The 72,089-nt window shown below is 43.2% G+C and overlaps 1 protein-coding gene across 1 annotated transcript; it reads left to right on the plus strand.

Moving 5' to 3' along the window:
• Nucleotides 1-3,448: 3,448 nt before the first annotated feature.
• On the plus strand, nucleotides 3,449-37,978 carry Hsd17b3 (hydroxysteroid 17-beta dehydrogenase 3). Its single transcript, XM_052728046.1, has 11 exons — nucleotides 3,449-6,638; nucleotides 8,266-8,312; nucleotides 22,724-22,799; nucleotides 24,233-24,340; nucleotides 25,686-25,753; nucleotides 29,504-29,539; nucleotides 33,442-33,476; nucleotides 34,645-34,726; nucleotides 34,869-34,934; nucleotides 36,994-37,143; nucleotides 37,868-37,978. The coding sequence occupies exons 1-11, from the start codon at nucleotides 6,497-6,499 to the stop codon at nucleotides 37,976-37,978; spliced, it is 921 nt and encodes a 306-aa protein (XP_052584006.1). The 5' UTR covers nucleotides 3,449-6,496.
• The last annotated feature ends 34,111 nt before the right edge of the window (nucleotides 37,979-72,089 follow it).

Below are 72,089 nucleotides of genomic sequence, written 5' to 3' on the forward strand. Positions count from 1 at the left end.
ACGTGGGAGTCACACGCCTTTAATCCAAGCACTAGGAAGGAAGTGATATGGTGGGCAGAGAAAGGTATATAAGGTGTGAGGAGACAGGAACTAAAGGCTTTTCTGCTGGAGGTGCTTTCAGCTGAGGAAGTCCCTTTCAGCCTAGAGGCCTTTCGGCTAGAGAGCCTTTTTAGGCTGAGGAGTCCTAGAGATAAGACATGGCAGTGGCTTCTTCCTTTGTCTCTCTGATCTTCAGGCAAATTTTATTAGGGTACACAATATATCACCACAGTTGTATGATTTCAAACATTTCAGATGTCCAAAGGGAACACATGTCCATAAAAATAAGACCCCTGTCTTAGTTGGGGTGTCTATTGCTGTGATGAAACACCATGATCAAAGGAACTTGGGGAAGAAAGGGTTTATTTGGCTTACACTTCCATATCACTGTTTATCATTGAAGGAAATAGGGACCAGAGTGCAAACAGGGCAGGAACCTGGAGGTACGATATGACACTGAGGCCATGGAGGGGTACTGATTATTGGTTTGCTCCCCAAGGCTTGCTCAATCTGCTTTCTTGTAGAAACCAAGACTGCTAGCTGAGGGGTGGCCTTACCTACAACTGGGCTCCTCCCCATGATCACTAATTAAGAAAATGTCTTTCAGGCTTGCCTACAGCCTGGTCTTACGTTGACATTTTCTTAATTAAGGTTCCCTCCTCTCAGATGACTTTAGCTGTGTTAAGCTGACATAAAACTATCCAGGACAAGTTCCAAAGAGATTGTCAAAGGAATTGACACTGCTTGAAACAATTTGGAAGAAGTTTGCACTTAGGTGCACTCTTGAAAGCAACCCTTTTTCTTTAGAACAAGCTAAACCATAGGCCCTTAGCTTTGCAGGGAGAACCAGGGAAAATACAGCCAAGAAGAGGCCTCTTAGTGTCTAAACAAATTGATCTCAGTGATTGCCTCTGTCAAAAATTAAGTGATTCAAACTAATAAGCATAGCACAATTAAAAAATAGGGCAGTCATATCTGAGTGGTCTGCATTTCACCAAGGGCCATGGTGTCATCTGCGCTAGGACTGCTGTGGAGGGCCATGTCTGGGTCTGTGGCTCTACAGTGGCCAGGGTCCGAGTTGATGTCTGGAGATCCTGTTACCACCAAGGGTCATGCACATGATCGGGGTCTGGTCAGCTACCTCAGACTATGTCAGTGTCAGAGAACCATGCCACTGCCGGGGCCATGCTGATCTGGGTGGCTAGTGCTGCCACCTGGAGCCTTGGAGACGTCCAGGCATGGGCCACTGCCAAGGGCAATGTCTGGGTCCATGATCCTGCTGCAGCTGGGGTCTGTGTTGATCTCCATGGTCCATGTTAGCCCAAGGGGTCATTGGACATGGTCCGTGTTAGCACAAAGGGTCACTGAAATCATGCTGTGCTGAGCCAGCCCTGCCCTTCAGTGGCTCTGGGATAGCTGGCCCTGCCCCTCACTGGATACTGCAGCAGGAGAGCTGGCCCTACCCCGCACTATGGCATGCACCTTACCTGGGCAGCACATTAGAGCTGGCATTGTAGTTGGGATGCAAGTGAACCGGCCCTGAGGTGGTGAAAGCAGGAAAGCTGACCCCAAACCACCCTCGTATGCCTCCTACAGCATTTGGGAGAGAGGGCTCTGTAGCTCCTGTGGGCAAAACAGTAGAGCTGGCCCTGGTGATGTGAGTGTTGGGGAGCTGGATCTGAGGGCCTGAGAGCAGGAGAACTGGCCTTGCTTCTTGCTGCAGGCTGCAGTGGGTGAGCCAGCCAAAGCTGGAGAGCTCATCCAGGTAGTGATGATGAAGGAAAGCTGGTGGGCTGACCAACCCAGCTATTACCCAGGCCCAGAACCAGGGCTATGAATTGGCCTACCTCAACATCATCTGAATCCATGAACTGTTGGAGCATGTGAAAGGGAAAAACCTACAGATACAAAACAGCAGGATTTCCATGACACAGGACAACAATGGGATATCCAAGAGGAGCCCCAGTGATAACCCATTATTGGTGGTGGAGCAGAAACCAGAGGCCTCAAGCCTGACCAATGATTTGTGGCGATGAACACTTGCAAGTAAAGATGAATAGATGAATGGACTAAAGGGTAAACTGTTACTCAACAGGCCACACTACAGCTTCTTTTGTTTGTTTGTTTGGTTTGGTTTTTTGTTTTTCTTTTAAGTTTGGTTTTGATTTGCGGGGGGGGGGGGGGGGGGGGGGGGGGGGGGGGGGTTTTGTGGCGGGGAGATGTTGCAAGGGCAGAGGGTGGATTTAAGGAGATGGGGAGATAAGTAGGACCGGAATGCATGATGTGAAATCCACAAAGAATAAAAAAAAGTTTTAAAAAAGATAAATATAAAAAGAATAGGGCAGTCACCTGGAACCTAGAGCTGGAGGGGGCCATTTAATACCAAAAGACACAGTGAAAAGCAGTTGGTATGCATGCCTGTAATTCCAGCGGTTCCAGAGGCTAAAGAACAATACAGAATATCAGTGGAAGCAATTTTTGAGAAAATAAAGTTGGCAAACTCTTAGACAAGTTAAGCAAAAGAAAGAGAGAAGACCTCAAAATTTTAAATTAGGCATAAAAGAGGAATATTAATAGATACCACTGAAATCTAGAGGATTATTGAAAATGTATAACCTGATAAGTTATAAAACCTAGGGGAAAAAATGGATAAATTTTTAGACACATGTGAACCAAAAGAATATAAGCAACCCAAAAATGATAGTGAGCAATGAAACTGGAGGAGTGATAGTCTCCAGACAAAGACAAAGTACCAGGCAGAGTAATTGCTGAACTGAACCAGACCTCCAAAGAAGAGCTAAGACCTTCTCATACTGTCCCACAAAATTGGAAGGGAAGGAATTCTAAACTCACGACAAGAAGCTACTGCCACTCTGATGGCAAAACTGGGTGATGACATCACACCAAGAGAAAGCTACAGACAATTTCCCTGATGAACACAGATGCAAAAATCCTCAGTAAAATTCCAGCAAACTAAATTAAGCAACAGAATAAAATGATAAAACCTCAGAAGCAAGGTGGTTTCACTCTAGGGATGCTGGGATAGCAAATGAATTAATGTGATGCAGCATAAAAGTGGAATACAGACAAATTACATAATCATCTCAATGGATATAAAAAAAGGTTTAGACAAAATTCAGCATCCTTCATGACCAAAAACTCTAAAGCAATTAGGAACATTAGGATCAGATTTCCCCACGATAAGACCTTTCTATGAAAACCCAGCAGTGAGTATTATACCAAATGGGGAAGAGTGGACAAGATTCTTCTAAACCAGGGACAATTCTACTCTGTTCACTAATGTGGTGATCACAATAAAGTCCTGAGCTGTGTTCTACTATCTCCCTCCCTCCCCCCTCCCTCCCTCCCTCCCTCCCCCTCCCTCCCTCCCTCCCTCCCTTCCTTCTCTTTTATCTTTTTCTTTTCAGATAGTCTCCAGTAGCCCAGGCTTGCCTTGAGTTCACAATGCAGCCAGTGACAACCTCGAACTTCTGATCTTCCTGCCTCCACTTCCCAAATGCTGGATTACAGGTGTGAGCCACCATGTCTAGTTCATGCTGGGGTCAAACTTAGGTTTTTGTACATATGAGGCAAACACTCCACCAACTGAGCTACGTATCTAACCCTGAAAAGTGTGTTCCAAACACAGATGTTTATCTTTTTTGCTTTACTTTTGGTGGTGATGAGTTCTTGGTTCATCGTTTTGGCAACAGTAAGTTCCCTGAAGACCAAATGGCTTGGAAACTTTAGTGTCCAGCAGAACTTCCTGCATGGACATAAATGTAAACCAGGTGGCCTCCTAGCCAGGAATGGCTGGTGTAGTTCAGGAGCTAAATTTTAAATTAAGTTAAATTTAAATATGAACATATAGAGTTTGTGCTACTGTGTTGGTTTCTCCAATGTCACACTAGTTCTTTTCTACTTCCTGTCCTGGAGTATCACATGCAGTTCATTATTTAACAGCAGATAATCAATTTACTAAAGTGACTAACTCAAGTATTTGCAATGGTGACTTTAATCTCAAAATCTGGCTCAGCAACCATGGAGGACAGCTGCCCACACTTCCTCAAGTACCCCTCCTTGCTCCCTTTCAAATTCATGGCCTCCTTTTTCATTAATTGTTATTTCATTCATATGTATATGTGTGTGTATCTATATGCATACACATATATATTCCTAAATATAACCTGCTCAGTCTGTATACTGTTACTTGTATGCATATTTTCAGGGATGACCATTTGATATTAGATAGCCAATTGGTGTGCTCCACCCTGGGAAAGACTATTTCTTAGTTGCTTGTAGTTCTTTGTGTACCCTTGAGGCTGGTGGACATTTCCCTGTCTACTTTAGCATGTCTGTTGGTATTGTCCTTGTTTGGTTAGCCATGTCAGTGAGACTTTATGGGTGTAGCTTCTGACATTAGTAGAAAACAGTAATGAAAGATTCTCCTTCTGAGCATCACTTTCCCAAGTGACTGCAGAACTTCTTACTAGATCCCACTTTGTTTTATTTATTTTACATCCCAGCTGCAGTTTCCCTCCCTCCTCTTCTCCTACTCCCTCCCTCTGCCTCCCCTCTGCCTGTCCCTCCCACCCCCCAATTCACACCTCCTCTGTTTCTATTCAGAAAGGGGCAGGTCTCATATGGGTATCAACAAGGCATGACATGTCAAGTTGAGGTAGAACTGAGCTCCTCCCCTTCTATTAAGGCTGGGCGAGGCAACCCGGTATGAGGAATGAGTTCTCAAAATCCTGTCAAGGCATTAGGGACAGCCCCTGCTTCCACTGTTAGGAGTTCCACAAGTAGACCAAGTTCCACAACTAACATATATATGTAGAAGGCCTACATTGATCCCATGCAGGCTCCCTGGTTATTGTTGGTTCAGACTCTGTGAGCTCCTATGAGCCCAGGTTAGTTGTTTCTGTGGGTTTTCTTGTGATGTCCTTGACCCCTCTGGCTTGTACAGTCATTCCTCCCTTTCTTCAGCAGACTTCCCCCAGCTCAGCCTAATGTTTGGCTGTGGGTGCCTGTGTGTGCTTCCATCAGTTACTGGATGAAGGCTCTCTGATGACAACTGGGATAGACACCAATCTATGTGTATAGCGGAATATCGTTAGGAATCATTACATTTTTTTTCTCCAGTTGTGTTTGATTTTATCCTAGGTCTCTGGGCCATCCAGCCTTTGGGTTCTAGCACTCCAGGCAGTGTTAGGGGTGGGCTCACTCTCATGGCATGGGTCTCAGGCTGGACCAGTCCTTAGTTGGCCATTTCCACAATCTCTGAGCCACCCCTACCCTTCCCCCCACCCCCTGTCCCATAGGCAGGACAGACTGTAGGTCACAGGAGATGGTCAGTTCAGGCTATGTATCCACTAATTGCTTGAAGTCTTAGCTGAGGTCATCCTTGTAGATTCCTAGGAATTTTCCTTGTACCAGATTTCTGCTTCCCCTTTCAGTCATCTCTTTCAGTCCTCTCCTCCTCTATGACCCCCAACCTGATCCCTTATGTTCCTATCTCCACCTGCCCCCAGTACACCCACAAGCTCTATTTCCCCTTCACAGGGAGATACATGTGTCCCCCTTGGGCCCTCCTTGTTACCTAGCCTCTCTGGGTCTATGCATTGTAAATGGTTATCCTTCACTTTACAGCTAATATCTGCTTATAAGTGAGTACATACCATGTTTGTCTTCCTGGGTCTGGGTTACCTCACTCAGGATTATTTTTTTCTATCCCATTAACTTGCCTTCAAATTTCTTGATGTCATTGTTTTTAACAGCTGAGTTAATGTGTAAATGTATCACATTTCTTTATCCATTCTTCAATTGAGAAACATCTAGGTTGTTTCCAAGTTCTGGCTATTACGAATAAAACTGCTATGAATATAGTTGAGCAAGTGTCCTTGTGGTATGATTGAGAATTCTTTGGGTGTATGACCAAGAGTGGTATATCTGGGTCTTGAGGTAGATCAATTCCCAATTTTCTGAGAAACTGCCATATTGATTTCAAAAGTGTGGGCCCCACTTCTCAAGAGTTCTGTCACCTCCCACATCACTACCACCCTGGGGATCAGGCTTTCAATACAGAGATCTTTGGAGACCAAGTCACAAGACCAAATCTCTTTGGTCCAGACCCATGTATCCCAGGGTGCCATGTTACCTCTCTCTGGGCTTTGCTTTTCTGCAAGTCTACTGTCTCCTTTACTCAGCATACTCCATTGTCACAAAAGCCCAACCATTCTGTAAAGATATTATGAAGGATACTTGATTCAAAAGCCTATGAATCACAAGGTTACATAAAGAAGCTACTCTAATCTAAATGCCCCCTGATACATGGAACACACCCAGTGCCTCCCGGAAGGAGATCTGGCAGGTCCCCAGGTCTCCTGCCCCTGGAGGCACATAGAGGGCAAGGGCCAGATCCCAGCAGCATCTCCAGCAGGACAGCCACGGGGAGGTCATGGAGCAATTCTTCGTTTCTGTGGGGCTGCTTGTGTGCCTGGTCTGCCTGCTGAAGTGCGGGAGGCTTTCCCAGTACCTCCTGCTGCGCTCCTGGAAGGTTTTACCAAGGTCTTTCCTGCAATCCATGGGACAATGGGCAGGTAAGAGGACTCCCTGAGTCTTGCTGATTTGATTGCTCCTGTTTCTTTTTCTTATGTCTCAGAATGCCTCTGTGACTTCACATAAAATAAATGTTGTGGCTAGATAGCATGAGTGGAATTAGAACTATCTGAAAATGAAGGTGTGGATCAGGAGATGGTGGAGGAGGGAGACTGCCCCTCTGCTCTTACCCATGCATCTATTACTTTGCTTGATTTTCTTCTTTTTGGAGTTTTTCTGATAATACAAATAATAAATAAGGCAGAAATACCTATATCCTCATCTATAGATTTCTAAACCCTGGACTGGTATGCTTCTATTTTGCTAAAGGGTGTTTCAAAAAATTTGAAACCAAATGTTAATTGATTTTTTTTTTAAATGCATTTCATGCCCTTACTAACTTGGCAACTTTGCAAACTTTGTCATAGATTTTTTTTAAATGACTATATGGGAAATTGTTCAGGATGAATTAATGAATTTCTAACTGATGCTTCTTACACTGTGCATGCACACATGTACATATATGTGCACACATATGTGATGTGTGCATACATGTGTTTGCTGTCTCCAGTAAACTTACTAAGCCACCTGAGTTTGCATACTCTAGTTCAAATATCCTACTGGGCACAATCAAATGCCCATGTGCCTGGTGCTACGAGACCTCTGCACAACTACTGCCCACTTAGACCCTCAGAACACTCCCCCAAAGCAGTTAAAATGGAGCTAGAGACTCCGTGGTTTCAAAGTGAAAAATATAATCTTAGCTTGTTTGGGAGTCAAGAGTGAATAACGTTATCATGAGCAAACATGTGATGTCTTCAGGCACAGACAAACCTTGGAGGGAAAATATTTTAAGTAGATGATGAAAAATCCCAGTAAGAAGGCTAGAAAATACCCGGAGAGAATATTCTGAGATCCATGCTCAATAAACTTGATGGATTTTTTTTTGTTAACATTTTAAAAAATGTGCCCTTTAATTATTGGTGCCAAGGTCAGTTGCAGGTACATGTGCAATTGTGGTAATCTGTCTCCAATTTTGGGAATGAAGGGCATAAGGGCCTTTGAGATTGTTGGGTACTAGCAGATAGTGGTATAGAGGATTAACTATCTAAAGACCTTGGGTTCCTGCACCCCCATTCCTGTGTCCTTTATGCTAGGTTCCTTATCTTCCACAGTCACTGTGGGCTGCTGTCCTGTGGGGTGGAGGAGGGGAGGACCAGACTTCACTCTCAGAAGGGACCCTGAGGTGTTCTTAGGGTAACCACTGGGCAGGGGTGAAGCAATAACAGGACACATGCTTGCCCTTGAGGTGCTAAGGCTTGCATTGCCCCAAACCCTAAGAATCTGGATAAAATACTTGTTGGCTTAGTGCTTTGCTGCATTTCACAGTGTGTTTTCTAGATTTACAGATCCCTCGCAAAACTACACACACAACCCTTTGCCCCCAAAATAAAACAGAAAAACCCTTCACTTCAAGTGTTCTGTCAGGGGTTACCAAGAGCTGGAAGCTTTGGAGTGGGAAAATGCGGTTTTGTGGTATCACGAGTTCTAGACTGAGAAGTACGAAAGAATATAGCTGTGAGAAAGAGATATGTCCTGTTGCTTCAAGACTGTCACTGTTTCTTGCAGTGATCACCGGAGCAGGAGATGGCATCGGGAAAGCCTACTCATTTGAGGTGAGGTGGCTGCTTTCTTGCAGTTTAGATTTTGGAAATCAGGTCTTACCATGTCTCACTGACTGACCTCACATGGATTCCTGCGCTAGCTTTCTGAATTGCTAGGACTACAGGTGAATCCCACCAGCCTAACTATGAAGCTGTCTCCCTGTTGTCTTGGGACATCGACCTCACCAATCACCATCCCGAGTACAAAAGTCATAAACATTCATTTAAGAAGTAAAATATCTTTAATGTGAGAGTAGACTAAAAAAAAAAAAAATCCTTCAGACACTTAAAAAGGTTTTGTGTGTATTTGTGTGCCACTTATGTAGCCAGAAGAGAAGGTGGAGTTTGTGAGTCACCAATGTGGTGTTAGGAACCAAACTCTGGTCTTTTGGGAGGGCAGCAAATGCTGAGCCATCTCTCCAGCCTCTTCTCTCAAACAAGCAGACCAGTGGCCCTGCCTCTGTTTAGACTTTAGGGATTTATGGGGCATTTGGTGTTTTTAGGTTGTAATTGTGCCATAGTGTTTAGGTATTTAAATGTACCTTTAAAAATGTAAACTCTGCCCAGTGTGGTGGTGCATGTGTTTAATCCTAACACTTGGGAGGCAGAGGCAGAAGGATTTCTATGAGTTCAAGGCCAGCCTGGTCTACAGAGCAAGTTCCAGGACAGCCAGGGCCACATAGTAAGATCCTGTCTCAAAATGAATAAGTAAATAAATAAATCCCTTTTATTTATCCCATACAAATAGGCAACATGCTGATTCAAAGATTATTTGTGTGGGCTAGATGTATCATATATAGCTTCTATTTCAAAGCACTGGGGAGGCAGAGACAGAGAATTCCCCTGGACAAGCTGGCTAACTAGACCAGACAATCAGTAGGGTCTGGGTTCAGCAAGAGATGCTGCCTCAATAAAGTGGAGGATGATTGAGAAAGACATCTGATGCCTTCATATGCATGCCATCCTGCACACACATGTGAGTCCATGCATATTTAAACACTCACATACACAACACATGTACAAAAAACAGTATGCAAGTCTTTATAAAGAATATTATAAAACTCCAATGAGAAGAACGAGTCCTCCTGAACAAGATACTCATAACTTGTCAGTTTCCCTAAATTTCTTTCAAATCTCATGTTATACATATCATTATTTTTAAAATGTTATGTTTAGTTGTTAGCATTTTCTTATATCAAAAATATTGTCTTAAATTTTATTTATTTTTCACATTTATTTGTGTGTGTGTGTATGTGTGTGTGTGTGTTTGCTTTGTTAGATTTTTGTTTGTTTGTTTGTTTTGTTTTTTCGAGACAAGGTTTCTCTGTGTAGCTTTAGAGCCTGTCCTGGGCACTTTGTAGACCAGGCTGGCCTCGAACTCCACCTGGCTTTATTATTATTTTTTTTAAAGACAGGGTTTCTCTGTGTAGCCTTGGCTGTCCTAGAACTCACTAGGTAGACCAGGCTGGCCTTGAACTCACGGAGATTTGCCTGCCTCTGCTTCTCAAGTGTTGGGATTAAAGGTGTGTGCCACCACGTCCAATGGGTTAGGATTTCCATATGTAAATTTTGAGGGGACACAAATGTTTAGTGGCTATGAAGACTACATTCAACCTCAGAATGGTACCCCTTTCTCTCCATCCCAGAGGCTAATGTCATAATAAATCACACTGTGTGAAATGACAGCTCAAGGTGTCGTGGAGCCACTCTATAAACACTTTGGATGTGACATGTCTTATGCACACCTTTTAAAAAGTTCCAGGTGCTGGCAAAAAGTATCTGTGCCTAGTTTCCACCCTGGAGAAAAATGTGTGGCTCCTGGTTGTCTGCTCCAGGTCTGTTTCATCTACCGTAAAGAATTCTTTGATCTTACTTTAATTCATACATAAGGATGTCCTCACAAGCAGTATTGGCTGGTCCTTGATAGATGGTGTGTGGTCACATTTGAGTGTAGAGAATAGAAAGAGGGCTCAGCAACTGCATTCCAAAGCAGTATGTCTTCTATTACCAAAATCTGGGAAAGGAAGGGCTGGCGAGATGGCTTAGCAGCCCAGCTTGGAGACCTGAGTTCAATCCCACTACAATTGAAGGAAAGAACCAACTCCAGCAGGTTGTTCTCTGACCTCCACACGTGCACTGTCACACACACACACACACACACACACACACACACACACACACACACACACATCACACTACACCACAGCACACCACACACACATACATCCTGCACCCCCTCCACACACACACACCCCACCCATACAATATAATAAAAAATGTTTAATCAGAAGGATGTCTCTCTCATTGCTACAGCCTGGAGCTTGACTTTTCCCTTAAAGGCACATTTACAGCTTGTGCTGCTGGGAGGCTGTGGAACCTCTAGAAAGGAACTAGGCTTCTGAGATGTGTTCATAATTTCCAGCTGCCCTGAAGTGAGTAGCTTTCCCCTGCTGAGTTCGCTCATCATGAGTCCATAGCAAAGGGGTCAACTGGCCACAGATAGGAACTTCTGTAACCTTGGGCCCAAATAAACTCTGCTGCCTTTTAAATGTTTACCTCAGGTATTCACAGTGATCCAAAACTGACTAAGATCTGTGACTACCTTAGGGTTTTATTCCTGTGAAGAGACACCATGACCATGGCAACTCTTATAAAGGAAAACATTTAATTGGGCCTGGCTTACAGTTTGGAGGTTCAAGCCATTATCATCATGGCAGGACATGATAGCATGCAGGCAGATATGGTGCTGGAGAAAGAGCTGAGAGTTTTACATCTGGATGTGCAGGCAGCAGGAAGAGACTGCCACACTGGGCCTGGCTTGAGCATCTGAGACCTCAAGTGACCCCAGTGACCACTTCCTCCAATGAGGCCACATCTCCTAATAGTGCCACTCATATAGGCCTGTGGGGTCCATTTTCATTCAAACCACCACAGTGGCCTATACTCTGAGCTACTTGGATTCTTTCAGATTTCTCATTCTTATCCATTCGGACCTGACTTTTTTCTTGTTACTTAGAGGAGATCCCAAGTCAAATGCTGCCTGAGTTGCTCGTTTCTTTACCATCTTATAAAGCAAGGGTTAGGAGTCAGGAGCTGGGGGCTAGGTAGAGTTGTCAGTCCTCACTCTGGCAGGATCTTCTGACTCTGGCCAAGTGGCACATCATCCTGGGGCTTCTGAGTCCCGGCCAGCACTGGAGAGTTCGCCTGGGAGCCTTGTGTCCTGACATTCTGTCACGTCCTTGACTAATTTTGCTTGTTCTTCTGTACAAACTCTTTAATATTTCCTTGTGTTCTTTTAAAAAGTTAATTAAATATTTTTTTTCTGGGCTCCTAATTTTCCTCATGCAGGCTTTTCTCCATTTCAGAGTCCATTCTTCTCTCCTGCTAACTGCTGCTCCAGAGAAAGGGGTTCAGTCTGGGGTGGTCAGGACTCCGTGGCTGAGAACTGGCGAATATGTGGGTGTCCAGAACTTGCCTCTGACCGTCACTGGCTGGATCTATGTCAGGGAGGTGGCAGCCTTCTCACCTGAGCGTCTGCAAAGGTTAAACAGGATGAGAAGGGCAGAATGCTGCGTAGAAAAGACTTTTCAAGTTTAGCTTCTGTTTATATTGAAAGTTTAAATTGGGTCTCCTGGACCTGGGAAGATTGTTCACTCACTGACTCCCAGCACCCATATGGTATCTCATAAACATCTGTAACTGCAGTCCCAGGGGATTAGGCACCTCCTTCTGGCTTCCAAGGGCACTGCATGCACATGGTGTTCCCTAGAGAAACAAAACCAATTATGGAGAAGGAAGGAGGGAGGGGAGGAAGAGAGTGGGCGAGAGAGCAAGAGCAGAGTATGTGTATTTGGGGAGAGATAGATCTTTTTAAAAGATTAGTTCACATTATTCTGGAAGCTGATGTATTCAAGATCTGCAGGATTGCCAGGAGGTGGTGGTGCATACCTTTAATCCCAGCACTCGGGAAGCAGAGGCTGCAGATCCAGGGATGAGGTTCTCTCATACTAGGGAGGGCAAATACTCAAGTTAAAGTCTTCTATGTTATTTATTACTAAAATACACATTTACATGCCAACTGTGGCGGCACACATCTGAAGTAGAGGCAGAAGTTGCATTCAGCTCCATAGCATTTTTGAGGTCATCCTGGGCTACATGAGACCCTGTTTCAAAAGACCAACAAATAAAAATCAAAAGACCATAACAAAAGAAACACAAACATACATACCCCTTCACAGAAACAGTGTCATTAATGTTTGACCACGTGTCTGGGTATTATGATCTACTTGGGCTGACACATGGAACAGGCCATACTGGAGAAGGAATGTCTGAGACTTATTGTTACTTCTTTCTCTCCATGTCCCTTATTCCTTTAGTCACTTCCTCTCTGCTTAGAGAACTTCTGGTTGTTTTTGGGGACAGATCTGTAGACAAAGTCTCCCTTGGCTTTTCTTTACTCTGTAACTTCTGGGTTTCCCTGTCATTCTTGAAGGATAGTTTGCTGGGTGTAAAATTTATAGATGACATTCCCTTCCTTTCAGTACTTGAAATAGATTGTAGTGCTTGTTTCTGGCCTTGATTTCTGAGAAGATTTTGAATTGTTTTTCCACTGTGGGTAAGGTGTTGTTTCTCTCTGGATTCCTTCAATATGTTTTCTTTGTCTTTAGTTGCCAGAATTTTAGTTCTGACATGTCTTGGTACAACTTTCTTTGATGTTATCTTGCCTGAGGTCATCCCATGGTACTGGTATCTCCAAAACACTGGGGTCTTCTGCTGCAACTTGACTGCACTTTCATCAGTAGCATCCCATAAGCTCTCTTCATGGTGCCAAGCCTCAACTTTGCATGACTCTTTTAGTCCTGGACCTTCAGCTGCTACTGAGGCTGCATCTCACCCACAGCCTCTCCTGGCTTTCAGGCCTCTCCTGGCTTTCAAGTGCTCAGCCTCAGCTGCTCTCCATGACCCCTTCATGCCTTCAGAACCAGTACCACCTGGGTGATGCTTACACATTACCACATCTGGCTGCCAGCATGAGATACAACCTTGGCCTCCTCTGAAACACAGCTTTTCTGTGCTCTCAGGAAATACTTCCCAGAAGATTTCACCTCTGTGATGCTGGTCTCTTCTTAATAACTGCTAATTTCTTAGCTCTAGCACCAAGTATCCCAGCAAAGCAAAGTTTTGATTTAGTAGTTCTGGTATCTTGTTAATCACTGCTGATTCTTCAACTCCAGCTAACCAAAACCACATAATCTTAATTCTAAGTAACAAATGGCCCTGATAGAGTCTTTAAAGTTCCCTCTGAAACTTCACAAGCCAGGCCTCTATCCTCTGCACTGCTCTAAACATTCTTTTCTTCCAAGTTCCCACAGAGCTCTTAACATTCAATGGTTCTTCTAGCCCAAAGTTCCAAAGTCCTTCCACAATCCTCCCCCAAACATGTCAGGTCTGTCACAGCAATACTCCACTCCTGGTTACCAACTTGTCTTAGTTAGGGTTTCTATTGCTTCACTGAAACACCATGACCAAAAAGCAAGTTGGGGAAGAAAGGGTTTATTTGGCTTACACTTCCACATTGCTGTTCATCACCAAAGGAAGTTAGGACAGGAACTTAAACAGGTCAGGATCCTGGAGGCAGGGGCTGATGCAGAGACCATGGAGGGGTGCTGCTTACTGGCTTGCTCAGTATGATTTTTTTTTTAATAGAACCCAGGATCATGTGCCTAGGGACGGCACCACCCACCATGGACTGGGCCCTCTCACACGGATCACTAATTAAGAAAATGCCTTACAACTAGATCTCATGGAGGCATTTCTTCAACTGAGGCTCCTTCCTCTCTGATGATTCTAGATCTGTCTGTCTTAGAAATGTTATCATGTCTACTTATTTATTTATTTAGAGACAAGACCTCTCTTTGAACCTGGAGCTACCTAGCCAGTCCTGCAGATTGACCTGTCTCTGCCTCCCGAACTCTTAGATTATAGATGTATATTATTATGTGGGGGCATTTCCCCCTGTGGATGCTGGGGCTGGGCATGCAGCAGCTCCCTGTGCTTGCACAGACAGCAGGCACCTTCCCCATGAGTCTTCTCCCAGTACCGCTAAGCACTCCCACTAACTTTCCCTCTTCTGATCCTTTAATCAGAGAAAGTGAGCTTCCTTGGGATTTATCCTCTGCTCCAGCTTAATTAAACAACTCTGGGAATTTCAAGGTAGTGCTTAATGGCAGGAATGGGGAACATGCTTCTCTGGCTTTCCGGAAGCCTATTCTGTGCACATTCAGTTTAATCCACATTCATCTTTAAAGTGGCAGGAGAGGCTTTGCCTCCTGTTAAAGGAATTTCAAGTATCAACCAAAGCAGGTGGGAAAAAAACAAAGCAAAACAAAACAAAACAAAAAACTTTTGGAAGGACTGGACTGGGAGGCAGAGGGTGGGCTTCCACCTCTGTGGCTCGCTGTCTGCACCTGAATTCCAGCCCTGTCTTCTATTCTTGGCCACACAGAAGAAGCCCTGTCTTGTTCCCACCCCCGGGTGTAGATTAGCAGCCATAAGCACCTTCCTTGACCCAGGCTCCCATTCAAGCCAGCAGAGATCCAGGCCTGGTGGGCAGTGCATTATGGGAAAGGCCTTGCTGGGGCTTAACTCTCTGAAAAGGGGCTGAGACCCGCATATGGGGCCTGTCAGCCCCGACTTTCTCAAAATAAGATTGAGTCCTGCTTGAGGAGACAAAGGGGACAATACTACCCAGACCACTTCACATGCTGCATGGAAACTCTCTCCAGAAAAAGGCGCCACCAAGGAGAGGCTGGAGCCCACAGGCAAAGAGTACCCTTTGTACTGAAAATGCAAATTGTTTTCCATTTAATGGACAACTTCCCCTTCAGGAAGCTGATGAAGTGAACTGGGAGACAAAAGTCCTTCATTCTTAAGTCACCTTTGTGACAGATTCCAGCTCTCAGAAGTGGTGGGAGTGGGAACTCTGTATGAACCATCAGCCCAGAATTGCCACAGCTCTGGGTTTACGGTTTTTCCTCCTAATTAATGTTTTATTTTGGTCAATGTATTTTATTTTTAAAACTGCTTGGCGAAATCTTACTTTAATTGGCATTTTCCAGAGGGGTGGTGATGATTCTGTGTATGTTTTTGTTTCAAAGAGATATAAAGAAAACAACAGAAAAACTCATATACATAAAATAAACATAAATCTTCTTTAAAAAAGAAAACTCTTGAGTAGATACAGATGTTGAGAATATGGCTGGCAGCAGCAAAGGGCCTTGATAACATTCAGAGGGTTCATAGTGATGGGTGTCTTCCCGATAGAGCTCTGTCTAGTTAGCGTCTTCTGGTCCTCGCTACAGCTCTGCACAGCAGCTCTTCACCAGCCGTCCACTCTGGGTAAAGAGAAGGGGAGAGAAACCGCTGCACATGTCCATCTTTTCTTGGACAGAGAAAAGGTCCTTTAGAGGCTGTGACTTCCTGCCTGATCGATCATATGCCCAGAAGGGGGATACAACTTTATTAGGACCTCTAGTGTTGAACTTTACCGTGTCGTTTAGCTTCTGCCCATGGAGCAATAGTGAGAGCCCTCTGTCTCCAAACCCTGCTCTCAACTTCCCTTTTTTGGTGGTGGTGTTGCTGTCCGTTTTTTGAGGCAGGGTTTCTCTGTGTAGTCCTGGTTGTCCGGAAACTCACTCTGTACACCAGGCTGGCCTTGAACTCAGAGATCTGCCTGCCTCTGCCTCCTTAGTGCTGGGATTAAAGGCATGTATCACCACTGCCTGGCTCAGCTCACTTTTTTAGGAATATCCTAAAGGAGCTCTTCCTTCAGAAGGCTGGATATTTCATTCAATGAGTAAACTGACAGTAGATAGATAACATGTAAAAGGATGCAGATTTCAAACCATCTTAAGTCATGCATGTATGAGACTGGTGAGGGGGCAAAATGGCTGGACTTTATGTAGGGCAAAAGGAGATAGGGACTGGGCCTTTGGGGAGAAGGGAGGTGGTACAGGAAAGTGGTGATACAGGTGAGAGTCTCACAGGTAGCAGACATCATGGTCCCCCTGGGCAAGTGTCACACTGCAATCTGCTTGTGTGTGTGTGTGTGTGACAAGAAAAGCCTCTGCCTGCATCATATGTTTTCTTTATGAAAATTTATGTGTGTTATGTTTGTGTGCATTAATGTACACATGAATGTCCCTGGATAGGAGCTGAAGTTACAGGTAGTTGGAACCATCCCATATAGGTGTGGGAACTGAACTCTGGTTCTCTGCAAGAGTAGTACACACTCTTAACCACTGAGCCATCTCTCCAGCCCCTTGTTTTATCAAATGATTAATTACTTATTACTTTATTTTTGCAAAAGGACAACTTTTAGAAATGTTTGTTTCCAATGGCAATTTCTCCACGTAATCAACTCAAAATACCACAAGAGTATATTTAATGTGGGATAGTTGACTCTTCGCTCTTTGGGGAGCTGTGATTCTGGCACAGACATTTGGACAGCTCTGCTCTCCATAATGGTTCTCAGGGTGTGCTATCTCAAGGAAGCCTCATGATTGTTGCCAGCCTTCAGGGATGGCCATTAAAGTTGACTTTGGTTGTTCTTGTGGTATGGTGCATGCATGCATGCATGTGTGCATGAGTGTGAATGTGTCTATGTATGTTTGTGAGTCTGTGTTACAGTGTTAGCCAAGAGTACCACCTTATCAGGAAGCCTGCTAGCTAAGCTAGTGTTGAACTTCAATATTGGCCTCTGCTGCCAACTTATTCTTTATGAGACTGATATGATCTGACACCACCCATAAGTTGAGGTCTCTTATTCTCCAAACTATAGTCTGAAAAAATGGCCATCCCTGAAGGCTGGCAACATGAGGCTTCCTTGAGATAATACACATTAATGAATATTCTTGGTTGTTAGTGGCCAGAGAATTTCAGAAACGAAAAACACTATGCAAAGTCATTTATTTTTAATACTCTTTATCTGGACAGTTTGGGGACTATTCTCCAGCATCTAGGAGGGCTCTCTACACACAGTGTGGCAGATGAGAACAGTCACCATTCTGGAGGCAATGTTCCTGGTGGCTGTAGGAAATGGCCCAGAGTGCATCCATGCATTAAAGTCACCAACCCAAGGAAAAGAATTGTTTTGCTCTGGCCTTGGAGATCATCTCTTTCCCTTGCCCTGTATCAGTCTGTCTTATCCCAGCAGGGAAGTTCTTAAAATCTAGTCTGTATGACTTCAGCTGCCCCAACCCCCAGTTTACCTTTCCCATCTGGCCTTGTTTTAAAAATTCATCCTTGCTGATGTATCTGGAATGTGGTCCGCTGATTCTTCAATGTTGTAGAGCATCACATTATCACTCTACTATAGCATTCTGGTGTGTCCCAATTTAGTTATACTTTCTTCAGTCAACAGACACCCATGTTTTATGTCAGTCCCTGTCTCTTAGAGGACAGGTATATAAGTTAACAGCATCCGTAAGTACAGAACTGCCAAGTCATGGGCTATGTTTCCCAATGGTCAGCATGACTAGATGACAGTATTTGTTCTCTAGAGAATCTGAGGTGTCAAGGTTATAGGCACTCCATAAAAAGAGAGAACTTGACCTCCTTTTATTCTTTTAGAGGATTACACAATTTTGGAATGATTGTTTTTTTTGGAATGTTTGGTAGAATTTACCCAGAGGATAATATGTGCCTGGAATTCTCTTTGTGGGACAACTTAAAATGCTCGTTTGTGTCCTTATTGCCTTATTATTAACACGGGTTTTTGTTTTGTTTGGGTTTTGGTTTTTTGAGACTGGGTCTCTTTACATAATTCTGGCACTATGTAGACAAGGCTGGCCTCAAACTTACAGAGATCCATTTGTTTCCCAAGTGCTGGGACTAAAGATGTATGCCACCATGTGGGGAAACATTTGTTATGTTTTGAAGTGATTATAGAATTCTTCAAGTTATTTCTCTTGGATTGGTTTTAGAAATTTATATTTTTCTTTCCTTCTCATTTATTTTCTGAGTGTGAGTGCTTTGCCTGCATGTATTTAAGGGCATTGCATGCATACCTGGTACTGGCAGGGGTTAGAAGAGGGTGCCAGATCCCTGGAAACCAAAGTGGTTGTGAGTCACCTAATATGGGTTCTGGGAACTGGACCTGGGTCCTTTGTAAGAGCAGCAAGTGCTCTTAACTGCTGAGCCATCTCCCCAGACCCTGTAATAGCTCTTCATCAGTTTTAAAGAACTTTAGCAGAAATTGTGTCATCTAGTTCCTAGGACTCCCTAGGAAGGCTCTATCCCCATTTCAGAAAGTGAGAAGAAACCAGGAGAGACAAGACAGCTGGGCCCAGCTGGGCCCCCCGGCAGCACAGGTACGCTTGCTTCTTCCGGGGACTGCTGGTGAAGATGTTTGATGTTGTCTCCGGAGCTGTTATTCAGTTCTGAAGCCTCCATTTCTCTTTCCTTTTTTTCTGTTTCTACCAAAGCAGTGCTGCAACTACTTGCCAACCTTTAAACTGAGTTGTTTCGTTTCCTTAATTAAAATTTAATGTCTTCGTGTGTGTGTGTGTGTGTGTAGGTAAATGTTTGCCACAGTGTGCATGTGTGTGCATGTGTGTACGTGTGTGTACACATGCTTGTCTATGTGTGTGCATCTCTGTGTGTGCATGCATGTACGTGTGTGTACATGCGTGTGTACATGCTTGTGTACGTGTGTGTGCATGTATGTATGTATGAGTGCAGGTAAATGTCTGTCATAGTGAAAGGTCAGAGGACAACTTTGAGAGTTGGCCTCCACTTTCTACCTTGTTTGAGACAGGGTCTCTTGTTATTATGCCAGGCTAGTTGGCCTGTGAGCTTCTGGGAATTTGCCTTTCTCCACCTCCCATCTCAACTCTGCTGTAGGAGCAATATTATAGATGTGTGCTACCTGGTCTGGCTTTGCATGTTTTTGCTGATCCAAACTCAGGTTCTCATGCTTTCAGAGCAACGGCTTTACCCACACCACCTTCTTTTCAGCCTTTTTATTTTACTATGTTCTTTTTTGATGTAAAAATTAAAAATAACTTTTTTTTTAAAGACAGGTTCTTATTGTGTAGCCCAGGGTATACTTTAATTGAAATTGTGTTTGTTTTTGAGGCAGAATTTTGCTACACAGCTCAGGTTAGCCTCAAACTTGTAGCAACCTTGCTGCCTCTGCCTCCCATGTACTGGGATTTACAGGCGTATGCACTACACCTGGCTAGAATTGTCTAGCTGCCTGCCCCTTTCCAAGGAAATAAAGTGTCTTGCATTTCTGAGAATTCTTTTGTGTTCACTCAACACAGCTTTGAGAAACAGCCATTTTGGTTTTCTCTCAGCCTCTCTTCTTTTAAATGTGGTCTCTGGAGGCTTTTCCCTGATGGCTTCTCCCCGCCTGGCGTGTTTGCTGCCTCCCACAGATGTGCCTGGGCCAGCTGTTCAGGGATGAAGAGCCCGACATCCTGGACTGTTGTGTAGGCCCTTGGGCTGCCTGTAGGAGAGGTGTTTTGGAGTCTTTTCTCACTTCCTGCCTGGTTGGTGGCTGTTAAGGCTCATTTCCTCTTTGTACCAACACCCCTCCTGCCCTCAGTTCTGGGGCAGAGAAGGGCACCTGGGCTAATGGCTTTAGAAAGAGCTGGGACCCAGCACTCCTTATCTGGCTTCTTTGCCCCAGCTGTGGTGCTGGTGTGGCCTGAGAGTTTCCAATGTTCAGGAATTTTGATAAAAATTTCATTGATTATTTCAAAATAGGAGAGAGGATTTTGAATATCCAAACACAAATAAATGATCTATATCTGAGATGTCAGATATGCCAGTCCACAAAGTGGTCATTGCGTTCTGTGCACACACACTGAAATGTCACATTAAAATCACGATGTGTCAATTAAGAAGAGCATCTGTTATCTACATATACGTCTATGTATATAAAAATATGTATGTATATACATTTTTTAAGTTAAAGGTTTTTTTTTGTTTGTTTTTTGTTTTTTTTTTTGTTTTTTTTTTTTTTTTGGAGCTGAGGATTGACCCCAGGGCCTTACGCTTGCTAGGCAAGCGCTCTACCACTGAGCTAAATCCCCAACCCAAGTTAAAGTCTTAAATTATGTCTATGCATTGGGGAAGGGATACGTGCCCATTGAGTGTAGGTGCCTTTAGATGCCGAATGATCCCCTAGAGCTGGAGACCAAATTCAGGTCCTTTCGAAGATCAGCAAGTGCTTCTAACATTTGAGCCTTTTCTCCAGCCCTTCTCAGGCTTTTCACATAGACAACTTTCAGAAGATGAACTCTTGCTTCATGTTTGTATGGGTTCGTTGGAGCCAGCTTATTATTTGTGTGGTTTCTATAGTCTGTTTCCTTACCAAATGTCTACTTGCTTCACCCAGCAATTAAAATCTCCAGCTGAGCCCATGCATTTTTACCTCCTGTTCTGCTAACTCTTCCATGGAAAGCTTTTCATCTAGGTAATCAGGAGTAGAACTGGTATGTCTCCAGGAGTTAGCTTTTTATGATGTCTATTTCCAACAATACTTACTTGCTTTAATGTTGGTTTTGATTGACTTAATAGATCTGTCTTTTTCTTTTGGTTGGTCTTTATTGCTTTCATTTGCTCTTGTTGCCATAACACAAACACTCCAAAGTTACACAATTTTCTATCCTGGATCCTGAGCTATCTAGGGTCTTCAGACAGCAGCTGACTCATTGGTGTGCTGAGAGACACCTAGTACTTAGAATATCCCAAGGATCTCAGGGAGTCAGGAATGAGGGACCAAGATCAAAGAATGAGCAGGAGATGTTCCTGCAATTTCTGTCTCATGTGAAATGATGCTCCTATCCTCTCATGTACAGGAAAGACACGCTTATCATTTCCAACATGCAGAAAGTGAGAAGAGCCTAGAAGCTCTGTACCAGCTAGATGCAAGAAGTGAATGTATGATTCTTATCATATCACAAATATTGGCCTTTTTGTTCTGTCTCTGAAATCATGTTATGATCTGCTATCTATTATATTTTTGTGTATGTGCAAATCAATGTTCATGTGCATACTCATGTGTGTGCATGTGTGTGTGGAAGCCAGAGATTTATGTTGAGTATATCCTTTGTTCTCTTTCTATGCCCCTCCACCCCCTTTTTGAGACAGAGTCTTTCACTGAATTTGAAGTTCACTAACTGACTAGACATGTTATCTCCTGGAATAATTCTGTTTCCATCTCTCCTGCGCTGAGATTGTTGGTAGTGCTGTGACTGGTTTTTCACATGGGCACTGTGGCTTGCACTCAGGGCCTCATGCTTGTGTGGCAAACACCTTACTGACAGAGCATCCTGCTAGCCCCCATGAGATCTAGTCTACCTTAGCGCCTCTCTTGAAATGTCCACCCTCACAACTACATGAGAAAGACATGATCAAGACTAAAAGGTTTTTGAAAACTATCTCACATGTGTTTTACTAGTACCAGGTCTTGAGACAAGAATGGATGAAAAACTGTAAAAGTGAAAGGACTTTATCAGCGTCTTATGAATTGCAATTTGTGAAGATGGATTTGGACAGTTTCACATCAGTGTTCCAAAGAAGGAAGGAGGATGGGAATGCATGTTGAGAGACTAAGGAATTGTTTTATTGCCAGAGAGTAAAATTCAATCCTGTGGAATTGCTTCCATGGAGCCCAAGGAAGATAAAGAAATGAGTGCATATATTATTTTCTATCCAGAAAGAGGAGTCCTGTTAGTCTCTGAAATGCATCTTGAGTCTCTGGGTGCCTTGTAGCTCTTTGAGATGCTTTGTCAGAAGGGAACCAGAGCTCACAGCACCAGGCAGCCTGGCATCACATGTAAGTCCTTCTACCCTGATGGTCTCCTAGTAACACTTAAAAAGTGGTGGAGGGATAGCTCAGTCATAAAAGTGCTTGCCATGAAAGCACAAGGACCTGAGTTTGATTCCCAGAACACACATGAAAATGCTGGGTGATGTGATGCATGCTTGTGATTCCAGCACTAGAGAGGCAGGGGCAGGTAGACCCTCAGGGCTTTCTGGCCAGCAAGTTAAGCCTAGTTGATGAGTCCCAGTCCAGTTAGAGTCTTTATCAAAAAGTAAGGTTTACAGCCCTCACACTTTGTAGTTGGCTACAGTGAGCCTCACCATTCTCAGATAGGGGCTCTCAGATGACAGGCTTGTGCAAGAAGACTCTCCACAGTGGCTCTTGCCATATAATGAGCACACAGCAACACTTATGACAGCTACAGTGTTGGCTTCAGCCTTATCCATGATGGCCGTTTCACTCATAGCTCAGGAACCTCCATCACATAGAAGTCCAGAGGAAGCAGGCGACTCATGCTGTAACTAGGTATGTCACTCTAAGGCCTCCCATCCGCTTAGCCTCTTTCTGGTCTTTCTATTCCTGCCCGCAGCTGGCCAAACATGGACTCAACGTTGTACTTATCAGCCGGACACTGGAAAAGCTACAGGCCATTGCAGAAGAGATTGGTGAGTGACCCCACACAGCAAGGGAGGTGTGTGTATGGAACTGGTCAAGCATGGCACTGTCCTGCCTGTTCACGCCACATCTGCTGTACACAGAAGGGCCCCGGATACCAAGGGAAGGACGAGGTACAAGGCATAGGCTGCCAACCTGAATTCTGTGGCCTGGTGGAGGAGGAGTTCTCTCTGGGCCTTCACCCTCAGAATCAGGCCTGCTCAGCCAGAGCCCCAGCTGCCTCTTAGCTTCTGTCCCTCCCTTCAAAGCCAGAAATGGTGAGGGTGAGAAAATGCTAACTGATGGTCATCAGGTTAAGAAAAGGAAAAAAGATACGACTCAGGGCTGCCATGCCATGTTATGTTATACATAACAACCCTAAAAGACATCTTTTACAGATATTTTATTGTTTTGAATTGTTTAGATTATTTTTAGTGAAAATGACCATAATGCTTTTTTTAGGTATTCAATTTTAATAATTATTAAGTTAGTAATTATCTGAAGTATCAAGGCAAAGGTGTGAGTCTTTAGTTATGAAGACTTTTTAAACCACAGCAGGCTGTTCTGGGCCAGCCTTGTTCCTTTGGGGGAGGTTCGGAATAGAAGAAAGTTGTGGGGGTGGGGGCTCTGCATTCTCACTGTGGAGGCTCAGTGCCCTTGAACTGATGAATTTGGCTTTTGTTCTGCACCTGGATATTAGGAGTCACTCTGATTAGCACCAAGGTATTTTGAGCATTTTCCTCATGGTGTAAAATGTGCTTTTTGTCATGTTATTGGAAAGCAAGTCATGTCTTTTACAGTAAAGGATCCCTGACTCTCACACTATGTCTCATGATTGCTTGATCCAGATGAGCTGTGTCTAGACACAAAGCTAAGGTACTTCTGAGAGAGACTGAGACACTCTACCTGCAGCTATTACTGCTGCCTGCAGATGCCTTCACTGGGTAAGTCAGCACAGAACAGCTGACAAGGCACTAAACTTGGAAGGAGTGAAGAATAGGTTCCTTGGACAAGTTAGTCAGCTACACTTATCCTCAATTTGCTGCTCTGGAAAATGGAAGAAGAGTGTTGTAGGGGAACAAGCTACCATGTACATAGATTCTGGAGCACAGGACACATGCAAAGGATACTTGTATCTATGCTGAGGAGACCTGAGTCTGCTGAGCTGTGAAAGTATCAGATGGTGTTTCAGCCCTCCTCCAGGGGCCCAAACTTGAGTTTATGTCAATCACTTAGTGGCTTGTGCCAGAGTTACAGGGGTGTGAGCCACTTAATGTGGGTGCTGGAAACCAGCCTTGGGTCTCCCGTAAGAGAAAAAAAGTACTCTTAACTGTTAAACCATCTCCTCAGTCCCACAAAAATCTATGTTAATGCTGAGGACTTCATGGTCAAGAGGGATGATTTTACTCATGCTTACTAGAAATACCTGTGGTATCCCATACAGAATGGACCACTAGAAGCCGTGTGAAGATTATACAAGCAGATTTTACCAAAGAAGACATCTATGATGATATTAAAGAAGAACTTAAAGGATTAGAAATTGGAATTTTAGGTAAGTAAATTGAAAAACGCAAATCTTGGTATTACATATAAGTATGATAATCACCTTAGTGACACTTTATTTTACGATAGCTTGGACAAAACCCACAACTATGTTGTAGTATTAAACTGAACATGGAAGCCCCTTTTGGAAGGGGCCTGGTGAGATGGCCTGATGCACACAGACACTTGCCACCAAGTCTGACGACTTAGTTCAATCATAGGGATCCATGTGGTGGAAGGCAAGAACTGAGCTCTTCAAGTTGTTCTCTGACTGCCACACACGTTTCATGGCATACATGTACACACACACACACACACACACACACACACACACACACACACACGTATGCATGCATACTTGCACACAAATACAGACTAAAAAAATATAAATACAGAACATTTTACTTTTTACTCAGAAATCAAGATGTTCTTCTGTATTTATAGACATCTTGCGATCACACACAGGGTGCACTGTCAGCACTACAGAGGAGAAAGTAAGACTTGCATTTTAAAGTTCCCTTAAAATTTTAGCCATAATTACATTTTCACAAATAAAAATACATCATTGTAGAAAAAAATTGGAAAGGATGAACAGACACAAGGACAAATTTCTTAAAGCCCTCCAAACTTGCAACAGCGTTTTGGTGCATCATATCCTTCCAGGTACAAATGGGGTTTTCAAAACTGGGGTTGCACCTACTTATTGTTTTATAGCATTAAACCAGAAACACAGAGCTGGAGGTGCAGGTTGGCTGGTGAGGGCTTGTTCCATCTCCAGCACCTTACATGTCTTATGCATGTCAGTACACATCTCTAATAGTCAAGTACGCAGGAAGTGAAGGAAGAGGATCGAAAGTTCTTATCCTCAGGTGCATAGCTAAAAACCAAAAACCTTGTATCACAAGTGTTGTTTCCTAATGTGTTTAAATTCTAGATAACCATAGTGTGTGTGTGTGTGTGTGTGTGTGTGTGTGTGTGTGTGTGTGTGTGCCTGTACTTATGGAGGCCAGTGGTCAATGTCAAACATCTTCTTCTATTACTCTTCATCTCTCTCTCTCTCTCTCTCTCTCTCTCTCTCTCTCTCTCTCTCTCTCTCTCTCTCCCTCCTTCTCTCCCTCCCTCCCCCTTCTTTCTTTTCTATCTTAATTTAGGTGCTGGGGATCAAACTCAGGTCCCCATGTTCGTGCAATGGTCACTTTATTTAATGAGTCATCTCCCTAGCCTACATCCACCTCCCTTTTTGTTATTAAATCATATTGCAATAAGCACCCATATACAGAAATCATTTTGTACATGTTTCTGTAGGAAGATTTCCCACCTGTTCTGACACCCTTTGCTTTGCCTCTTTCTGCCAGTCAACAATGTTGGAATGCTCCCCAGCCTGCTCCCAAGCCATTTCCTGAACACTCCTGGGGAGATCCAGGTGAGCTTCTTCCCTTTGTGTCTGCTTGTCATGAAGGGTATGGACCCCTGTCTTGATCACCAGGACTCATAGAAGAGAAATGGGAGCCAGGTCAGGCCAGACTGCATGGTGACTGTCTTGATATTTTTCTTTTCACCTTAGAACTCAATGCAGAGTGTGTGCCTTTTCATCTCTATCCATCAAAAAACTTTCTGATCACTACCCCGTGCTTCTGGGACTCTGTGCTCTGCTTCATGAAAGGGGAATTCTGCCCAACAAATTCATAGCTCTAGTGTCATGGGAGCAGCCAGCTCTTGGCTGTTTCTGTCTTCCTAGGTGATGAGATGTAGCCAACTTTCAGCGATAGGGAAGTCTAGACATCTCTCGGCATCTGAGCATGTCGTCTCCCTTAGATACCAAAGTCCCTGAGCCTTCAAGTTCCTCATAAAATGGCATCATACTTCACTGCCTGGCTGTATGCGTCTTCCTCTGGGTAACTTATCTCTAATGTGATGTAAATGTGTGAGAACAGTTAGGCATAGTGTTTACAGAATAAAAACAAAGCCATTCAAGTCTCTACATGTTCAGTACAGATGTTACTGTTTTTTAAAATCATTTAAATTAATTAAATTTATTTTATAAAATTTTTTTCTTTGACAATTTAAAATTTTATTTGAATTTTAAAGTTTGCCCTTTGACAATTTCTTACATGTATTGATGTATCTCTGCTCCCTTCTGTTTCTCTCTTACTTCTGGAATCCTTCTTCCCCAGTAAGTCCCTTCCTACTTTCATTAAAAAATTTAAATACAGCCGGGCGGTGGTGGCGCACGCCTTTAATCCCAGCACTCGGGAGGCAGAGGCAGGTGAATCTCTGTGAGTTCTAGGCCAGCCTGGACTACAGAGGGAGTTCCAGGAAAGGTGCAAAACTACACAGAGAAACCCTGTCTCAAAAAACCAATAAATAAATAAATAAATAATAAATAAAAATTTAAATGCAGTATTTTTATTAATTCTTGGGAACTGTTCTCCCTCCACTCCTTACTTAACTTCTCCCAGATTCTTCTCAACCCTCCCACCCCTTCCTACTTTATATCTTCTTTAAATGACACAGAATCCTTTTGTGCTGCCCACGTACTCAAGGGTGTGGAACCGTCCATTGGAGCATGGTTGACCTAACAGGGCTACACCCTTAAAGAAAACCACTTCTCCCTCTCCCAGAAGCCATCATGTCAATAACTCCTCAGCGTGGGCTGGGGACTCATTAGCCCCTCGGCACTACACACTGGAATGTGGACTGGCTTGATCATGTGCAGGCAACCACAGCTTCTGTGAGTTCAGGAGTCTGATGGCCATGTTATAAACAGAAGACATTGTCATATCTTCTTCTTCTTTAACAAGCCAATGAGTTTTATTAGGATTGCTTGTGTGAGCGTGAGTGGGTCGCCATTTCCTGAGGCATGGACAATTTATCAGTGGCTATACTACTGAGAAGAAATGATACCCCGACCCCACCAGCAGCCAATCACACCTCAGGAAGGTGTGCTTTTGAAGGGTTTTGATCTTTAGTTAGTTGAACCCAAGGATGTGGAGTCTGTGAATGTTGAGGGCTCACCGCACATGGCTCAGACTGCAGCTGGAGGCACTAGAACTCCAGAGAGGTCAGACTCACAGTTGCCGTTGTAGGGCTGGAGAAGAATTTTTTAAAGGTATTGATAGCCCTTAAAGGCACTTGTTTACTGACCCTCCCCACAGCCCCGACCTTTGAGGTGGTGTCTGGGTAGGCTTTTACGCTTCCACGCCTCAGTTCTGTAGGTGTCCCTGCGGTCCTTTTAAGTACTGTGTCGGGTGCTTGGCCTATAATGCCAAGTATCCTGGTTTCCTTTCTGTTGCTGTGGTAAAACACTCTGACCAAAAGCAACCTGTGCAGGGGGAAGGGTTTGTTTGGCTTATACTTCCAGGTCACAGTCCAATCATCAAGGGAAGTCAGGGCAGGAACTTGAGATCTTGGAAGAATGCTGCCTGCTGGCTGGCTCGCTCACAGGCTCTTGCTTAGCTAGCTTTCCTATATAGGCCAGGACTACCTGCCTAAAGATAGTTCTGCCCATAGTGTGCTGAGACCTTTCCCATCGTCATCACTCAAGACAATACCTGCAGACATGCCCACAGGGCCATCCGACCTGTTCAATCCTCAGCTGAGACTCTTTCTCAGGCGACTCTCTAGGACACCAGGTCACTGGGACATTGCTACTTAGCCTTTCAACACCCTCTCCAAGTGTGCTCTCCGTCTCACACTCCGTTTCAAGTCTGTCTTTCTCTTCAGCAGCTCCTGTTATCATGCTTCTCTTGAGGTCTGCATTTGTGCTGGTGTCTGCGCCTACCTCTTTTCCTCTCTCTGCCTTGGGTAAGATGATTCTAGCGTTCCTGAGGGAATTACTGTCTGGACAGTTACTGGTGTTTCCAGGTTGTTGTTCAAACAAACAAACAGAAAACAATTGAGGAACTGCACACAGATGAGAAGAAATCAATAGTGCAGATCAAGTATGCTGCAAGAGTACAGCCAGCACCTTGAGTTGGAGTACTCAAGACTGGCCATGTTTGGAGCTTCATTTATGGGGTTAAGGAGAGGAGGAGGTGGATCCTAAGGGGCATCATTCAAGAAGTTCTCTGTTTTGATTGACAGGCTTGGATAATGTAAAACTTTCCACACTATATGTACTTTCCCATGTTGCATCTGATTTTAATCATATGCACGTTGAATTATACATAGACATAAAATGGCCAATAGTGGCTTTCCCCTAAAAACTCACTCAGTTACTGTACATGCATCCATAACCAATTTCTCTATCCCAGATGTATCTCGGAACATACCTGAGTGGAAACTAAGTCACCAAAGGCTTGTTAAGGAGTAACATATTTCATTATGTGGAGCAGGTGTGCTTGCAGCCCATTCAAGTGGGAGTCCCAGGCTAATAAGTGCATTACTAGGAAAGGGTTGTGTACAAAACCCAAGCCGTGGTCCCAGGTTGCTAAGTCATCCCTATGCTGGCCTGCCTCACTACCATTTTCTTTTCCTCTTCTCTAGTCCAGAACCTCCATCTTGTATTATCCGACTGTTTCCTTTTTTTATCTTCCATGTTGTTGTCTTCTAAAACCCACTGTGCTGACCCTTTTTGTCTAGCTGGAAATTCAACACTGTCTTCCATGATGATGAGGTTCCTCCCAATAAGTCTATCTGTAGTTGAAAATATCATAAGTAAAATAATGGCTCAAGACATCTAACCTCTTGGCCAACCCAGCTCCAGACATGGCATACTGTAGAAGGATGGGTTGCTTCTCGGGGCAGAGAGGCTGACTGCAATGCAGTCAAGGTCCAGCATGGCAGAAGTATATCATACCACATGCCACTACCCTGGAGAAACTATACATTCAAAATTTTAAGTGTGATTTCTATTGTATGTACACTGCTTTTTGCTTAATCAGAAGTTGGCTCAACCACTAGAGATCAGGGACCATATGTAACTTCCTTTAACACCTATGATTCTATTCTGTTCCAAATTTTCAAGGCAACTCTCCTTCTGCCGAGGCTCACATATGGGTAGCACCACAGAACGATGTCACTGAACCTTAGCTAGGAGCCAGAATGCAGGTTGAGCATGTAATGGAGCTAGAGGGACTCAGCTTTTGCCCATCCAATGCTTCATTAGCACCAACTTATTCCCAGGACAGTTCTCCGAGGACTGGGCTGACTTGTGTCTGATTATTTATTGCAGAGCCTCATCCACTGCAACATCACCTCTGTAGTCAAGGTATGTGATGAACTCGTGTGCTAAACACATTAAAACACAGAGGCTGAAGCATTCCTTGAACTGAAATCAAACTGTTCTTAACCACAGGATGTCTTATTCTGTTCTCATCAGGAAAACAGAGAGAGAGAGAGAGAGGTTCATTCTCTCCAGTATCTGAACACTGTTTTTGCATTCAGAATGCACCAGGCCTGAAGATGCCAACACTTCCTCAGGATTTCAAAGCAATTCCCTAAAAATTCATATTTTAAGAAACATTTAGTTGTCTCTAAGAGAAGGACATTCACTATGTTAGGAGAGATGACAGAGGGCCTGGGTTTTCTGGGTGTTTCTTGTTCAGTATTTGTTGAATTGAGCTCAAAGTCATCTGTGGACTAGGTTTTCTAGTCCCACATGTACACCTGCGTGTGGGTAGGTGCACTTGAATGGCATCTGTGTCAGATCCGCTGGAGCTGGAGTTACAGGTGGTTGTGAGCTGCCTGACGTGGGTTCTGAAAGAGCAATGATTGCTCTTGACCTCTGAGCCAGGTCTCCAGCCCATTAATCTCTTGTTATTTGTGGTTTAATTATTTGTGGTTAGCCATGGTTCCAGAATGCTAAAAGGAAGATTCTCTACTTTAAGAAAGAGACTAGAGACCACAATCACATAACTCTTACTAGGGTGTACTATTATAATTGTTATATTTTATTATTAGTCATTAATCTCTTATGTCTAATTTATGAGTTAGACTTATAGACTATGTTGGCTTCAGGCATCATATCTACTCAAGATTTTAGAATGCACCCTCCACAGATGTGTGTGTGTGTGTGTGTGTGTGTGTGTGTGTGTGTGTGTGTGTGTTGTACTGTGTTCTAAGCTCAGCTCAGCAGCTAATTAGTTGAACATCACAGGACAAGCTTTCCAAGCATCTTGAATTTCCAATTCTGCACCTGTTACAAGAGTGTTAGATGGAGCAGCTGGGGAGATAGCTCTGTTAGTTACCTTGCAGGCATGAGGTCTTGAATTCAAACCCCAGGTATGATGTTATGTGCCTATAATCCCAGTGATGGTGAGACAGGAGGCAGAGACAGGTAGATCCCTGGGAACTTGTGAGTCAGCTAGCATGACACACATGGTGAGGTCTCCGCCAATGAGAACTTCTCAACCTATCTCAAACAAAAGATGGAAGGTGCCTGAGGACTCTGAAGTTCTTCTGACTTCCGCGTGCATGCCATGCACAACCACACAGAGACACACAAGCAGTATTGGACGAAGCAATGTCTTAGGTAGAGCTCTTAGGTCCTTTGGTTTGGTTCAGGTGCAGAGTCATTTATGCCATGATTCCCTCAAAGCTAGTCATTTATGCCTTCGTGTGAAGAAGAAAAGGGCGTCTGTCTCCTCCGGAAAGACTTCTTAGAAACAGGTACTACTTAAGAATGGGCACAGCCAGGCTCCATGTGACATAGTGAACAAAGTGTTTCTTCTGAGCACATAGAGCCCTCTACCTCTACCACACTACACAGCTAGTGAATGAGCTCTGAGCTTTCTGCCTATGCTCACCCCGCAGCTGGGCATCTAGCTCATCCATGAAGTTCACAACTGTATATGGTAGCCCTGTTGATCTCTCTTGGCAGGCAATTGTACTGTGTGGGGAGGTGTGAGGTAGGAATTCTGATTTCAGGTTGTTGGGGTGTGTGGGGCAGTTCAGTTTCAGGGGCTGAAACATGAAATGTCTGTGGAGCACTGGTTTTCTAATGTCAGGAGGGGAAGCTGGTCAGTGCCTTTCTCTCCAGGCAGTTATTTTCAGGTGGAAAAGCTGAACGGCCAGTAGTTACTTCATCATTGGTTGTTTTTCTGTTAGCACACTGGCATGTTACAGCTTCCTGCTTGGTTATTATTGAGTGCTCACAGATTTCGTGTGCTGAGCAGTCGGTGACTTTTTAAAGCTCCCAGCTGATGTGGCTTTAAGGTTTATGTGTTCAACTGTTGTTGAAGACTTACCATTAAAGTATTTTTACATTATTTTAAACACTAATCTTCCACTATTAGACTGTTTGATCATCTAGGTTTCCCCAAAGGGATTTGACAGCCTTCTGAATCCTTTAGTGAAGAAATGCTTTGATTTGTATTTTTAAAAAGTTTTGTATATCATGGACACTAAATTCCCTAAGCAACAAAGAAAATAAATTAAAGCTCAGCTTCTAAACATACCATGCCCTCTTTAGCCTGGCTGGCTGGAAGCATGATCAGCATCTCTTAAGTATTTCAAAGATGCTGTCTAGGAGCAGTGTGTACAAGCAAGTATACACTCTTGCTGGTCAAGGGCGGAGAAGGGCTTTGAAGTTGGGAGAGTCGACTTTATAGTTAATTTTCTTGTTACTGTGCAAAAGAGGCTGGGGAAGTGGCTCAGCAGGGGAGACCTGTGTTTGGATCCCTAGCACCCACATAAAAAGGTTGATTGTGGCTGTACATGTCTGTAACCCTAGTGCTGGGGAGCAGGGGCAGGATTGCTGGGGCCTGCTGGCTTCTGGCCTAGTAAGCAAGCAGCCACTAGGTTCAGTGAAAGGCCCGGTCTTGAGGAAATAAGGTGAAGAGGGACAGAGGAAGACTTCCAGTGTCCTCCTCTGGCCTCTGTGAGTATAGGTACATGCAACACACACACACACACACACACACACACAGAGAGAGAGAGAGAGAGAGAGAGAGAGAGAGAGAGAGAGAGAGAGAGAGAGAAGCATCTTGAGAGAGGAAAGAGGGTACAGTGCATCAGTCCCAGGAAAGCACGATGGAGGGGGCCATGGGGCTGGTCACATTGTGTCCAAAGTCAGGGGCAGAAAGTGATGAGAGCTGGTGCTTAGCTTCCTCTCTCCTTTTTATCAACCCAAGGGATAGTGCCACCCACACTCAGGGTGGTCTGCCTTCCTCATTTAAACATTTCTGGAAACTCTCTCATAGAAGTGACTCCAGCTCACATCAAACTGATGATGAAGATGAACCATCACAGAGGCTAGACATGGGAACTTTGAGGTGGAACAGATGGTGTCCAGTACTGTCTGTGTAACTGAGATCATTCGCCCATCAAGACTAGTGAGCTCACATGAGAGACACTGAGGATGTTCAAGGGTGTCCGAAAAGATGCAAGTGGTGCCCCCGGAGTGTGTGTGTGTGTGTGTGTGTGTGTGTGTGTGTGTGTGTGTGTGTGTGTGTTTATGTGTATGTAGTTTAATGTGGACTCAGTCTGGTCTCTCATCCTTCTCTCACTTCCCTCGGAAGCAGAGGCAGAACTTTACAGAGTTCTGAGTCTTCCTTGTCATAGCCCCACCCATAGGAGGAACATGTGGAGGCTCTCTGGGACTGACCCAGAGGCCTGGTGTATGTGATGGGTACAGTGACAGGAGAGTCTCTCTAGAAGCTGCTGCAGTGTCCCTGGGCAATGCGGGCACATGGGCACGTTGCATCTGTGGCCATTGGTCTCCTTGTTTTTTCTTGCCCACTTCTGAAGACCTGTGCTGAGTAGGCTCAATTGAGATGTCTAGGAGATGCTAGATTCTCATTCAGTGTTCTGATAGTTCCCAATTCCAACTCATGGGTGAGGTGTGTGATGGCTGGCATACTCTTCCTTTATCCCTGGTATGGGGACGACCTTGAGAATTCAGATATCGCTCCTACCACCTGAAGCCAATCCCTATTGTTCCAGTGAGACTTTACGGGAAAGAAACCAAAGGCTGTTGGATTAGTTTGCCATCTGTCTAGGTTGCTTGCTGTGGCTTCTAGCCAGAGTCTCAGGTTGCCAGAATGGCCTCCAGAGTTGCCAGCAACTTTCAAGGTCTTTTGGGAAGATTAAGCTTTCCTAACATCCTCCAAGGACCCTGTTCATTGCTACTTAGTTGCTTTTTCAAGGCTTAACCCTGGCCTTCTCTTACAGATGACACAGCTTGTTCTCAAACACATGGAATCAAGGTAAGGCCTTTCACAGAAGAAGCATGAAGCAAGGTGGCCTTCCTGCCTTGGCAGCCACCTTGCTTGGGGACTTAGTGGTGGTGGAGGGGGCTGAGTTGCTGCTTCAGTTGATGGTTAAAACCTATGAAGACAGAACACAGTGATTATGGGGGAAGGCCAGGTCAGCTTTTCACATACATGTGCATATGTGAAGGTCAAGTGTAACATATCTTAGAGGGAGATTGAGAACAGCTGTTTCAAAATACATTGGCTTTCAAAGAAAATTAACTTATATTGAACATAAAAGAAGCAAGTTGGCCTCAGGTCAAGACTATGTCCTTTTTTATTGTGAATTCCATCTTCTGTCAGAATGAGCACTCCATTTCCCTGGAAACTGCCCCTTCTCAGTCTCTCTAATAATCTGTATTTGGGTCACTCTATTACAACACATGTTAGGGGCTGGTTTTCATCACCTATTAATCATTAAGAGCAAATAGTTGATAGTTTAATTTTTCTAGCGTAAAAAGGGGGTGGCTTTGTATTCTAATTTTTGGTTTCTTGCCACCCCACTCCAGGCGTCTAGCTAGGGATATTAAAGATAATTGAATATCTCCCAGTAATGGGGGGGCTGAGACAGGAGGATCACCACAACTTCAAGACTAATATAGGTTCCATGGTAACATTGAGGCTAGCTTGGACTATATAGCAACATAAATATTTTTCAAAAATGAAACAAACAAAAAACATTGAATTTCAAAAGATATAAGTAAGAGCCCTGAAGAGCATACGGATGTCAGAGTGAAGCGCATCCCATCTAAGATGGATTCCACTACATGGCACATGTCCTACTGTGACCGAAGGGACCCAGGGCATGTGGTCCCATTGAGACTGGACAGCCTCTCCCTCCTTTCCTCTTGTCTGAGCCAATTTGGCTTTTCATAGCTTGGCAGGGAACCGACTGACCTAGCAGAGCTCCTGTTTGGAGTACCAAGCATGACTGCAGAGTGACATCACCACACAGTGTCCTCTTTGAGATCTTGGGAAGTGCTTCCCTCACAGTTCTTGTAAAACCACCTCTCATGAACTGTGGAAACCTAGAGGTTGGGTTCCAACAGCCCAGCCCTCAAGTGTCTTTATTGGAGTGTGATGGAGCAGCCAACAATGCAGCCTTTGTTCTTCTGCCTTTCAGGAGGAAAGGCCTCATCTTGAACATTTCTTCTGGGATAGCCCTTTGTCCCTGGCCTCTGTATGCCCTGTACTCGGCTTCCAAGGTGAGTGACAAGTTACCCAAGTCTCTCCCTTCTTCCTCCGAAAAGGAAGAGTCTGTGGTACTCTTGGGAACCTGAGGGGCCTGTCTGCAAGGGCAGGAGGAAGTAAACTCCAGGACCTGAGGTGTTTCCTCTCTCACTGCAGGCTTTTGTGTGCACGTTTTCCAAGGCCTTGCATGTGGAATACAGAGCTAAAGGAATCATTATCCAGGTGAAGTGGACAATTTTGGGCCTTCCCGAGTGGGAACCTTGCCTAGGTGGTTGGTAGTCTATCATCCCTGGTTGTTCATGTAAAGATGGGTTAGAGATGCTATTGAGTTCCCCTGACCAAGACCAGGCCAACTGCTTCCTCTACAACCCTCCTGCTGCTGAGATTTCTGGGGCCTCCCTTCATCCTGGGTGTTGGTTGGAGAGGAGAATTGAGTATGGATGCAGTTGCTCAAAAATGCTGCAGAAGGCTGGGGATGTGACTCAATTGGTAGAGTGCTTGCCTAGCATACACAAAGCCCTGAGGTTCATCTACAGCACTGTATAAAAATGGATGTGGTGGTGCATGCCTGTAATCTCAGCCCTCAGTGGGTGGAGGCAGGAGGATCAGGAGTGCAGGGTGATCCTTACTACACAGCAAGTTTAAGGTTAGCCTGAGCTACATGAGATGTCTGGGGAGAAATGCTGTGGATCCTTTGCTGCAAGTGCTGTATTGGAGCAGACAATGAGGTCTGGTCTGACTATTGGTTCCTCTTTGATATATGGAGAAGGAACAAAAGGAAGCTGGGCACTTGACCCATGCTGGGACTAAGGGAGGAAGGATCTTCCCTGGGGTGGGGTTTACCTGTGATGAGTTATGGATACCCAACACTTTGGTCCTTGGGCAATGGGAGGAGGAACAGAGCCATTGTGGAGACTACTTAACTAAAATAGGTTGTCATTGCCATCCCTGGGGTGAACAGTAGGGTAGCTGGGGTATCAATGATTTTCATGTGCCATGTTTAGTAGTACAGTCTGGGAAGGAGTTTTAGGACACACTATTAGAGATTAAATAGGCACACTTAAAATTTTTTTACACATGTGTTATATGCATGTGTGGATATATGTTACATGTTCATGTGTGAGCAAGTATATATGTGTGTGCATGTTCATGTGTGAGTGGGCATTTATATGTATGAGCAGGTATGACTATGAATACGTGTGTGTATGTGAATGGGTATGTATGTATGTGCATGTTGTGTGTGAGTGAGTATGTATGTGTGCACGTGTGTAGGGGTTCTGAGGACAACCTTAGTTGTCTCACATTAGCATATCCTCAGTTGTCTCTTGCTCCCCAAGCAATACTGGGTAACTTGTTTAAATTAAGCCTCAGTGTTGTATGATATTTTGTTTGTGTTCTGACAAATAAAGCTTATTTGGAGATCAGAGGGCAGAGCCAGCCACTAGTTAACCACAGAGGCCAGGCAGTGGTGGCGCACGCCTTTAATCCCAGCACTGGGAGGCAGAACCAGGTGGATCTCTGTGAGTTCAAGGCCAGCCTGGTCTACAGAGTGAGATCCAGGACAGGCACCAAAACTACACAGAGAAACCCTGTCTCTAAAGACAAAAACAAAACAAACAAACAAACAAAAACAACACAGAACCTCAGTCATTTAGTGTGGCCAGACTTAATATAGGGTGTGTAATTAAATTTGATCTTCAAAGGAATGTGGATTAATTTGTCTGTTGAGACAGTTTTACTAGTAACCCAGTTGGCCTTGGCCTTTCAATTCCCCTGCCTCAGCCGTAGGACTAAAGGTGTGTGCCACCACTCCTGGCTGATTGACTTTCTAGTGTAAGTCCATTCAGTGTGATACTTGAGACATAATTATGCTGAATGATTTATGCTTGTCTGAACTTGAGTCGTGAGTTCCTTTTGTTTGTGACACCATGCTGGAATTGAACTCTGGGCCTCGTGCAGAGACTCTCCTCCTGAGCTCGTCCCCAGCCCTCCCTGAACTTCAGTTCTACCTGTTATCTGCACTTTCATTTGCTGAGTCTCCCAGTTGCCCCGTGTGCTCTGAAGGGCATTTGAGCACCTTGAGATGAGCAGTTTAGGCCTCATCTTGAGCAATCAAACCTCCTGCTCTCTAGTTTTGTGCCAGCTTTGTGTCTTTTATCAAGGAGCTTAGAACATTTCACAGGCAGATAGGAGCTGGGGATGGATGGTGAGACATGTGTTCGTGCCTCATTCTCTGCTGGGCTATATAGTTCTGTGTCATGTTCTTTATTTTTCTCTGCAGGTGCTGACTCCTTATGCTGTCTCAACTCCAATGACAAAGTATCTAAATACCAACATGGTGACCAAGACTGCCGATGAGTTTGTTAAAGAGTCCTTGAGATATGTCACGATTGGAGCTGAAACCTGTGGCTGTCTTGCTCATGAAATCTTGGTAATTGATGACTTCTTTTGAAGCAAGGGAGGAAGGCTGTGCCAAAATCATGGGCATGGTGGGGCTTGCTATTTCTTGCTAGTGGGACAGTCAGCCATTTTCTCTCACAGCAAGCTCACAGGGTCAGCTTGCTGCAGTACAGCCAGGGGAAGCAGTTAAGAATTGAGGCCTGTGTGCTCAGCCTATAAATAACCTTAAGGCTCCACTTAGAATGGTTCCACTTAGTGGCTCTTGGGAGTTCTTGGGGAGGAAAAACAGGAACACCTGGATCTCCCATGCAGTGACTCCCACCTCCCTTGGCTATGTGTTTCAGTAAAGTTGGGCCTCTCAAGAAACATTTTTCCTTAGCTGTGAGTAAACGGGGAAGGAAGCATGGTAGAAAGAGTACAAAGCCACCTGGGAAATGGGGCTTCAGGAAGGAATAGCAAGTGCGTCATAGGGCAAAAAAGAGGTATAGTGGGGTGGTCAGCACAGAGTGAGTTCTCTTGATTTAGCATGTCCTTCAGAATGATCCTATCAGGATGGTCAGAGGGCATTTAAAGGGACAGCTTGGGTGACTAAAAAGTTCACTGTTGCAAAGTATCACAAGACCTTAAACATAGAACCACTTGGCCTGACCATAGTAGTCAGAAAAAGCAATCCTTAAATGACTGACTCTGGGCTGTCTAAGTTGTAATTTCTTTGCTCTGCTCTTGTCTTAGACACTCATATTTTTCTGTTCCAGGCAATATTTCTGAACCTGATCCCTTCCAGAGTCTTCTATAGCAGCACCTTCCAGAGATTCCTCCTAACACACTACTCAGATTACCTGAAGCGCAACATCAGCAACAGATAGTGGGGGTGGGGGTGGTAGTGGGAGATGGGAGATGGGGGGTAGGGCTAGGGTGGGGGTAGTGCTGGAGGGGGTGTTAAGAGAGTGATCTAGATCTCTTCATTGGTGGTAGTGGCCAGAGGAGCACATCACCCTTCACTTGCTGAAGTGGGGAGCCTGCTGCACATAGTGCACAGTGGTTTGAGTCTGGAGATCTCAGAAAAAGCTGGGGTGTAAAAGGGTGTATTTTCTATAAAAGGAAAGCTGGCATTAAGGGTAATGCTAAAAGAAGCCCTGTAAAGGTAATAAATGTGCTGAAAAGAAACCCCCGAGTCTCAGAATATTGAGAAAGGTCTTACCTGGAGGGTCGCTTTATAGCCGTGTGTAGAACTCAAAACTCAGACAATACCTGAGGCCGCTAAACTACCAGGACCGCTGTGGGCCCAGAACAGTTTTTTAAATGTGGCTTCTCACAGACCCAAGAAACTGGATGGGGGAAGTGTTGGGGCAATAGCTGGTTCAAGCCAGTGTGTCTTCCCCAAACCCCTTCATTTCAACAACGAGAGCACCAGGTTTTTATTCATATTTGAGTCTATGTAAGGTTGTGCTGGTAAAGATAAAAATGCAAAAGGAAGTTTTAAGACTCTGAGGCTAGAGAGATGGATTTGTGGATAAAGTACTTGCTGAACAAGCACAAAAACTGGGGTTTGAATGCACACAACCCACACAAAAGCCAGGTAGGTTTGGTAGCTTGCCTATATCTCCAATACCCAGGAGGCTGAGACAGGGGATCCTCAGGGAAGCTGAACAGTTACACTAGTCAGAATTGGTGAGCTCTGAGTTCAGCAAGAGACCCTACTTCAATAAATAAAGTGGAAAGTAATCGAGGAAGATGCCCACAATCAACTCTGGGTTGATATGTCCACAGAATTGCTTGCATATCCACATGCACATGCAAACACTCATACACATATACACTCACCATACACATACATATGGAAAAATGTCCTAAAACAAACACACATTTGGGCATGTTGGTGCACACCTGTCATCCCAGCACCCGGGAGACAGGTGGAAACACCTCCATAAGTTTGAGGTTAGACTGGTCTACACAGCAAGTTCCAGACCAACCAGAGACACAGAGTTGGAGGATGAATCTATGAAAGCAGACTGTTGTTGAGTTATCTCCAGTCCTGCCCAGGCTGGCAACCACTCAGAATTTTGTCATCAGCAGACCTAAAAATGAGGTGGACTAAAGTCTTGCTGCAAGCCACAAAAAAATGTATGAAGTAGGAATTCAGCTGATTATGACAAAGCTTTACCTTGAGGAGTTGAGAACTCTTCCAGAGGATGAGGGCAAGGCTCAAGGAGTCTTGGTGATATTGGCTTTTGATTATTAGCCATTTCCTGCTATGAATTTCTCCTGTGCTATTGTAGCTTTTCCATCATTTATTGGGCATCATTTCCTCTCTACTAATGGAATATTTAGATAACCTTCTGTGCTGACAGCTATACATAGCCAGAGCTCCAGTTCAAGCCTCCCTGTACTCATTGTCATTTGCAGCATCCGGCCAGGACCATTCCTGGATGGATGAAAGTATCTTATCAGACATACCTCTGTACTATCTAGGAACAGACTTAAACATCCAGACTATCTGTTTGAGAAGGCCTGGCAGATGTGCTAATTAAGGTTAACTTTTTCCCTTTCCAAAGTCTTATCTCTAGTTTTAGATCTACCTTTAACTATTAACTCAGAACTAAAGGGTTTGTACTTACAGATATATTAAGCTGACTCAGGCTGCCCAGCCACCGAGTGCATTCCCCCGCCCTGCCAGAAAACCACAGTAGCCAAGCTAGCTTGGACAGATAAGGGGCCAAAGGAAAATAAGGCAGTTTTATTTTCACTCATCACTGATAGACTTCTAACACTTTAACTAACCACTTCTTTTTTTTTTTTTTTTTTTTTTTTTGAGACAGGGTTTCTGTGTGTAGCTTTGCGCCGTTCCTGGATCTCGCACTGTAGAGCAGGCTGGCTTTGAACTCACAAAGATCCGCCTGCCTCTGCCTAACTAACCACTTCTAAGAATATAGTTGAGCACATAAAATCCCCTTTTGCTCAGATATTAACCGAATTTAGCCCTCAGTTGATTCTATTCCCCATCAGTCACTTCCCTTTTGGGTTGCAGATGATGTCTGGCAATTACTGCTCCTTTGTGTGGATCTTATTGTTCCCCCATTTTGACCCTGAGGAAATTCAAGTCTGGTGACCTTGCCTTAGCCAGAGCATTGCTATTGCATGTGTATATAACTGTAAACCTCAGCGACTTGAGGGGAATGAGATTAGAGGAAGAAGAGGGAACTAGATGGGAAGAGAACTAGATTGAAGGACTAGAAGAAAGAGGAAGATGAGGAAGAGCCAAGGTGGGGAAGAGCAAGATGAGGTAGAACAGGATGAGAGAGAAGGTGATGGGAGAGGAGCTAAGATGAGAAAGAACTAGATGGATGAGAACCTAGATGGGGCAGAACTAAGATGAAGGAATTAAGATAGCATTTAGAGGGAACAGCAGATAAATGTAGAGAGAAATCCAGCAAGAAAGGAGCTAGGCATGAGAGCAGAATAGAAGCTGTGTGGAGAGAGAACTGACTCAGATGAATAAAGTGAATGGACTAAAGAATTTCGTATACAGGGGGCTGGAGAGATGGCTCAATGGTTAAGAGCACTGGATGTTCTTCCAGAGGTCCTGAGTTCAATTCCCAGCAACCACATGGTGGCTCACAACCATCTGTAATGAGTTCTGATGCCCTCTTCTGGTATGCAGGCAGAAAACTGTATGTATAATAAATAAAATCTTAAAAAAAAGAATTTCATATACATAGATTCATTTAATATTGTCTAAGATTATATTTTCAGCTGCTTGTAGATTTTTCCACAGACCCTGGGAGAGGGCTATCAAGGGGCTGGACCCCAATAGTCCTCATTAAAGTCTTATGTAATAGTCAACTTTATTCAGAGCACCAGACAATTTACACTCTAAGGGTTAAGCAAGGTCATATGAGCAAAGTTCATATGAGTTCAAACTGTACACAGTCACAAGAACAACCCATACTTGGAAACATTTATTTATTTATTTATTTATTTATTTATTTATTTATTTATTTATTTAATGCTGAATGCCATTTATTGAAGGAGGGAGAAGGTCTTAAATACAGGCTTCCAGCACAATGGGAGATCCCCAGAGGGCAGAAGTTCGCTATGGATGTTTTACAAACTTGCATCTAAGCTGTTAACGCCCATTATGCAGGATACACAGACAAGGATCTTCCCTTAAGCATTTAGGAGGGTGGAACCTGGCAGGGAATTAGCATAGGGAGGATATCAAGGTCAAGGTCAGCAAGCAAGGCAACAGTTACCCAAAACGGGGGCCAGGGACCTACAGGTCCCCCTTTTACTAAAAAATGAGCTTCTGACTTAGGTTGCGTGGGACATCAGCAGGTCACCTTACCTGTCATGAAGACGTCTGCCCAGGCCACACAGGCGCTCTGTCTTAGGTTGGTGAACGCCCCCCAGGCATTAACTGTCTCTGAATACTCATTATCATACAGGCTTAATCGTGTGTGAGCTGCAGAGTTTACTGCTGCCAAAGATCTCAAAGTGGCACTGGGCTTGCAATCTGTGTGTTCGACACAGAAAAGACCAACAGAAGTCCTAACTTACCCATAGCCAGTAGGCTAAAGGCAACTGAGCCATTCCCTTCCTTAACGAACCTTACTGCAAATTGGAGTCCTTGTAAGATGGTATCCCAAAGGTAAATGGAACTTGAGTTTATAAATTTATAACTTTCAAAGCCAATAAAAATGTATATAACTATTGAATTAAATTTATCATGCCCAATAGAATAAAAGATTAACTAACTGTGGTAGCTACTTTTACTGCCTGGATCTCCACTGTGCTAGCGGTAGTAAGCAATTATGAAATGGTAATCCCAGAAACAGTAGCAGCGGAGGCCACCACTGCTATAACAGCAACAACGGCAGCAGCAATGTCAAATTCTCTTCTGGGGTGTGTGGACATCCACTGGCATGGATCCAACTCCAGGAACACGAACTGCCAAGGCCCATTTTTCTTGATCCCAGCACAACTTAAGCTGGCAGCTCTGCAAAAGAACAACTAAGAATCATAAAGAAAAAACAGGCAGCACACAAGGAGCAGAACTAATGGTCTTATAATGGCTACATTCAGGCTCATAAATTTTAAGGTATCTTCAAAGCGGGGCTAAATGAATTTCAGGAGGCCAATAAATGTTGCACAGAGCCACTCCTGAAAAGTAGGTCCTACACCAGCTTGAAGAGGATTGTGAAAATGAAAAGGCTTAGCTGGCATGCTGTTAACAAATGGAGGTCAGTGACCTTCAGGGTTATCCTTAATCTCTAAGGTGTCTGGGTGACACGTTCTCAAACATACTTGAAAAAGCAGTTACCATACATTACCTTCTGGAGAATCCAACCGCATGGCTACAGTTCCTAGGCTTACGTTAATGCTTGCCAAAGCTGGCCATATTGGGCTCTCAATCCCCATTGGTATCAGAAGGGGAAAGTTTTTCATGAAGGCCCAATAGGTCTCTGCCATGTTGGGATTCAGCAGCAGTCACAGGGTGCACACAGCACTCAGGAATCCAAAGAGGAACCTCATTGTCCTGAGGAAAGACACAAACAGAACCCTGGGCCCACACCAACACCAGATCAGGTCTCCTCCAAGTGCCAGTAGAAAGATCCTTCCATCGCACCAGAGGATGATTTGCAACAGGAGCCCTCCAGTGCTTATCTGCAGCAGATACTCCAGCAGAATCCACTGATAAAAAATTTAAAATATATAAAACAAGGGAAAGAATAGAATGTGGAGAGGAATGATGAGTCCCTAGTTCCCCCTTTTTTTTACTTTAGTAAAATATGTTTGTTTGTTTTTTAATAGTTCAAATTTTTCTTTTCTTTTTATTTTTTTTAAAATTAATTAATTTATTTATTTTTCTATTATCAGCTTGATACAGTATAAATTCTTATCTTAATAGTGAAATGTTTCATTGAGGCTTGCTCAGTAATTGAGTAAAACCAAAACTTATTATAAGCCACAGTCGTCCTAGGGTCCCCCATGCTATATATATAGCCTCCATGGTTCTGTGGGTTGTAGTCTGATTGTTCTTTACTTTGTATCTAGAATCCACTTATGAGTGAGTACATACCATGTTTGTCCTTCTGGGTTTGGGTTACCTCACTCAGGATGATTTTTTTCTAGTTCCATCCATTTGCCTGCAAACTTCATGCTGTCATTGTTTTTCTCTGCTGAGTAGTACTCCATTGTGTATATGGACCACATTTTCTTAATCCATTCTTCAGTTGACAGGCATCTAGGTTGTTTCCACGTTCTGGCTATTACAAATAGTGCTGCTATGAACATAGTTGAGCATGTATCTTTGTGGTATGAATCAGCATTCCTTGGGTATATGCCCAAGAGTGGTATGGCTGGGTCTTGAGGTAGTTCAATTCCTAATTTTCTGAGAAACAGCCATACTGATTTCCACAGTGGTTGTACAAGCTTGCATTCCCACCAACAGTGGAGGAGTATTCCCTTTGCTCCACATCCTCTCTAACATTGACTGTCATTAGTGTTTTTGATCTCAGCCATTCTGACAGGTATAAGGCGGTATCTCAGAGTCGTTTTGATTTGCATTTCTCTGATGATTAAGGATGTTGAGCATTTCTTTAAATGTCTTTCAGCCATTTGTGATTCTTGTTTTGTGAATTCTCTGTTTAGTTCTTTAGCCCATTTTTTAATTGGATTGTTCAGTATTTTGATGTCTAATTTCTTGAGTTCTTTATATACTTTGGAGATCAATCCTCGGTCAGATGTGGGGTTGGTGAAGATCTTTTCCCATTCTGTAGGCTGTCTTTTTGTCTTATTGACCGTCTTTTGCTCTGCAAAAGCTTCTCAGTTTCAAGTGGTCCCATTTATTAATTGTTGTGCTCAGGGTCTGTGCTGTTGGTGTTATATTTAGGAAGTGGTCTCTGGTGCCAATGCTTTCAAGAGTACTTCCTACTTTCTCTTCTATTAAGTTTAGTGTAACTGGATTTATGTTGAGGTCTTTGATCCACTTGGATTTGAGTTTGTTTTTTTTTTTCCCTGAGACAGGGTTTCTCTGGATAGCTTTGCACCTTTTCTGGAACTCGCTTTGTAGACCAGGATGGCCTCGAACTCACAGAGATCTGCCTGGCTCTGCCTCCCAAGTGCTGGGATTAAAGGCGTGCGCCGCTACCACCCGGCTGGATTTGAGTTTTGTGCATGGTGACAGATATGTATCTATTTGTAATCTTTTACATATTGACATCCAGTTATGCCAGCACCATTTGTTGAAGATACTTTTTTTCCCCATTGTATAGTTTTGGCTTCTTTGTCAAAAATCAGGTGTTCATATGTGTGTGGATTAATGTCAGGGTCCTCAATTCAATTCCATTGGTCCATATGTCAGTTTTTATACCAGTACCAAGCTGTTTTTATTACTATAGCTCTATAGTAGAGCTTGAGGTCAGGGATGGTGATGCCTCCAGAGGTTGCTTTATCATACAGGATTCTTTTAGCTATCCTGGGTCTTTTGTTTTTCCATATGAAGTTGAGTATTTTTCTTTTCAAGTCTGTGAAGAATTGTGTTGGGATTTTGATGGGGATTGCATTGAATCTGTAGATTGCTTTTGGTAAGATTGCCATTTTTACTATGTTAATCCTACCTATCCATAAGCATGGGAGATCCTTCCATTTTCTGATGTCTTCTCCAATTTCTTTCTTTAGAGATTTAAAGTTCTTATCAAAAAGTTCCTTCACTTGTTTAGTTAGTGTTTTCCCAAGGTATTTTATATTATTTGTGGCTATTGTAAAGGGTGATGTTTCTCTGACTTCTTTCTCAGCCCTTTCATCATTTGTGTATAGGAGGGCTACTGATTTTTTGAGTTGATCGTGTATCCTGCCACTTTACTGAAGGAGTTTATCAGCTGTAGGAGTTCCCTGGTAGAATTTTTGGGGTCACTTATGTATGCTATCATATCATCTGCAAATAGTGAAAGTTTGACTTCTTCCTTTCCAGTTTGTATCCCTTTGATCTCCTTTTGTTGTCTTATTGCTCTAGCTAGAACTTCTAGTACTATATTGAATAAATATGGGGAGAGTGGACAGCCTTGTCTTGTTCCTGATTTTAGTGGTATCATTTGAGTTTCTCTCCATTTAATTTGATGTTGGCTGTTGGCTTGCTGTAAATTGCCTTTATTATGTTTAGGAATGTTCCTTGTATTCCTGATCTCTCTAAGACCTTTATCATGAAGGGGTGTTGGAGTTTGTCAAAGGCTTTTTCAGCATCTAATGAGATGATCATGTTGTTTTTTTCTTTCAGTTTGTTTATATGGTGTATTACGTTGACAGATTTTTGTATGTTGAACCATCCTTGCATCCCTGGGATGAAACCTACTTGGTCGTGATGGATAATTTTTTTGATGTATTCTTGTATTCAGTTTGCCAATATTTTTTTGAGTATTTTTGCATCAATGTTCATGAGGGAGATTGGCTTGTAATTCTCTTTCTTTGTTGCATCTTTGTGTGGTTTGGGTATCAGGGTAATTGTAGCCTCATAAAAAGAGTTTGGTAGTGTTCCTTCTGTTTCTATTGTGTGGAACAATTTGAAGAGTATTAGTATTAGTTATTCTTTGAAAGTCTGATAGAATTCTGCACTGAAACCATCTGGTCCTGTGCTTTTTTTGGTTGGGAGAGTTTTGATGACTGTTTCTATTTCTTTAGGGGTTATTGTTCTATTTAAATGGTTTATCTGGTCTTGATTTAATTTTGGTATGTGGTTTCTATCCAGAAAATTGTCCATTTCTTCAAGAATTTCCATTTTTGTGGAGTACAGGTTTTTGAAGTATGACCTGATGATTCTCTGGATTTCCTCATTGTCTGTTGTTATGTCTCCCTTTTCATTTCTGATTTTGTTAATTTGGGTGCTCTCTCTTTGCCTTTTGGTTAATTTGGCTAGGGGTTTGTCTATCTTGATTTTTTCAAAGAACCAACTCTTTGTTTCATTGATTTTTTGTATTGTTCTCTTGGTTTCTATTTCGTTGATTTCAGCCCTCAATTTGATTATTTCCTGGCATCTATTTCTCCTGGGTGAGTTTGTTTCTTTTTGTTCTAGAGCTTTCAGTTGTGCTGTTAATTCATTGGTATGGGATTTCTCTGTCTTCTTTATGTGTGCATTTAGAGCCATATAGTATCCCATAAGTTTGGGTATGTTGTACTTTCATTTTCATTGAATTCTAGGAAATCTTTAATTTCTTTCTTTATTTCTTCCTTGACCCATTGATGTTTCAGGTGGACATTATTCAGTTTCCATGAGATTGTAGGCTTTCTGTAATTTTTGTTGTTGTTGAAGTCTAACTTTAAGGCTTGGTGGTCTGATAAGATACAAGAGGTTATTCCATTTTGTTTGTATCTGTTGAGATTTGTTTTGTGACCAAGCATATGGTCAATTTTTGAGAAGGTTCCATGGGGTGCTGAGAAGAAGGTATATTCTTTTGTGTTAGGATGGAATGTTCTATAGGTATCTATTAAGTCCATTTGAGTCATAACATCTGTTAGGTCCTTTATTTCTTTGTTAAGTTTCAGTCTGGTAGATCTGTCTTTTGGTGAGAGTGGTGTGTTGAAATCTCCCACTACTAATGTGTGGGGTTTGATGTGTGTTTTAAGCTTTAGTAATGTTTCTTTTATGAATGTGGGTGCCTTTGTATTTGGGGCATAAATGTTCAGAATTGAGACTTCATCTTGGTGCATTTTTCCTGTGATAAATATGTAATGTCCATCCTGATCTCTTTCAATTGATTTTAGTTTGAAGTCTATTTTATTAGATATTAGGATAGCTACACCAGCTTGTTTCTTAGGTCCATTTGCTTGGAAAGCCTTTTCTCAGCCATTTACTCTGAGGTAGTGTCTGTCTTTGAAGTTAAGGTGTGTGTCTTGTATGCAGCAAATGGATGGATCCTGTTTTCTTATCCATTCTGTTAGTCTGTGTCTTTTTATAGGTGAGTTGAGACCACTGATATTGATTGATATTAATGACCAGTGATTGTTAATTCCTGTTTATGGTGGTATTTTATTTGTGCTGAAATGTGATTTTAATTGTATGTTAATAAATAAAGTTGCCCAGGGGTCAGAGCTATTAGAGCCACAGCAAGAGCGTGGCAGTGGTGACACACGCCTTTAATCCCAGCACTTGGTAGACAGAGCTACGTAGATCTCTGTGTGTAAAGGATACAGCCAGCATTGGAGACACATGCCTTTAATCTCAATCCCAACCATAGAAGACCTGGAAGTCTCTACAGACAGGCAGTGAAGAGGCAGTCATGTGTTTGGGTTTACAACCAATGAGAAGGCAGAACAGAAAGACTATATAAAGACAAACACACAGGAAGTAGGTCCTTTTTGGAGAGCTCTCTTGGCTGAAGAGGATCTCTGAAGCAGGAAGGGTAAGGCTCTTCGCTCTGACCTCTTGGCTTTCTTCTCTGAATCGGCTCTGTGTTTCTTATTTAATAAGACGGTTGGTTACATCTACACCTGTTATTTTTTATGGTTGTGTTGTGTTGTGTTGTTCTTCTTTGGTGTTTGTTGGTGTGGGATTATCTATTGCCTGAGTTTTCATGGGTGTGTTTAGCTTCTTTGGGTTGGATTTTTCCTTCTAGTGCTTTCTGCTGGGTTTGTGGACAGGTATTGATTAAATCTGGTTTTATCATGGAATATTTTGTTTATTCTGCCTATGGTGATTGAGAGTTTTGCTGGGTATAATAGTCTGGGTTGGCATCCATGGTCTTAGTGTCTGCATAACATTTGTCCAGGACCTTCTAGCTTTCATAGTCTCTATTGAGAAGTCTGGTGTTATTCTGATGGGTTTGCCTTTATATGTTACTTGGTATTTTTCCTTTGCAGCTCTCAATATTTTTTCTTTGTTCTGTATGTTTAGTGTTTTGATTATTATGTGGCAAGGGGACTTTTTTTTTTTTTTTTTTTGGATCCAGCCTATTTGGTGTTCTGTAAGCTTCTTGTATCTTCATAGGTATTTCTTTCTTTAGGTTAGGAAAGTTTTCTTCTATGATTTTGTTGAATATATTTTCTGTGCCTTTGAGTTGATATTCTTCTCCTTCTTCTATCCCTATTATTCTTAGGTTTGGTCTTTTCATGGTGTCCGAAATTTCTTGGACATTTTGTGTTACAACTTTTTTGTCTTTAGTGTTTTCTTTGACTGACGAATCTAGTTTCTCTATTGTGTCTTCAGTGTCAAGAGATTCTCTGTTCCATCTCTTGCATTCGGTTGGTTATGCTTGTTTCTGTAGTTCTTGTTTGTTTAGTCAGGATTTCTATTTCTAGCATTCCCTCAGCTTGTGTTTTCTTTATTGTTTCAATTTCATTTTTCAGATCTTGGAATGTTTCTTTCATCTGCTTAATTACTTTTTCTTGGCTCTCTTTGATTTCTTCCAATTTTTTATTTGTTTTTTCTTCCATTTCTTTAAGGGAATTTTTTATTTCCTCTTTAAGGGAGTTTTTCATTTCCTCTTTAATGGAGTTTTTCATTTCTTCTTTAAGAGAATTTTTTATTTCCTCTTTAATGGAGTTTTTCATTTCCTCTTTGAGGGAATTTTTTATTTCCTCTTTAAGGGAATTTTTTATTTCTTCTTTAAGGGCCTCTATCATCTTCTTAAAGTCATTTTTAGGATTGATTTCTTCTGTTTCTTCTGTCTTGGTATGTTCATGTCTTGCAGGTGTAGAATTACTAGGTTCTGATATTGTCATATAGGTCTTTATGTTGTTGCCTGTATTTTTTGCACTGGCATCTACTCATCTCTTCCTCTGCTCGGTATAGGCAGTGTCTGTATCTGAAAGTGCCTCTGCTGTGGGATGTTCTGTATGGCAAATGTGTTGCTGATTAGTCAATAAATAAAACACTGATTGGCCATTGGCTAGGCAGGAAGTGTAGGCGGGACAAGGAGGAGAATAAAGCTGGGAAGGTGGAAGGCTGAGTCAGAGAGACACTGCCAGCCACCACGATGAGAAACAGCATGTGAAGATGCTGGTAAGCCATGAGCCATGTGGCAAGGTATAGATTAATAGAAATGGATTAATTTAAGCTGTAAGAACAGTTAGCAAGAAGCCTGCCACGGCCATACAGTTTGTAAGCAATATAAGTCTCTGTGTTTACTTGGTTGGGTCTGAGCAGCTGTGGGACTGGCAGGTGAGAGAGATTTGTCCTGACTGTGGGCCAGGCAGGAAAACTCTAGCTACATGCCTCTCTTGTTCTAATTTTTAGTCTTGGTTCACTAGGAGTTCTTGATTAAATTGGTGCTGTTAGGCTCTGTTTCTTCGGGAGCAGCTTAGTCAAATCAGTGTTAATGGGTTCTGTCTCTGGGAGCAGTTGTTCCCAGTTGGTGTAGGGTGTGCTTATGGTTTCAGTGGTTGTTAGGTTCATAGGGGTTAGTTTTTTTGTTTATTTTTTGTTTTGGGTTTTTTTTGGTGGTGGGGGCAGGGAAAGGTAGCTGTCTGGTCTCTGGGACTCCGATGGGTAGGGCCAAGGGGCTAGAGACCTGATCTGTCAGTCTGGAGATGGGAGCTTACCTGTTCTCAGTCAGTGAAGTGTATACTTACGATTCTGGTGATCTGGTTCAGTGGCTGGGCAGCGCCTTCTTCTGTATTCTCAGGTCACATTTTGCTCATTCATCAACTCCTCAGCTATCTTGTTTCCTCAGACTTCAAACTGTAGGATTCTGAATCCTCTCCCGGATGGATTTCAGCTGAGCAGTGTAGTCTCACCAACACCTCCAAGTTGTTGGGTTTCGCAGTCAGCAGCTGGGCCCTGGGTTGGCCTCAGACATAGTCTAGAAATACTTCTTACCTCTAGGAATCCTCAGCCTGAAAAGCTTTTTTTTTTTTCTAAGACAGAGTTTCTCTGTGTAGCCCTGGCTGTCCTGGAACTCACTTTGTAGACCAGGCTGGCCTCTGAACTCACAGAGATATGTCTACCTCTGCCTCCCAAGTGCTGGGATTAAAGGTGTATGCTACCATGCCCATCTGGAAACATTTTTGAACAAAAGTGAGCAGGATTGTGTAATCAAACCCACTCCTGTTTACTACACTTGGGAGGGGCGTGAAATCATGTTTCCAGAGCAAAGCCTTGTTTAAAAGAAAACTCTTGTCTTGTTTTCTTACAAGCTCTCAGATTTCTCCTCACACAGTTTCATTCTTAGACTGTGTTCCGACACATAATAAGACCAAACAATAATAACAAAGAACTCAACCCACAAAATAAACAAAAATAAGTTCTCTAATGCAGATATTGGTAACTGTAGAAATGAAGTCTTCTGGGTCTCTAACTCCTGAGATGCTGGGAACATGGAGATAGTGTGTTCTGCCCTAGGACTAGAGTCATCTGAAGGATAATGTTCATTTATGTCCTGTGATTAAGGAGGTTATTTGCCGGGACCCTAGTTAAGGCTGCCAGCTGGAGCCTCCTTGTGGCATCTTATAGCTGCTTGTTCTTCCTCATACCATAATATCTGGCCTCTAAGCATACCCATGCCAAAGAAAACCAGGAGGTTACTGTCTTGTGTAGGTTAGGTTAGCCTTACAAATCACGACCTACCTTGTCTAAACCCTCCCACATCTTACACCAGGGGACACAAAACCTACTTCTCCAGCTGGGAATGTAGACAGCTGTTAAATGCTTGCCTGGAATGCGTGAGGCCACGGGCTGCATCCCCAGCACTGCAAACGAGCATGGATGATACCTCTCAATTTAGAGGGGAGTATAAAAATGTAATAGGAGATATTATCTTGGATCATCTTTGGAAAATACAGTGTGTCACATTAATTAATCTTAGACTCAAATGTTTGTCCTAACACACACCAATTTTCTACATTAGCCTGTAGGCATTTTTTAAATTGAGATTGATGTGGGAGAACACAGCCCACTGCGGGTGGTGCCACCCTTGGGCAGGTGGTCCTGGGTTGTATAAGGAAGCAGACTCATCAAACCATGGAAAGCAAGCCAGTAAGGAGCACTCCTCCATGGTCTCTGCTTCAGTTCCTGCTCTGAGTTCCCTTAGTGATGGGTTGTGACCTGCGAGATGTAAGATGAAATAAACCCTTTACTCTATTTTTGGTTTTAGCACAAAAATCGAAAAGCAAACCAGTACAGAAATTGGTACCAGGAATGTGAGATATTGCGGTGACAGACCTGACCTTGTCTTTTTTTGTTTTGTTTTTCGAGACAGGGTTTCTCTGTGTAGTTTTGGTGCCTGTAGACCAGGCTGGCCTTGAACTCACAGAGATCCACCTGGCTCTGCCTCCCGAGTGCTGGGATTAAAGGCATGCGCCACCACCGCCTGGCCTGACCATGTCTTTTTAGGGAGGCTCATAGAAGCATTTGGAACTTCGGGCTAGGGAAGTCCTTGAGTGCGTGGAGCTAAGAGAACTGTTCTGTGGGGACTTGGAAGACAATGCTGAGAGGATTGCAAATGGTGCCGGTCTGGTTCGTGAAGTTCCAAAGGGAAGCAAAGACTATCAGGGCCATTTATATGATATATTTTAATTAAGAACCTGTGACTTCTAGTCAGGAGAGGCTGAAGAATCAGCTGTGATTAACAAGAAAACGGCACCACTGAAGTGAGACCTTTGCTTTACTGGGACAGTCGATGCTGGTCAGCTAGAGCTGAAGAATTAGCTGAGTGTAATAAGAGACCAGCACAACTGAAGCACCTTCTGGAAGGAATTTCCTCAGGGTCAGTACACAGAAACTGTGGTCCAGAGGGCCCAACGCTGCATGACAAGCTGGCAACTTAATTTGGGATGTATTAAGAGCAACACAGGGTAATGGTTTTGACATCATGGAAGCTGCAACCTTGAAGGTGGTCATGACAAAAAATTGAGGGTTGGAACCATGTGGCAGGGTCAGAGTCCCCGAGGAGAGGAAATGTGGGCATTGGTGAAAGTGCAGCTCAGTTGTAGTGGAGACCCCAACATACTGGAGATGACAGGACTGTTAGATGACCACCAGGGACAGTAGCAGTGGACAAGCAGTGTGTGTTCTGGAGCCAGAGCCAGAGAAGTAGAACTGCCCAAGCTCTTTGAAACCCAGAAGATCATGTGTGAGTTCCAGACATAGGACACTGAGCTTTTACACAGTTAAATTTTGGGTTTGCTTTGATCTCACTGTAACTGTACCCTTGGTCTTCCCTGTTGGTGTAAGACACTATTGACCTTTTATTTTTATTTTAAAAGAGACTTTGGATTTTTAAGGAGAACTTGAATTTTTAAATCATTGAGGTTTTTTTAAAGACTGTGAGATTTTTAAAGTTATACTATGTTTTTGTGTTGTGATGGTAACATGATATCCTGGAATAAACAAGCTAGGAAAGGTTATGGCTTAATAGTGATGCATTTGTGTGTCAAATTGACAAGGGGTTAATCGTGCCGTTCAGGTTTTTTGTCAGCTTGACAGAAGCTGGAGTCACTCGAGAAGAGGGAACTTCAGTTGAGGTTGCCTCCGTCATACTGGCTTGTGTGCATTTTCTTGATTAATCATTGATGTAGAAGAGACTAGCCTACTGTAGCTGATGCCACCCCTGGACAGGTGGTTCTGTGTTGTATAAGAAAACAGGCTGAGCAAGCCACGAAGAATGAGCTAGTAGTTAGCATTCCTTTATAGTCACTGCTTCAGTTCCTGCCTCAAGGTCCTGTCCTGACTTCCTGTAGTGATGGAGTGTGACCTGGAAATTGTAAGATGAAATAAACCCTTTCTTCCCATAAGTTTTAGTCAATGTTTTATCACAGCTATAGAAAAGCACAATTACTATGTTATTTGTTTTTTGCTATCTTGGGGGGCCCACCACCTATCTCCTAAATAAATCACACACAGAGGCTTATTCTTAATCATAAATATCCAGTCTTAGCTTGCCTTATTGCTAGCCAGCTTTATTTAACTTTAAATTATCCCATCTAGCTTTTGCCTTTGGGCTTTTATCTTTCTCTGTTTCTGTATATCTTTCATTCTGTGGCTTGCTGTGTAGCTGTGTAGCTGTGTGGCTGGGTGGCTGGGTGGCTGTGTGGCTGTGTGGCTGGGTGGCTGGGTGGCTGGGTGGCTGGCCCCTGAAGTCCTCCTCTCCTTGTTCTCTTGCTCTTTCTACTTCTCTCCTCCCAGATTTCTCCTATATTCTCTCTGCCTGCCAGCCCCACCTATCCTTTCTCCTGCCTTGCCATTGGACATTCAGCTCTTTATTAGACCATCAGGTATTTCAGACAGGCAAAGTAACACAGCCGCACAGAGTTAAATAAATGCAACATAAACAAAAGTAACACACCTTAAAATAATATTCTACAACATACTATGGTTTGGATAAGTGTCCCCAAAGAAGACTTACGTGTTAAAAGTTTGGTCCCCAGCCTGTGGTGCTATTGGGAAGTAATGAGGTCTTTAAAAGGCAGAACTTTAGTGGAGGAAGTGTGCCATTGAAGGGGACCATGGGACACTAGTCTCTTCATACCTTTTCCTTTGCTTCCAACTGGCTGTGAAAATGTGAAGTTCCTTTCCAGCCATGAATGCACCATGATATTCTGCCTGGCCACAGGCCTAAAACAATGAGGCCAATTTACCATGGAGTGAACTATGAGCCCAAATAAACCTCTCCTTCTTAGCGGGTTATCTCAGGTGTTATGTTTTGTCACAGTGACAGAGAGTTAACACAACGTGATGTTATGGTCTATAAGATGTATTAGGCCATAATCATAGGGATGTTGAAACACATGTTCCTGAGGCTGCAGGTTGGACCTACCTGCTTGGGAAGCAGAAAACTCCATTTAAAAGACAACTAGCCAGTGCTAGCCAGAGAAAGCTAACTGATGGCCAGCCTGGGAACTTAATCAGGTTATGCTGCCTCTGAGGCCAAAGGCAGGTCTCTCTGTAGTCTTGAGTTCTCTGGGTCCTGGCTCCATACTGCCCTCTAATGGTCTTGGGGAGAAACTGGGGGAGGCTACTATCAAGTCCCCTAGAAATTCACTGTAGAATCCAACTTGGGGGAAGGGATGTTCTTCAATTTCTTTCTCAGGTTTTTAAAGCAGGTGTGTGTAGATGTAACCAATCGTCTTATTAAATAAGAAACACAGAACCAATGCAAAAAAGAAAGCCAAGAGGTCAGAGCTAAGAGCTAAAAACCTTACCCTTCCTCTTGCGGTGGTTCTGCCTCTCCAAAAGAGACCTCTCCAAAAGAGAGACCTACTTCCTGTCTGTTTGTCTTTATATAGACTTCCTGTTCTGCCTTCTCATTGGTTGTAAACCCAACCACATGACTGCCTCGTCACTGCCTCTCTGTACAGACCTCCAGGTCTTCTATGGTTGGGATTGAGATTAAAGGCGTGTGTCACCAATGCTGGCTGTATCCTTGAACACACAGAGATCTACCTAGTTCTGCCTACCAAGTGCTGGGATTAAAGGCGTGTACCACCACCGCCCAGCTTTTGCTATGGCTGTAATAGCTCTGACCCCCAGGCAACTTTATTTATTAACATACAAATAAAATCACATTTCAGTACAAATAAAATATCACCATAGGTAGGTGTGTGTGTGTGTGTGTGTGTGTGTGTGTGTGTGTGTGTGTGTGTGTGTGTGTCTGTGTGCCTGTGTGGGTCTCTGTGTGTGTCTGTGTATGTGCCTGTGTGTATCTGTGTGTCTGTGTGTGTGTGCCTGTGTGTGTCTGTGTGTCTGTGTGTGTCCGTGTGTGTGTGTGCCTGTGTGTGTGTGTCTGTGTGTCTGTGTGTGTGTGTTTGTGTGTCTGTGTGCACATGTGCATGCATTCATCACAAGAAGGAACAGGAAGGGGGAGAAGAAAGGACCTGTTTGGGTGGCATAGATTCTGACGAGAAGGCTGACAATGGCTAAGTCTCTCTAGACTGAGCTCTCTCATGGTAAAGGTTGGCTTCATGAGCTTTCTTTTTTGGTTAGATTTCAAATAGGTTTAGAAAATAGACTGATTTTTTAAAACTGTGTTTAAAAGATAAATTTTCTAGTTACAAACAAGTAGGTAGGGAAGAAATACAGAAACTATAGAAAAAAGGAGAAAAGAGCACCTCTCAGAATTAGCCACCCCTCACTCATGGTGGCTTGCCTTTTTTTTTTTTATTACATTTATTTATTCACCCTCTCTTCTCCCTTTCCCTCTCTGCCCATCACCCCCGTGTGGAGATTAGAGAACAACTTGCAGAATTCAATTCTTCCCTTCCACCATGTGGACCCTGGAGATTGAACTCAGGTCGTCAGGGTTAGTGACAGGCATGTTTACTTGCTGAGCCATCCCATCAGCCCGGAGATTGCTTTTTCTAATTTCTTTATGTGTTTGCAGTAGATTGAAGCACAGGGTTTTATATTCTACCTTTGCCATTAAGATAATGACATCAGCCGGGTGGTGGTGGCGGCGGCGCACGCCTTTAATCCCAGCACTCGGGAGGCAGAGCCAGGCGGATCTCTGTGAGTTCAAGGCCAGCCTGGGCTACCAAGTGAGTTCCAGGAAAGGCATAAAGCTACACAGAGAAACCCTGTCTCGAAACAAAACAAAACAAAAAAAGATAATGACATCAGATTATTAATTACAAACAACTAAGCAAGAGATGTTTTGCAGTGATCCTAACACCTGCTCTTATGACTCATCATAATTTATATTTTTGTTTTGCATCTAGATGGTGTTTGATCTTTAAAATTTTATAGGTAATATGACATTATCTGTCCTTGTATGCATGCCACTTTGTTGTTGTTAATGTTTAAGCTTTAACAACTCACATGCTACACTTTTCATATTTAAAACATGTGATTCAAGGACTGAGAGATGGCTCTGTGGGTAAAGTGATTGCTGAAGCATGCAGACCCAAGATAAGGTCATGCTCATCTCTGACCCCAGTACAGAGGGGCAAAGACAGATGGGTCGCTGGAGCTCATGGAGAGGGATTGAGGAAGATATGGGTATTGACTGCTGTCTTCTCCAGGAACATACCCGATAGTGCACACACAAACATGTATACAATCATAAACCACACAGGCACACACAGAGTATACAATTCAGTGTTTATAGTACATTCAAAGTAGTGTAACCATCATTTCAACTATTTCTAGAACATTTTTAATGACTTCACATTGAAACACCACACCTGTTAGCAGTCACCCTTCACTCCATGCTAGTTTGAAACACACCTTGACCAAGGCAACCACTAAGGTGTTTCTTTTTTTTAATGTATTTAAACACACTTAAAAAAAATACAGGGTCATGATTTATATCCTAGGCTGGCCCCATACTCTCCATCCTCCTGCCTCAGCCTCCTTAATGCTGTGGTTACTGACATGTTCCACAACATGGAACTGGCTATTCTGAAAAGTAAATATAACTGGCTTTTGTTATTATATACTCTCATGCAGCATAGTGTTTTAAAGGCTCGTCCATGATGAGCCATGCATCAGTAACTCTTTCTACTTTCTGTTGAATATTCTGTCGTCAAAATGTAGCCTATTTTACTCATTAGTTCATGAGTTGATGGACATTCAGCTTGCTCCCAATTTCAGTGCTCTGGGTGAGGCTCCTCAGAACACTAATAGATTAATAATGTTTTTCACTTTGTGGTGGTTTGAAAGAAAATGCCCCCCAAAGGGAGTGGCACTATTAGGAGGTATGGCCCTGTTGGAGGAAATGTGTCACTGTGGGGACAGGCTTTGAGGTCTCTTCTTTTCAAGTTTCCCTTAGTGTGACATTCAGTTGACTTTCTGTTGCCTCTGAGTCAAGATGTAGGAATCTCAGCTCCAGCGCCATGTCTGCCTGCAAGCTGCCATGCTCTCCTTCATGATGATAATGGACTGAACCTCTGAAACTGTAAGCAAGCCCCCTCAATGAAATGTTTTATTTATAAGAGTTGCTGTGGTCATGGTGTCTCTTCACAGCAACAGAAACCCTAAGACACACTCTATTGGGTATGTTCCCATCAGTGGATCTCAGGGCACTGATACGGCAACGCCACTCCAGTGAGCCTTTGGAGCAACTGCCAGACCACTGTCCAGATGGACTGAGCTGGGTTCATTTTCACCAGTGGACATGAAGGGTCCAGTTCTTCAACTTCCTAACCAATACCTATTATCTCTCCCTTTTGAGATAGATGAATAGATATAGAGATATAGATAGCTATAGATAGATGGTAGATAGATATAGAGATATAAGTAGATATAGAGATATAGATAGATAGATAGATGATAGATAGATACAGATAGATGGTAGATAGATACATAGATATAGATATTTAGATAATAGATAGATATAGAGATATAGATAGTTGATTGATAGATATAGAGATATAGATATATAGTTAGAGAGAGAGAGAGAGAGAAAGAGAGAGACAGAGAGAGAGAGAGAGAGAGAGAGAGACAGAGAGACAGAGATACCAGTGGCCAGAGGAAGAGGCTAGCTATCCTGGCCCTATTTTCTTGTGATAGGGTTACTCATGAACCTGGAGATAGGCTGACAGACTAACATTTTTTTCTTTAAAGTGAGGGTGCTAGGATCTGCACTCAGGTCCTCATGCTATGCAGCAAGCGTCTTACACACTGAGCAGTCTCTCTTCAGGTTGCTTGCCTTCTGTCAGTAGAATCTGTGACATGTTCCATTTGCTTCTCTGGTATTTGCAGAGCTTACTTCATGATACATAATCCTAGACCCAGAGGAAGCTCCAGAGCTCCAGCTGGCCAGCAACTGCTTTTGTCCACATCTGGCATGTGCTACAGACACAGATACCACATCTCATCACTGCATCGAGTGAACTAGGTGTTGTATCAGGTTCAGTTCAGTTGTATGTAATTGTATGATACAGCTTTAGGCAAATCTTTAGGTGAACATTTAAACACTGACATTGCCTTTTATTATTGACATACATGTCTCTTTACACTGCTGGTCATTTCCCCAGAATAAGGCTTCCTAGATGGAAATGTCTAAAGAGGTGTGCCATCCCCAAGCCTATGAAAACACCAAATACTACCATTATCCCAGAGTATTCTGGAGTTGTTTCCTTCTAGAGTAGTTGAAATTAGGCAGTGTGGGCAATTTTATTCTGGGCTTCTCTTACTTGGCGTCATGTCTGTGAGATTTATCCATGTTGCTGTATTTATTCCTTTTTCTTGTTGAATCTACTTCATACAAGACTATACCCCAATTCATTTTCTTTTTCTCCTTTTGATGAGTGTTTGGTTCCCCAATGTGGGGCAGGCTGCTATGAACATGCTTGCCTAAGAATTCTGTGGACATATGTTTCCATTTCTTTTAGGTTTATCCTTGGGAATGGATTTACTGGGTCAAGGGGTTGGTACATTAAACATTTTATTTTAACTTAAAACACACAAAATTATGTTCTTTTGCCAATCTTTTGATGTAGGGCCAGGTCCTTTCCTTTCCTTCTGGGTTCACTACTTGGAACCACAGCATGCCTTTCTTACCTAAATCACACCCATAGAATGTGTCAGCTGCAGCATTCAGCTTTAAATTCTTTAAGCTAGAATGAGACCTCAGTGACGTTCAAAAACAATCAAAAATCCCTTCAACAATTTCTTAGAGTTGTCATGGCCAGCTGAACATTTATAATGTTAACTTTCATTTAGTTGATCTTTGCTGTGGCTTGGATGGGACCCTTGAGTTCATGTGCTGAAAAGTTAATTCCCAAAGTCATGCTGACATTTGGAAGTGAGGCCTTTGAGAGGTGTTTGGGTCATGAGGACTGGACTCTGTCCTGATGGTCATTGGAACCCACCCATGGATCAATGGATTCATGTCTTAGGAAGGAAGCAGCCTCATTAAAAGTCAACACCCTAACCTGAAGCCAAGCAGATGCTGGCACCATGCCTCAGGCCAGTAATCAACAAACACCTGTTCTTTATATATTCCTGGTCTCAGATAATTCGTTATAGCTACAGAAAACAACTACGAAAATACCCTTGTTGAGTCCTTCCCAAGTATTCACTCTAGTTCTCAAAATTACTTTTTTGATGCCCGGACATCATAATTTTATATACTTTAATTCAATTGTGTAATTATAATGATAAATAGAACTGACATTGACAGGTCTGGGGACACAGTGCCCTTCAGAAGGGACAGTGAAAGGCACACAGCAGAGGCCTGAGTCAGTGTGATTCAGAGAGAACAAAGAATGGCAATTTGTCCTGCTTCCTAACGCTGGGTGACAAATTACTTCCCAGCAATGCAACTGAAAGCAACGGTGTTTTTTTTTTTTAACCATGCTGGTGGATTCTGTAGGTGGACACGGAGTGGTGAGAAAGTCTCCCAGGTGCCTCAGCTGGAGGCCCGTGAAGGATAAGGGTGACACTGAGTGGAGACTCGGATCTTATGGTGGTCTCTTTGTTCACACATCCTGCAGCTGGTGAGACTGGAGCTGCCAGGGAAGTCCCTCCAAGGGGCCTGAGCTTCATCACAGCATAGAGATCATCCACAGCCAGTCGGGGGCTTCAATAATGAATTCAAAAGAGAATGAATTTGTAGTAACTGCACTGCCTTTTTTTTTTTTTTTTTAGATCTAGCATAGAGACTTCTTTCTATTGGTTACAAACAGACTAACTTTTCAAGAGATTTTGTTGTTATTGTTGTTGTTGCAATTCATACATCTTTGTTGCCATTCATACATCTTTGATTGTTGCCATTCATACATCTTCAATATAATACCTTGTCAACTTTTTAGTTCATCTTTTTTATTTATTTATTTATTTTTTTTGAGACAGGGTTTCTCTGTGTAGCTTTGCGCCTTTTCCTGGATCTCGCTCTCGCTCTGTAGACCAGGCGGGCCTCGAACTCACAAAGATCCACCTGCCTCTGCCTCCCGAGTGCTGGGATTAAAGGCGTGCGCCACCACCGCCCGGCTAGTTCATCTTTTAACTGGATATTTTGTTTCTTATGGCAGAGTCTAGAGTGTTCTTTGTGTATTCTGGATGAAGACCAGATACGATTTTTTAAAAAGGAATCCCCCAAATGCATTGCTTATCTCCACAAGCTTTATCATTATCATTATTATTGATTAATTAATTTATTTACTTATTGTGTATACTTTTTCACATGCCATGATATGCATGCTTAAGTCAGAGGACAACTTGCAGGAGTCAGTTCTCTGCTTTCGCTGCATGACTCCTGGAGATCAGACTCAGGTCTTCAACCTTGGTGGCAATGTCTTTTCTTCCTGAGCCACCTCATTAACTCCTCACAAGCTTTTAACATCATACTTTTCAGAGAAAACATTTTAAATTTGGGTGAAGCCCAGTTGATTGATATTTTCTTCTGTGGATTATATCCTTGGTGCTACAGCCACAAATGCTTTCTCTTTTATAGCTTTATATTTGACATTTGGATTTAGGATCTACTTTAATTGCTTTTTGTACAATATGCCCAGTGTAAGTTGAAGTTCATGCTCAATTATTCAAACACTATTTGCTGAGAAGACTGTCTTTGCTTACTGAGAGACCACTTTGTCAACATCTACAGCATATCATGTAGGTCTGTTTCTGAACATTTCGTTCAGTTACACTGGTTTACTCCAACCTGTTACTATGGTGAATCTAAAGATCAGAGATGCCATTCTTCCAACTTCTTTCTTTCTCAAAATTGTGTAAGTGATTTAGTTACTTTTCTTTTTCATCCAATTTTTGTATTTAGCTTGTTTGTGACTAAAAAGCCTGTGAGGATTTTGGTTGGAACAGTGTTGAAATTTCTAGATCCATTTGGGAACTTCTAGCTTTCCTAGGTTAAGTCTTAACTACCCATACGGCTGATGTGTCTTCCCAGTCATTCAGATCTCCTTTGGTTCTTTCAAGTTTTATTTTTTTCAAAGTATGGATTCTATGCAGGGTTGTTAGATTGGTGGCTTCTTCCTTCCTTCTTCCTTTCCTTCCCAGGAATGGTTAATGATTCTGTGTGTGTGTGTGTGTGTGTGTGTGTGTGTGTGTGTGTGTGTGTGTGTGCAAGATTTATTTTTATTTTTTATATTTTTATTTTAATATATTTAAAATTAAAATATAATTATATCATTTCCCCCTTTCCCTATCCTCTCTCTAGCCCCTCATATCCCCTTCCTCCCACCCCTCCCATATTTTCAAATTGATAACCTCTTTTCTTTGATTATCATTAATACATACATATACATTATTTATATATTTGCAAAAATATATAAATATAACATTTTATATTTATAAAATATAAAATTATATTTATAGTTTATAGTTTCCACTATATTTTTGATATTTTAATATTTAATATATTTACATAAAATTTATATTTATTTAAAATTATAAAACATTTGTAAATTTTTACAAATATGTAAATATAGAATACTGAGTCTGCTTTTGTTATTTGTGTGTATATGTTTTCAGGGCTGACTACTTTGTGTTTGGTAACTAATCAAGGGCACTCCCTCTCTCAGTAGTCATTAGTTGCCTGTCATTCTTTGTCTAAGAGAGGGACCCCATGAGATGTACTCCTTCAGCACTAGCATGTCTACTGATCTTGCCATTGTTTAGATCTTTTTTATGCAGCTATTTCTAGGATATACAGTCTCACAGCACACTTGCTGAAAGAATATTTTTATTTTATGTGTATAAGTGTTTTCCTTCATGTATTTATATGTACCCTATGCATGAGTGTCTGTGGAGGCCAGAAGGTGGTGCTGGATCCCCTGGAGTTGGAGTTACAGACAGTTGTGAGCAGCCATGTGGATGCTGGGAGCTGAATTCAGGTCCTCTGCAAGAGCAGCTCATGTCTGAATTTCTGAGCTATCTCTCCAGTCCTGATACTGTGTTTTAAATCTTGGTTTCCAACTGTCTACTTATAGTTTACAAGAATACGATCTGTTTTTATTTATTTATTCATTTAATTTTTATGTATGTTGGTAAGGCCTGCATGTATGTCTGTGTGAAGGAGTCAGATCCACTGGAACTTGAATTATAGGCAATTGTGAGCTGTCATGTGGGTGCTGGGAACTTGAACCCAGGTCCTCTGCAAGAGCAGCCAGTTCTCTTAACCACTGAGCTTTCTCTTCAGCCACTACAATCTGGTTTTGAGTGTAGATTTAGCTTGCTAAATCTTTCAGTTTAAGAGGTTTTTTTTTAAAGATCCCTTGGGATATTTTACATAGATGGATGTTGCTTGAGTTTTCCTGCCTGGCCCACAGTCTGGGCAAATCTCTCTCACCTGCCAGTCCCACAGACGCTCAAACCCGACCAAGTAAACAAAGAGACTTATATTTCTTACAAACGGTATGGCCGTGGCAGGCTTCTTGCTAACTGTTCTTACAGCTTAAATTAATCCATTTCCATTAATCTATACCTTGCCACGTGGCTGGTGGCTTACCGGTACTTTACATCTTCCTTATCCTGATGGCGGCTGGCAGTGTCTCTCTCACCCAGCTTCCTGTTCTCTCAATTCTCCTCTCTGTTAGTCCCGCCTATACTTCCTGCCTGGCCACTGACCAATCAGTGATTTATTCATTGACCAATCAGCAACACATTTGACATACAGACCATCCCACAGCAGATGGATCTTGGCTGAAAATAATGAAGTGTTTTCCTTTCCAATCTACACGTCTCCTTTTTCTTTTTGTCCCTTCTTAATGGAATTTTCCCAGGGGCCTGCCCTGAGAAGATTCCTCCCAGAGTCCTGGGGAAGACACTATGTCCAGCGCGGGGTTATGTGAGGAAAAAGAATCTGTATACTCCATGCTTTTTTGTCTGTTTATTTCTCTAAGACAAAATTCTATCTATACAGCTTCAGTTTCGTCCTGACACTCAGTTCCTCTCTGTACCTACTTTTTCTGTCTTCTTGTAGTCCTAACTAAGTTCCTATGCTTTTGACCTCATCTTCGTCCTCTGTTACTTTATACCCTCCATCTTTCCTTCCTTGCTCCTTACTCCTGGCCCTGAGAAACTCTGCCTTCTTCTCTTTTCTCTGGCCATGCAGCTCTGTCTATCATCTACAGAAACTGCCTTGTCCTTTGTCTCCTGGCCACTCAGGACTCTGCTCTGGCCAGGAATCCTGCCCCATCCTTCACTCCACCTGGATCTGCAAAAACCTCCTTTGTTCTGAGTCAGTTGCTCTGGAATGCTGTTTTCCCTATCTGGGGAAGGGAAGTCTGAGCTTTATTTGCACAAGAAACAAAGCTATGCATCTACAGCCTGCCTGTTTCCTAGGCCCTGCAGGGGTGTTACCTAGTGGATCAGCAGTAGGTCTAAGGAGCTAAACTGTTTGCCAAATGGCCTAGTAGTATATGGGTGCACAAGAATTTCATAGCAGAAGACAGCAGATATATATTAATAAACTAAGTAACACCAAATATTCCTTGATAAATGGCTTCCTCTTAAAGGACACCTTGGTCAATCAAGGTATAGCTTATTATATACAGCTGAATCTCTACAATATATTCTTGTGGCTCACTGCACCTTCTGTTGGGCTTGCTTAGATTTCTAGTTTGTTGAGTAGAAACAATGAAATAATTCCTCAGCTCCATCTTAGAGGAAGCATTCAGTCTTTAAGTATTTGTATCTGGGACTGGAGACATGACTCAACAGTTGGGAGCCCTTGCTGTTGTTTAAGAGGACCCAAGTTCAGTTCCCAGCACCCACGTTGAGCAGGTCACAACCACCTGTAACTCTGGCTCCAGGGGATCTGATGTCCTCTTCTGGCCTCCATAGGTATATACATACATGTGACATATATACAAACATACACATAAGTAAAGCTAAAAAATAATTTTATAAAAGTAGCTATAGATATGTGATATCACTCCTTTTTTTGGGGGGGTTTCCAGACAGGGAGACCTACTTCCTGTGTGTCTGTCTTTAAAGTCTTCCTGTTCTGCCTTCTCATTGGTTGTAAACCCAAACATGTGACTGCCTCGTCACTGCCTGAATGTACCGCCCTCCAGGTCCTTAAAGGCGTGCGCCACCGCCGCCATGCACTTGCTATGACTCTAATAGCTCTGACCCCCAGACAACTTTATTTATTAACATACAATTAAAATCACATTTCAGTACAAGTAAAATACCACCACACAGGGTTCTCTGTGTAACAGTCTTGGCTGTTCCAAAATTCACTGTGTAGACCAGGTTAGCCTCAAATTCACGGAGATTCACCTGCCTCTGTCTCCCGAGTGCTGGGATTAAAGGTCTGGGCCACCACACCCAGCGTGATATCACTCTTAACAGACACATATTTCTAGTATATTTGGTAAATGTTCCCATTGCACACAGGTTGTTTTCTATTTTTTGTTATTATAAACAGTGATTCAGTGACATCCTTATAGCAAAATCTCTATACACATGGCTGTAGCTTGAGTTTTCCTGCCTGGCCCACAGTCAGGACAAATCTCTCTCACCTGCCAGTCCCACAGACGCTCAAACCCGACCAAGTAAACACAGAGACTTATATTGCTTACAAACTGTATGGCCGTGGCAGGCTTCTTGCTAACTGTTCTTACAGCTTAAATTAACCCATTTCCATTAATCTATACCTTGCCACATGGCTCATGGCTTTCTGGCATCTTCACATGCTGTTTCTCATCATGGCGGCTGGCAGTGTCTCTCTGACTCAGCCTTCCACTTCCCAGCTTTATTCTTCTCCTTGTCCCGCCTACACTTCCTGCCTAGCCAATGGCCAATCAGTGTTTTATTTATTGACTAATCAGCAACACATTTGCCATACAGAACATCCCACAGCACATGGCAATCCTCATCATAAGTTTCTCACCCTGTTCTGGATCATTCTTGCCATCATCCAACTATTCTTCACTATGTACCATTAGTAAAGAGATACCTTCCACATTTCTAGTCCATCCCTCATCTACTGTCACCTGTTATGTGTCTTTCTGGGGAGACATGAACAAATGTCTACTCAAATGTGCCTACATAGGCCCAACAACAGACAAGAGAAGTGATCCAGCCAAAGTCCACACTGGGGAACCAATGAGTTTGCTGGGGTTACTTGCAGGAACAAGGATGACTCAAGGGCTGATATATCACAAAAAAAGCCCATCCCAGTGTGGGTGATGCCTCAGGAGAGCTGCAGCCCTGGAGCTCTCTACATAACGTGCAGGCAACTTGACAGATAAGAGTCTCCTTTTGAGACCTGGGGGCTGGCTAGAGTCTGTCCCCTAGGAGTCGTCTGCTACTTCCAGAAGTGTGGGGATGGGGATAGAGGTGGGGTTGGGCCTTGCAAATCTTGTTAGTTTCAGGAATGTCCTTGTGAGTTGCTTACTTCCCGGGTCTTGGAGCCCCCTCCTCTTCTTGGAGGGAATGTTTCGACTCAGAGTAAATTGTTAATCAGCGTCTCCCTCTCTTTCCCTTCATTAAGCTTCTAGAGCTTCCCTGTGTCACTATCTATACTTCTTTACTTCACCAGCCTCTTTTGCCCACAGCAACCCGCTTCTGTTCTCACTTCTCCATGGAAAATGACAAGGTTAGGGGTCATGTGTGGCCATTTTCTGATTCATATTTTAGTTGTTACTTATTGGCTCCTCATAGAGCAGTTTCTTCGTGTGATTTCAGGACACGACACCCTGGTTTCCTAAGAAAAGTATCTACTCACTTTTCCTACCACTAGCTAGGACTTTGGCATTGTATACCACAAACTTAAGATATTTCCTATCTCTTTCTACCTCCAGAGCATAGTTTAAATAGGGCAATAAGGGTACAGCTCAGTGGTAAAGTGCTTGCTTAGCATGCACAAAGCTCCACAGCATTGCATGAATCCAGGCATGGTGGTGCATGCCTGTAATGCCATCATTCAGGAGGTAGGGGCAAAAGATCAGAAGTCCAAAGCCACTATTGGCTATTTGGAGAGTTTGAGGCCAGCCTGGGCTACATGAGACCCTGTCTCAAAATAGAAACAAAATCTTATCAAAAAAAAATATTTTGTACTCCTTGGAGGTTTGAAAGAACTTGCTTCTATAGCTGCTCAGGTCAGTGTATGCCTCAGAGTTGGCTCTTAGCTAATTCAGTGGTTTTTATACAGCTATTAACTGGACACTTTTCTCTTTTGTTCAGTTCTCACTTGCTTGTTGGACAGTGATATAAAGCCTGGAGTACTAGCTTAGCTGCTGTTTACATTTAACGGGCCTTATTCTTTTCATTATAATTTATTATATTTCAGTGAGTCTGGAGAATGATGTTCTGCTCAGAGAATGGCAATGTTTGTAACAGTGTCCCTCCCACCCAGGCTGAGGGATTAAAGGAAATGAGCAGGTTCCCTTTTCAGCAATAAAACTTCACTCTGTCACCAGGACTCTCACACAGAGTCCAAGACCCAGTTTTAAAAACACCAAGTTGCACATTTGTTTGTACAAGTAACGTACAAATGAAATTTCCTTCTTTTAAAATATACAAATGCACAGGAACATGCCTGTGGGCTTGGATCATGATTCAAACCACAGATGCTGAACTTTCAACGTTCTGGAGAAATCAGGATAATTGCTTGGGAGGCACTCAAGGAAGAATTTGCCAGGATGGCTCAGCAGGCTTGTTATTGTGAAGGTTTCCTAGGGCAGTTAATGGAGGTGAATATCCCCTTATCTGTAGCCTCCTGCAAGAACAGGGGAGAACTGCTTTGCCACGGTTGCCAGCAGCTCTGCTCACTGGCTGCTGAATGCAAGGATTTCCTGGTCTGCGCTGACTGCCTACATTTTCTGTAAGCCAAGGTCTTCCAGAGGTGGGCCATGCTGTGTCAATGGGCTGACCTAGGGGCTTCCAGGGCCTCCTGGGAACTTCAGCATCGCTGGTTTGTGGACAGAGAACATCTCTTTTCCCCCACATGCACTACATTTCTCTCCTAAGCGCTTCATGAGCACAGTTCACAGCATACAGTAAACGTTAGCAGTTAGCAGCTATTCAAACACTTGTAATCAGTTTTATGAAGTCTCCATTGGGAAACAACAAGTTTCATAGGATTCTGGTCCTTCTTTCAAATCACAGGGACTCCAAGTCTGGTATAGACACTGACCCTTATCGTGGCCAAGGTCTTCCTCTCTTGTTTCCCACCTGCCACATATTGTGGAATTATGGAAATGAACTTGGGACTCCGAAACAGGCTTTTTTGGACCACCAGCCCCTAAATCATGCCACAGAGACTTATTATTACGCTTAGGCTTGTTTCTAACTAGCTCTTATAACTTAAATTAATCTATTCCTATGCTATCACATGGCTCATGGCTTTTTACTTCTCCTCTTGTATGTCCTGTTTCTTCTGTGTCCAGCTGGTAACCCACTTTTCTTCTTCCCTGAGACCTCTTTGTCCACAGAAGCCCTGCCTAACCTCTTCCTGCCCCGCTATTGGCCATTCATCTCTTTATTAAACCAATCACAGTGACACATCTTCACACAGTGTAAAGGAATATTCTGTAACAAGACTCCACTCTGCTTTGCCTGGCTGATGAGCTACCAGGGGCGGCATGGGAGTGTCGTGTGTGTGTGTGTGTGTGTGTGTGTGTGTGTGTGTGTGTGTGTGTGTGTGTTGGTGTCCCTGCCTTTCCCAACAGGCAGTGATCTGTTGAATTCAGTCTCCCCAGGAAGCACTGGTCTCTCTCCAGCCACCAGCTGGAAGAATGATGAATTCTCAAGATCTCTAGGTATGGGGCTTTTCTAGATGAGTACTACCAACTAACTCCAGACACCCAAATCCACCGTGGTCCTGAAGTGTCCATCACTGAGCAGAGATGGCTGCTGTGGTGACTTCCCTGCAGGCAGAGGGCAGCACTGGCATGTGAGAGCTTCCTCTGTGCTGCAAATAGACACCAGTTTTCTTCAGAGAGCCAACCCTGAAGTTTACCTTATGTGGAAGATGAGCCTTCTCTTCTGCAGATATTTCTTACTGAGTTTCTACAAGACTGTGGCCTGCATTATGTCATCCTCAAATTGAAGCCCTAACTTCCAGTGCTTCAGAATAGCCACATACAGAGAGGTGAAAAGGTATGTGGCTCAGTCTGGCTGGCGGAGAAGAGGGTATCTGGGCCCACTGAGATGTTAAGGCTCTGTGCACACAGAGAATAGGAGAAGTACTGTCTGCAAGCTAAAGGGGAGGCCTCTAAAACACAAGAAATGCGTAGATATTTTTGCTTGTTTATTTTTAAACAAAAATTTTCTATAAGATTTGATAGATAAAATTATATTTCAAGTCAGGACTCAGGAGGTAGAGGCAGGAGGATCATGAGTCCAAGGTCATTCTTGACCATGGAGCTAGCTTCAGGCCAGTCTGAACATATGAGACTCTATCAATAAAATTGAGAGAGAAAGGGAATGGGGGCAGATAGAAGAGAGACACACACACACACAGAAATAGAGAAGTACATTTCAATAAGAATAAGCATAAATGGAAAACATGATTGCAAAAATCTGTGCATGTCTCTTGAATGTGCACATTATGTAAGTAACAGAGTATTGCTATTACACTTGGCAACTGTGGTGTGGTTACAACTGAATGCAAATGATGGAGTAAGACAATGTTTCCCTACTTTGCATGAACACCATGTATTTTAGTAGTGAGGAGCTTTTTTCTAAAAAAAAAATATGTTTGTGTGTGTGTGTGTGTGTGTGTGTTGATATGTGCCACAGCCCACTTGTGGAAGCCAGAGGACAACTTTAGGGAGTCAGTTCTCTCCTCCCACCTGTAGGAATTGAACTCAGGTTTCCAGGCTTATGTGATAAGTGCCTTTACCCACCAAGCCACATCACCATCCCCAGGGAGCTTTCAAGGACAAAAACTAACCGCCCACTGTCTTAGTCAGGGTTTTTATTGCTGTGAAAAGACACCATGACCATGGCAACTCTTATAAAGAAAACATTTAATTGGGGTGGCTCACTTATCGTTTCAGAAGTCAGTCCATTGTCATCATGGTGGGGAAATGGTGGCGTGCAGGCAGACATGGTGTTGGAGTAGCTGAAAGCCCTATGCCTTGCAGGCAACAGGAACTAGGTGGTTATCCCGAGCATAGGTAACCTCAAAGCCCACTCCCACAATGACACACTTCCTCCAACAAGGCCATACCCACTCCAACAAAGCCACACTTCCTAATAGTGCCACTCCCTATGAGATTATGGGGGCCACTTACCTTCAAACTACCATACCCACTGACCTCAGCAGGAAGCAAAGAATACTTTGACGGTGAGTGTTGAAACTTTCTTTTAAAATTAATTTCTAGGGCTATAGAGATGGCTCAGTACTTCAGAACATTTCCCCCTCTTGCAGAGGACTTGCATTCAGTTCCCAGCCCACGTATGGTGGCTCACAACCTTTTCTAACTCAAATTCCATGTTATCCAATGACCTCTTAAGGCACCAGGCATACACATGGTACACATACATACATGTATACTTATACATATAGAATAAATTAAATCTTTAAAAATCAACTTTTAGCATGCAGTGTGATGGATGTCACTTCCATACTTATGTGTTGTTATACTTTGTTGTCGCTCACTGTTCCCTCCACTACTCTGCCATTGCCACTTTCTAGATTTCTTCCCACAGACAGCTCCCTCTTCTGTCATTTTTATAAATCACAGGTATACATGGTTACAGTTTAAGCCATTCAATCTGTGGTATTTTGTCACAGAAGCCTGAATGAATACATCCTGCCAAGTCTGTCTCTCAGCACACCAATGTGATGTTGTGGGACTCACTTTAAGCCTGGCACTTGACAGGATGCTGGCAAAGGAAAAAGCTTGGTTTATCTAAACTGATTCCCAGCTTCCCACTCCTCCCACAGCCCAAAAATGAAACCAGCAAGACATCTATCTCAAAGGATGCCAATTGTTGACATCAATAGTGTGAATGTAGAAGAAGTGGCTGAGGGTCTTGCTATGCTAAAGCAATGGTACTAGAGGAAGCCAGCCCTGAGGACACTATGCTAATAAAATAGAGAGACAGCGGGAGTTTATGAGTTTAAGATGACTGCTGGATTCTGCCCTAAAGGGTGGAGACAAGTCCAGAAGCATTCAGCATGGGTCTGAAATATGGGGACAGTTATGGGACAACCCTGGAGGAGAAGCTCATGTGCAAGGTTGTTGTCTCTACCTGGGACAGCCTCTAAGATCCAGCTGTTGTTCCCCCTGTTGGCCAGCAGCCAGAAGAAGAGGCCTCAATGGTGTGGTGACAGTGACAGGAGATGGCTTACTTCGGAAGAAGAAAAATGACCTCAAGGCTTATGATTCACATACAGTGATCTGGGAGGCAGCAGAATTTAGATGATCCTTTTTTGGAATTGTATGTTTCTTGGGTAGCTAAGGGTTTGGGGAGGCAGTATTTTTGAAAAGCTTACATCCCCAAGCTGCTTTCTGGTGTTTCCAGGGTTTGGTCCTAGATAATCCAGAGGGAAGCCTAGCTTGGCTTCTGAACTCTGGCACTTTGGAAATACTCCCAAGGTTCTAGTAAAGCACCATACCCCTCAAGGAGCAGCTGGATGGCAAGACCACCCTATGCATAGCCATCCAGTGCCAGGGGCTTCCTGCAGAACTGCCACCATCTACCATCTCTTCTAAGGAGGCTCTTCCTACAGACTTGCTGAACTTTGGAGAGTTGGTGCTCAGCTCTATCTTTCATGGTCATAAAGTTTGGCTGTACTTCAACTGCCTTTGCAGTTTCTGTGTTCAAGGAAAATGCAAATGTAATAATTGCCGTAGGAAATGCTCACAAGTCTGAATGCAAGCAAGGGATGGCTTCTATCCTCTCCATCTTCCTAGTTCTCCCATTACACATGTAGCTCATCTTCAGGCCAGTTGCTGATCCAAGGAACTGACTCCAGATTAGCTGAATAGATGAATTATTCAGGATGTGGGGTGGGGCTTGGAGAGACTGGAGAACTCAGGATTGTGAATGGACACTGATCAGAGCACAGCCTCTGCAAACTGGGGGCACAGCCAAGCCAGGAGGCACAGAGCTGAGGGTACTGTGATGGAGAAGGGCCACTTGGGGGAGTCAGTAACAAGTCAGGAGTCCAGAAGGGACCTTGCAGAGGACCCGCCTGGGCTCAGGTGAAGGACAGATTCTGTCCTTGGATTTCTGCCAGTCCTCATTGAAGAGTGTAGCATGAATCTTAAATAGTCTTATTAATAAGAACAAACCTGAGCCAGGTATTGGGGTGAATGCTGGAAGATCAGAGAAGCAGAACAAGCCACAGCTTCCTCACCTTGCCAGTTCCTCAGCTGATCCTGTTTCCTCAGACTGTAAGCCTCTGTGTTCTTATCCAAATGGATCTCAGCTGAACTGCTTCTTGAAAGCCTGAAAGCTTAACTAGCCAGTTCCTCGTCCTCAGGCCTTAAATACCTATCTGCTTTCTGCCATCACTTCCTGGGATTAAAGGCTCGTGTCACCATGCCTGGCTGTTTCCAGTGTGGCTTTAAACTCACAGAGATACAGGCAGATCTCTGCCTCTGGAATGCTAGGATTAAAGGTGTGTGCTACCACTGCCTAACCTCTACGTTTAATATTGTGGCTGTTCTATTCTCTGACCCCAGATAAGTTTATTAGGGTGCACAATATTTTGGGGAACACAATACCACCACAGAAGAGTGCAGTACAATCCAGCCCCAGACCTTGAGCTATGCAGATAGTGCTGGGATATCTGTGTGCCTCACAACCAAAATAAGGTGGGTGAGATTCCAGAGCCTGACTGGGCTGGATTGAAGAGCAGAAGAAGGGATGATGTTTTGAAGACACCTCAATCCCTTTCCTTAACATGTATTTATGCATTTAGTATGTGTGTATACACACACATGTGGAGGTCAGAAGACAACTTCTGGGAATTGATTCTCTGCTTCTACCATGTGGGTCCTGGGAATTGAGTTTAGACTGTGCTGCAAGCACCTTTACCCACTAAACCGTCTCACAGGCCCAATGAGACTAGGCAGTCGCTCTTGCTTTAAATCTCACCATGTATGCCCTGTAGCTATTAACATTTGCCAAGTGTGTGGCCTTTACAGAAGTCCCATGTCACATGAACAGGTTTTAGTTCTTTG

Source organism: Peromyscus californicus, unplaced genomic scaffold (assembly GCF_007827085.1).
Source record: "Peromyscus californicus insignis strain IS unplaced genomic scaffold, ASM782708v3 Scaffold_8__1_contigs__length_139910024, whole genome shotgun sequence".
Taxonomy (NCBI): Eukaryota; Metazoa; Chordata; class Mammalia; order Rodentia; family Cricetidae; genus Peromyscus; species Peromyscus californicus.

Bases quoted from the DNA above. Each gene is read 5' to 3' on its own strand.
- Hsd17b3 (XM_052728046.1), top strand. From the start codon at position 6,497: ATGGAGCAATTCTTCGTTTCTGTGGGGCTGCTTGTGTGCCTGGTCTGC. The intron at 34,727-34,868 runs GTGAGTGACAAG...CTCTCACTGCAG, and splicing joins CCCTGTACTCGGCTTCCAAG to GCTTTTGTGTGCACGTTTTC. The intron at 37,144-37,867 runs GTAATTGATGAC...TTTCTGTTCCAG, and splicing joins GTCTTGCTCATGAAATCTTG to GCAATATTTCTGAACCTGAT.